This window comes from Dipodomys spectabilis, unplaced genomic scaffold (assembly GCF_019054845.1).
Source record: "Dipodomys spectabilis isolate Male_0828 unplaced genomic scaffold, ASM1905484v1 ptg000575l, whole genome shotgun sequence".
In the NCBI taxonomy this organism is placed as follows: Eukaryota; Metazoa; Chordata; class Mammalia; order Rodentia; family Heteromyidae; genus Dipodomys; species Dipodomys spectabilis.
The window spans coordinates 1,168,261-1,240,349 of NW_024871252.1; the positions used below are offsets into that span (position 1 = coordinate 1,168,261).

General features: G+C 36.5%; 1 long non-coding RNA gene and 1 other non-coding gene across 2 annotated transcripts; both read left to right on the forward strand.

The window, feature by feature from the left end:
- The first annotated feature begins 7,326 nt into the window (after nt 1-7,326).
- Nucleotides 7,327-24,640, forward strand: LOC122100343. Its single transcript, XR_006146155.1, has 3 exons — nt 7,327-7,336; nt 8,098-8,102; nt 24,153-24,640. It is a non-coding gene; the product is annotated as an uncharacterized LOC122100343 (long non-coding RNA).
- On the forward strand, nt 18,582-18,688 carry LOC122100354. The gene has a single exon (XR_006146159.1). It is a non-coding gene; the product is annotated as a U6 spliceosomal RNA (small nuclear RNA).
- Nucleotides 24,641-72,089: the final 47,449 nt, after the last annotated feature.

Sequence of the window (72,089 nt, forward strand, 5' to 3'; positions counted from 1 at the left end):
TTAATTATTCTATAGAGTAGGAATAATATGAATTTCCTACCATTCAAAAATAAGTTATATTCAAGTCTATAGGAATAATTGCATAAGTAATTGAATATCTTTCTTTATCTCATATGGAGATTGATTCAATTTCTAAAAATCACTGTTGACATAAAATACATGAAATTCAGTGTTTCTCTGAAATGTCTCAGTACTCAAACTTCAGAAATAAATGACCAGTAATTAAGATTTTTATATACTCAAAAAAATGTATGAACCTATATTTTATGTCAAAAAAGTTTAGGTTTAAAAGAAGAGAAAATCATGTGACCACAGTAGATAATATTTAATTTAATGAAAAATTACTTCATTCACCCTGACACAGCCTATTGCTTTTAGCTTACATGAGAAATTTGATTAACTATCCCTTCATCGCTATTGAATATTAGATTATTTCAATTTGTGCAAAGATTCTGTCATTTAAACCTTTGAGTGTATATTTTTTCATAAAAATGAAAAATTTTCTCACACTGCAGGTGCAGATTCAATAACTAAATAAATATCTAAATGTTAATTTGTTAAATTGAGCCTCTATAATTCAAATAACAAGAAATTTATTTATTCTTACATATGTTATATCATTGCTGAATATGGGTATCTCAAGCTTGTAATCCTCACTACTCAGGAAGCTGGGGTTCAAAGTCAGCCTTGACAACAAAGAAATCATCTCATAAATATGTTACAAACAGTTACAAAAAAAACATTTGAATACTTATTTTGGCGTCTATTTCACCTAACATCAACTTATCTGACCTTTGCTGCTTGTCTCAGACATGTCCCTCCCCCACTGCTTTCATTGTGTTTGATGTGGGTATAATTTGTGGAGGGGAAGGGAAAAACAAATGGTTTAAATAAGGATAGAGGTGGACCCATTGCAACTATGAGGTGTAAAAGTCGTTATGTTGAAAAACGAACTTTACAACTTTGGCTGGGTGAGGGGCGGAGGAGGGTAGATGGGAAGGTTGGGAAGGGGAAACAAAGGAGGAGGCAACAATGCTTGATAAGAAATGTATTCATTACTTTGCCCATGTAATTATAACCCCTCTGTACGGTATTTTCACAATAAAAAAATAAAAATAAATTTAAAAAGCCAGACTTGGCAAGAGTTTGTGAGTCGCATCTCAAATAATCACACACACATCACAACACACGCACAAACACACAAACCCAGAAGTGGATTTGTGTCCTAGAGCAATGTCCTTGCTAGGAAAAAAAAAATCAAGGGATAGGTCTGGAGTTCAAATCACAAGAACAAAACACACACAATATTATGTATAAATGCTTATTTTACTTTGAAAAAATAACCAATATCATGGAAAGTAATATTTGATACTTATCCTGAAACTTTGTAAAGTTGTTTTATTACAATTTGTCTGAAGATATAACATAGGTTATTAAGATTAATATTGATATGGTATATTTATAATTACTCATAACACCTTGGAGTATAACAGTTGGTAATTTTTCTATAGCCATAAAAACTAGTCTGAGTAAAAGAAAGAAAGGAAGAAAGGAAGAAAAAGCAGGTAAGAAAAGGAAGGGAGAAAGAGAGAGAGGGGTAGGGATGGAGGGAAAGAAGGAAAAAGGACAGGAGAAAAGAAGGAAGGAAGGAAAAAAGGAAGGTATTAAGGAATGAAGGAACGAAGAAAGAAGGGAGGGAGGAAGGAAGGGACAAAAACAATTTAATTTATAAAATCTGCTATTTAGCCCAATATAAACTTGTAACTAACCCTTTAGTAAATGCAGGTTTGCAATTTTCATTTCTCTACATGTTCCCCATGCATGAATGAAACCAACAAATGAAGGTTCAGAAATAACCAGGTGACTCTGTTTGCATCTGTAGTAAATATTTATGCAAATCTTTTTCTCATTTTCCATCCATCATCAAATAATTATTTGCAAACAATTTATATTTAGTTATAAATATTCTAAAAATTGAGGTAACCAAGGGATGTCAATATATTATATAATGTGAATACTAGTAATTATAATGCTATCAACATTAGTATTTATGTGATATGAATTGTAACAATTTTATTATGTATTTTATCAGAGAAATTAGCATACTCTGATTTTGGTGTTTGTGGGAGTCCTAATAGCGGACATTAATTAAAATGAAAGGAGATCTGTATTTGTTGGCACAAACGAATATTTTTGAAAGCAATTAACACATTGGAGATTGTTCAAATACATCAGAAGGGCCTTAGAAAGGCTGTACCACGTTAACATGGTTACCTATGATGTGATTCAAGAGCCACTAAAAAATCATACTTCATTTTGGCATTACTATAATTATTCCCATTTTAAGAAGAATCATTCACATTATGTACATGATATAATCTTGTCCTTAATTTATTATGTTCTATGATATAACATCCAAATGTACACCACACCGAGTTAAAGCAAAAGTAGCAAAGTGTTTTGGACGATGTAACTCCTTCCAGATACACATGTTAAAATTCTATTCTCCTTTCTGGTGATATTAGAATCAACCCTTCAGAGTTGACCCTGCAATAATGATCCTGACGAAAGAAGCCCAATATAATTACTCTGCCATGTGAAAGTCCAGCAAACAGATTATAATGAATCAGAAAGTAGACCCCCATAAGACAAAGAATTGCTTTGAACAACCAATTTTAAAATCAATGTTTAAGCTTCTAGAGTGCGGAAAATATACTCCTTTTAAGCCACTTACTTTGAAATATTTTAACAGCCCAATGGCTGACAAAAAGCAAAGTTTTGATTTAAATTTCACAAATTCTGAAAAAAAAAAGATTCATAAGTTTTTATTATTTGAATTTTATTCTCCAAGTCTCCGGGTTAAAAATATTTTTAAATGGGAATTTAATTGAGGTTCAACTTTCTATTCAACTATCATAATTAATTTTTGAATATTTTTATTATCTTTAGTTGTACAAAGGAGTTGCCCTTCACTGAAACAGTGTATGGATACAGTGCATCTTGATCAATGTCACCCCTTTCAACACTCTCATCCACCCCTACTAATCAACCCCAATCCTTATGTATCTCATTATTATTTTATGGAATGTCTCGCCATTTAACAAAGCAGTTTATGTGTACAATGCACCTGGAATTGTGTTACCACTTCAACATCTTCAACCCCATTTCACACTACCCATTGCTTTGTATATTTCAATTCTGGGAAGTATACAATGGATTCTTGCCTGTATTCTATCCTTTTCCCCTTTAATTTCCTACCACTCTCACATTGCCCCCCACTATCCTCTCTTGCACTACACATTTACTGGTATTTATTTTGGTGGGCTTTGACTTATCCTTTTAAGAGAATTATAGTATTTTCACTCTCCACGGACTCTGACACTTCAGATAATTCATTTGTACCTCCTTGCCTACCATCCAGTGTGTTTACTTTTACATTTATAGACATTCCTATGTACCACAAGTGAGGAAAGTCATGCAAACTAAGTTTCTCTGGGTCTGCTTTATTTCACTTAATATTATTTCTAAGTGTTTCATTTTTCCTTTAGAATGGTGCAATATTATTCTTTCCGATGGATGAACAGAATTCCATTATGTAAGTATTTATATGTTTGTATATATATGTATCTATGTTTGTATACATACATTTATATACGTACATATATACTTGTAAATTGGGACCAATAAAATTAGATATATGTATATATATATATATATATAATTATATATACATATATAATTCTTGATTTCTTTTTTCAATGAGAGGCATCTGGGCTGATTCCATATGTTGGCTACAGAAAATAATGCAATAATGAACATGATTATGCTGGTAGCTTCAGTGTGGGCATGTTTCTGCTCTATTGGATAAATTACCATAAGTGGAATTGCTGGATCATAGGTAGGTAGCTCTCTATTCAGTTCTGTGAGCAATTTCCATAGTGTTTTCCAAAGTGATTGAACAAGATTACATTCAACCAACAGTGTAATAGAGTTTCCTTTAGTACACATCCCTATCAGTATCTGTGATTGTTCGTTTTTTATAATGACATTTTAAGAGGGGTGAGATGAATCTCCGGTTTGTTTGGATTTGTATTTCTTTTTTGGAGAGAGATGTGTCTATTTTTCATTCTTACTTCTTTTTCTAAAATGTTATCTTTAAGTCTTTATCCCATATATTAATTGGGTTCTTGTTTATTTGAGGGTTTATTTTTGTTGGGTTTAACTTTTTGATCTCTAAATATGGGTGAGTTATGAAAACACTTGTCTAATGCTTAGTTAGTAAAAATATTCTTCCATTCTGTTCTCTTTCTGTATATCCTGCTAACTTTTTCCATTGCCATGTAGAAACTCTTCAGTATGATGCGATTCTATTGATCCAGAAAGAATGATATTACACCATTCATAAGGAAATGGAAAGACTTGGAACAAACTTATATTAATTGAAGAAAGACAGACTCAAAGAAATATAGGTTGCCTAATTTCCCTCATTTGTTGTAGTAGAACGTGCCTCTAATTCTACAAGTAAACGCAGTTGGATGGTAAAAGAGAAAACATTATACTTGGACATGATAAATTTTATGGGATTGTAAACATTTATACAGTGAGATCAAAGGAGGATCACAAAGGATCAATAGCTGTACGAATATTATCATATAAAATAATGTTCATTAAAATAATCTCCAAGAAATGATTATGAGAGTTTGTTTATTATTTTGCATTTTTCTTCAGTGTTCTGATGCCATTTTTTTAATTTCTGCACCTTTGGTCTTATATGTACGTTTGGATAGGGTAAGGGGGAATACAGAAATGGTGGGACAAAGGCTTAAATGCAGCAGTGCTACTCAATAGACACTACATTGCAAATGAAATATACAACTTATGCGAGAGGGAGGCTGAAAGGGAAAAATTGGGAGAACATGAGTGAAGGGGTGACACTGTTCAAAAAGAAATGTGCTCATTATCTGACTTATGGAATTGTAACCCTTCTGTACATTTTAATTTTTACAAATTAAAAATGGACCTCATAAACAGGTTGGAGGAGCTATACTAAATTAGATAAAATTGGCTTTAAAATAAAAGTGGTATGAAAGTAAAAAGAGACAAAGAAGGACATTAAATATTGACAAAGAAAGCTCTCCATCAGAGGGATGTAACAATTTTAAATATCAATGTCCTGAATCCTAGAGCTCACAAATTCATTAAAGAAATATTGCTTAAACTAAAAACATGCATACATCCAAATAAATTGTTGGTTGCTTGAACAAATCATTCTTAACTCTGGACAGGCCATCCAGGTAAAAACTTTGCAAAAATCTTTAGAGCTAAATAACTGTTTTGACAAGTTATACCTAACAGATATCTACAGAGTATTTCACCTACTAGTGTCATAATATATATTCCACTCAGCAGCCCATGGAATGTACTTCAAAGTAGATCATATCTTAGGTCACAAGGAAAATCTTTCAATATTGAAAAATAAAAATGAAATTACTCTTCATATCCTGTCAGACCATGATGGGACCAAATTAGATCTCGACATCAAATGGCATCACATAAGATTCTGAAACTCATAGAGACTGAATAACACATTGCTAAATCATCAGTGAGTCACGGAAGTGATAAGCAGGGAAGTTCCAACGTTTATGGAATTCAGTGGAAGTGAACACACAAAATACTACCTCCTCTGGGAAACAGCAGCAGCACAGACAATATTCACAGGAATATTTATAGCTTTGAGTATGTACATCAACAAATTAGACCAATTTTTTAAATTTTTTATTGTAAAGATAGTATACAGAAGACTAAAGTTACAGGAGTAATGTAATGAATACACTTCCTATTGAGCATTGTTACCCCCTCCATTGTTTTCCCCCTACCATCCCTTCCCTCCCTATCTTCCCCGAGGTTCTTTTTTTTTTTTTAATTGTGATTAAGTGATTACATAATTTCCCAAATTTCACAGTATTGTGAAATAATGATTCTCATTTAAATTCACAAGTTCATTCTAACTTTCCTGGAGCAAATTGTCTATTACAGTCTATAACATATAACGGTGTACACATATACAACATACATTTCATCAGCAGCATGGGGATATTTAGTAGTGGTTTGACCAGATGAGTGGGAGTTCTTTGTTTCTTAAGTCCTGTTAATTTTGTCTTAACACCTAACATTTTGGATTTAGCATCCACTTATCAGTGAGACCCATGTACCATTTGTCTCTTTGCTCTTGGCTTACCTCGCTCAACATGATTCCTTCTAGCTCCATCCATTTCCCTGCAAATGCCATTATTTTGTCATTTCTAATGGCTGCATAATATTCCATTGTGTATAGATACCACAATTTTTTATCCATTCATATGTGGTGGGGCATCTGGATTGTTTCCATATCCTAGCTATTGTGAACAGTGCTGCAATAAACATGGAGGTGCACGTGTCTTTGTATATTGGTTCCTGTTGTTCAGGGTAGATGCCTAGAAGTGGTATGACTGGGTCATAAGGGAGGTCAATCTTTAGCTTTCTAAGGACCCTCCAGATTGCTTTCCAAAGTGGTTGTATAAGTGTACATTCCCACCAGCAGTGTAATACGGTTCCTCTTTCTCCACATCCCCTCGAGCATTTGTCGTTGGCTGATTTGTGGATGTGAGACATTCTGACTGGGATAAGGTGGTATCTCAGGGTTGTCTTTATTTGCATTTCCTTCACCACCAGGAATGATGAACATTTCCTCATGTGTTTCTTTGCCATTTTTAATTCTTCATCTGAGAAGTCCCTCTTTAGTTCCCTTGCCCATTTAGTAATTGGTTTGTTAGGTTTAGAGGGATTAGTTTCTTGATTTCGCTGTATATACAGGATGTTAACACCTTGTCTGATATATTGCTGGTAAATATTTTTTCCCAATTAGTTGGTTGTCTTTCTAGCTTGGTTGCGATAGATTTAGCTGTGCAGACGTTTTTTATTTTAAGGTAGTCCCATTTGTCGAGTCTCTCTCCAATTTGTTGTGACCCTGGGCCTCTGTTCAGGAAGTTCTTTCCTGTGCCTTTTAGTTCAAGTTTCTCTCCTACTCTGGCCTGCAGTAGTTTCAGAGATTCAGGTTTAATGTTAAGGTCTTTAATCCATTTTGAGTTGATGTTGGTGCATGATGATAGACTTGGGTCCACTTTTAGCTTTCTGCATGTGGCCGCCCAATTTTCCCAGCACCAGTGGTTGAAGAGGCTGTGTTTCTTCCATTGTATGTCTTTGGCTCCCTTGTCGAATATCAGCTGGCTGTAGGCCTGTGGATTTATTTCTGGATCTTCTATTCTGTTCCATTGGTCTTCCGGTCTCTTTTGTGCCAGTACCATGCTGTCTTTGTTATTATAGCTCTGTAGTAGAGTTTGAAGTTCGGCATGGATACCCCTCCCATCTTGTCTTTATTCCCTAGAATTGTTTTGGCAATTCTAGGTGTTTTGTTGTTCCATATGACTTTTTGGACTGTTTTCTGTATTTCAGTGATGTACGTCATTGGGATTTTAATAGGAATTGCATTGAATTTGTATATTAATTTTGGAAGTATTACCATCTTTACTATGTTAAGTTGGCCTATCCAAAAGAATGGGAGGTCTTTCCATTTCCTAGTGTCTTCTGCAATTTCTTTCTTTAACTTTTTATATTTTTCATTAAATAGTTCTTTTACATCATTGGTTAGGTTAATTCCTAAATATTTTATTTTTTGGGAGGTTATTGTGAATGGGGTTGCTCCCTTTATTTCCCTCTCTTCTTGTACATTGTCAGTGTACAGGAAGGCAACTGATTTTTGTGGGTTTATTTTGTATCCTGCTACTTTGCCGAAGTGATTTATGATTTCTAAGAGTTTGGGGATGGAGTTTTTGGGATTGTGAAGGTATAGTATCATGTTGTCTGCAAAAAGGGATAGTTTAACTTCTTCTTTCCCTATGCGGATCCCTTTAATGTCTTTTTCTTGCCTTATTTCCCTTGCTAAGGGTTCCAGGACTATATTGAAGAGGAGTGGAGACAGTGGGCATCCTTGCCTTGTTCCTGAATTTCCCTTTGGCTTAATTTGAGTGATTTTTCCATATCTGTCATTTTTTGGTCCAGCTGGTGTATTCTGTCTTCTGTATCTGACACTCTACCTTCCATTTCGTTCACACTGTTGACCATGGCTTCTATTGAGGTTTGCATGAAGGAAATGGATTCCTTTATGGATTCCATGTTGGTTCTCAAAGTACTGATCTCACCTCTTAATGAGGTATGTATTACCTCTAATTTGGCATTTATCTCACTTCTTACTGAGGTTTGTGCAGCTTCTATTTTTGCATGCATCTCCTGTTTGATATCCTGTATCTCTTTTGATTTAAGAACAATCTTAAATAAGCACTAATGATGCACCACTAAGTCTTTGACAAATCAGGAAAAACAAAACCAAAAACCAGTAGTCAGAAATAATACAAATTAGATTAAAGGAATAAATGAATCAGTCTCAAAAAAATACAATCATAATTGACTTTTATCTACTAGCAGCTCAAAAATTCGCCCAATGAATGTCAATGTAGCTATTTTCAGAGATAGACTCAACCAGCTCAAACCAGTAAACAAAACAAACTTTTAAGATTCTAAGAAACAACATTTTGTTTGCCTTTTTAACAGAAATTTACTCTGTTGTTCTTATTAAGGTGATTTATAGATAGATTACAATTACAAGGGTCAGGTAATGAGAACATTTCCTTTTGTGAAATGTCTTCAGTTCCCTCACTTGTTCCCAGTCCCACCCTCCTGTCCCCACCCATGTGTTAAATAGTTCACTTTCATCAATGTTCAATGACCTCCAATGCTGCTATTTTTCACTCTTTTTCCTAAAGCTCTGTGCCCACCCCTCACCTTGCTGAAGACATACAATGAATATACCAGGCATAAGGTAAAAAAGACAGAATTTTCACAAACTATAAAAAACAACAAACACAAAACAAAAAAGAAGTTGTCTGTTTCCGTATCTCATAGTTCGTTTGAGTATGTATATCTTGTTATATAAATCTAATTGTTTCTTATCATGAAGTCAATTCAGGGATTAAGATGTGATAACATAATTTTGCTTTCTATTTAATGATACTTTTTATTTTAATATTAAATTTGTAAGTAACACAATTCAAGTCCTAGTGAAATTTGAAAGTTCAGATTTAAATGTTCCAAATGTCTAATAATTCCTTTTTGGCAACCAAAATGAAAAGCAGGCATGTATTATCTTCCAGAATGTCATTATTTCATGTGTAAAAAAATAAAATAAATGTAATGTTAATTCAGTGGAAATAAGGAATCACATACTTATGCAATGCATCAGTACCATAGATTATGACATTTATTAACAAAATTAATAAAAACTTGTTTTAAGTAGATTACTTAAGACATGAAGCAAGTGATCATTTTCTTTTCTAAGTGAAGTTAGATAGAAATCACAGTCCAAAGATTCCAGAATTCTGTGTGTTTTATACATGTCAATTTACATATATGCTGGACTCATCTCAATGTTATTTGAAGATAACTGAAAACAGGATTAGAATTAAAAAATCACGCAAATGGTTAGCTCTATTTTGCGATTAAATAGGTCTGTTTTATATCTCTTTATTTTATTTGAAAAATCTGGAAAATTTAAGTAACATAAAAAATAATGAGAAATAAACACCCTTAGCTCCTTAAAAGACAATCATTAAAAAAAGAAATCAACATAGAAAAAACTGAAACTCATTTTGCATGTGGTCTTTGTATATTTTGGTGCTTTGGTATTGTGGATTATGTGACTATCCCATGAATCTGGGCTCAAATCACAAAGGCTACAGGAAGAAAATTTCAAAATCTAGAGGAGCTAATACACCTATGCAATTTTTTGTAGGTTTCACTAAAGTCGCAGCTGGACATCAACTGTACAAAGGAAATAATTCTACTGCTTTGCAGGCAAGAATGTTATGAATAGCATACTGTTATCTTCTTAGATGAAATAAGAAGACCACACTTTAAAAGCTGACTAAATGATCAGCCCTTTGAATAACAGTGCCATTTTTAATGCACTCTAGATAATTCAAATCCTTCATCCCTCCACAAGCATTAATGACATTCACAAATCATTGCCGAGGGGAATTTCCAGTTCTATTTGATATTTCAAATGGATTAGGAGTAACATAAACAATATTGCCAGTTGTTGAGAATATTTAATTTAGAATAAGCAAACAAATCAGATTCAACTCCATAGCATAACCTTTAGGAAAAATGAATTAAGGTATATGGCATGTCCTTTGTAATTTAATTATAGACATTAGGGCAAAATGACAGAAACACTCTACAAGAAGGAAACAGAAGTCTTTGATAAGATATAGTAAAGATTACAAGTAATTTTACCTACAATTTCCATTATATGATCCCCTATTTTTTTCTGTTAATCAGAGACAAAAATATTTTAATTATGATATGAAAAATGCATCACCATGAATAAAAGAAATCAGGGAGTAGATGGCTCAAGTGCTGGTTGGTTCTGTTAAATATTCTCATTATTTTGAATGATCTGGTGTTTTTGTCTGTGTGGAATTATGAATGTATTTTGTGTCTGGGCAGGAAAATTTGATTATTAGATCACTGCTGACACCCAATGTCAGGAATCTAACTGGAGTCAAAGTGGTAAATATATATATGTGCATGTGTGATTGTGTGTGTGCCTGCAAGTCTGTATTTAGAAGGAAGTATCTTATTTCCCTCAGGGTATATACATAATTCTATTAGTTATACTTCATTAATGACAGCAGATAAACGTAATTAACATTTTGAGACATATGTTTATGTTCCTATGTTTGCATGAACAAACTAAAAAGTTATATTCTGGGTATGAGTTTTGTGGAAGGTCAGCTGAAAGTATAAATATTTTGAGAAAAATGTCAATGGCAATCATTTCAGTGTAGATCAATTTTAGACCACACTTGGAAGGATAGGTAATCGTATATGAAAATGCAACATTTATTGATTTTCAAAAGCTACACTATTTGAGAAATATTTAGGAAAACAAGTTAAATTATGGAAACATAAAAGTAATGTGATTATTTATTGCATACAGTTTTATATTTTAGTTTCGTCAAGTAAAAATGCCATTTATTTCTACTGTATAGGAAGGAAAACACTAAATATTACAGTTTGTGCCATATTTCACATTGAGGAGCTTTGTCTATATCAATAAGTTTATTTCTTTTGTTTCTGCTTTCCTATTCATAATTCTGCTTCTCATAGTATTATTTGAAGGACTTTTTCTTTCTGCCAGTTTGGGGTTTGAACATACATCAGGCTCTCAGTTTTTTGTTTTTTGTTTTGCTAACAGTAGTCAGTCTACTATTTGAACCATGGCCCAGCCCAGAAATTTTTGTAGTTAATTGGAGATAGAACCTCATGAACTTTTCTACCAGCCTGAAAGCCATTATTCCCCAAGTCTTGTACTTCTTAATCACTAGGATTATAGAGATGAGTCTTGGATCTGAAGAGTCAAAGACTTTTCGTGTCTTATAGCTTCCACATGTTTGCTAGTAATTGCAATAATAAACTACCACAGATTGGGTAGCATGAACATTGTAAATACATTGTCTCAGAGTTGGTGGAATTAGAACACCAAGATTAGAGTTAGCTTCTGATTCCTCTTTCCTTGGCATATTCAAGGCATTCTGCTTCTCTTGGAGTACACTTCAACTTAAATGCTACCTTTGAGATTCTGTTTCCATATGCAGTCACTTTGTAAGACAATGGGTTTTTTATCTTTAGTCTGATTTCAGTGGGACATAACATATTACTTAATACATAGAAGAAAATCTCTAATATGAAATTATTTGTTTGGGGCATGGAAGTTATGGTTATACTTTTAAAAAATAGCAAGAGAGGTAAAGGTTTTATTAGAGGTTGTAAGACAAGTATGAAGTCTTGACCTTAGACATGCCACATTTAAATTCCCAGTACTACTGGAAGATTGAACTCAAAAACTATACTTGTGAAATGGCATCTCTACTACTACCATACCTACAAATTATAATTTTATTGCTTATTTTGAGGTAGTACCACTATGCCTGGGCCTGCTTGGACTGAGGTCCTCCTAACACAAGCATAAAACATTTTGCCTTGCACTGGAATCCTCTGAGCTCTTTTTTCCAAGTAGATAATATTATAGATTTGAGCCACTTTATCCAATAAAATTATACAATTTCAAAATATCTTGATATTGCCTATATTTGTGCTTAACGTATATAGCTAACCTTAATTTTTTTTCCTCTTTTGTTTAGTACTCTGAGTTGAAAACATTGGCTTTCTTGATATACATGGCTTTGTTTTGGATGGTATCCCACCACAATCAAAAAAGTCTCACAAAAGTTTATGTCAAGAATCATAGAAAAAGAAAGCTTCAGGTTGCAAAAACACTGATCTTTAAGTTATAATTGCAGTATTATTAATAGTGTTAGTCAATGATTGCTTAAGTATCATGAGGAAGGCAGAAATGTGAAAGATGTCAGGTCTCTGTAGAAATTTTGTAGTTGTCACTTCATGATATCTTCCTACCTTAAAGCTTGTTTTATTAAAACCCTCTAGGTGTATATTGGTTGGATTGATTGGCAATCATCTCTGGAAATTAAGCTCATTTTAAAAGGCTGATGGTGCTAATGGTGTGGTAAATAAAGGAATGATCAGAATGAGCACAGATATTGTCACAGATTGAGCGGACCAGATTAACTGCTGAACAGCAAAAAAAAAAAGCAAAGTTTCAAGTTTGAGGATCCACATTGGAACATATACAGATAGATAGATAGATACATATAAATATACATAAACATACATACATGAAAAATTAAATCTCCAGTAGAATATAAAGAAACTTGGCGTGACAGGTATTAAACTATATCAAACTGGTTGCAGGAAAGGTAGAGTAAAATATAGTTTAGCATAGATTTTACATATATTTTGTAAAGGATGAAAATTCTTCCTTCGTTATGTACTTTACAAATATCCTTATTATGTTTTAAGTTTTTTTTGTGAAAATACCATACAGAGGCGTTACAATTACAGGGACAATGTAATGAGTACATTTCTTATAAAGCATTGTTACCTCCTCCTTTCTATGCCTTTATCAGCCCTTTCCATCTCCCCTTCCCGACCCTCTCTCCCATCTTGAGCTAAAGTTGTAAATTTCATTTTTCTACATAACATTTTGTACATCTCATCGTTGTACTGGGTCCACCTGTATCCCTATTTAAACAACTTAGTTTTTTCCTTCCCCTCCACAAATTATAACAACATCAAATACAGTGAAAAGTAGGTTAAGTTTTTTTGTTTTTATATTGTAGTAGGAGCATCTATACAATGCTGAAAATTTGAATTACACAAAATATGCAACATGGGTAGGCACTGGTGGCTCAAAGGTTGAATGCTGAATAGATCTATCATATTTCTTAGATTTGTCTTGGATGGTTGTATGTTCTTTTTCTATAAAATCTACGCTGTCTTCTATCCTCAGGATTCAATATTCTGCGTGGTCTATTCTACTATCCAGATTTTCTACTTTTTTTTTTCTTTTACTTGTAGTTGGTCGGCTTTTATGGCTTCAAATTCTTTGTTGGATCTTTGTTTTAGATCTTGTATGAAATTCTTTACTTCCTTAATTTGATGTTCATTGTTTATTCTCAAATCACTTAGTTGATTGGTTATGGTTTCCTTGGACTTCCATTCCTTCTGTTGGGATCCAATCAGCATTCCCTTTGTGGACTCCCTGACTTCTTTCAGCTCTCTGTTTACGGATTCCATGAATGCCTCTAGTGATCTTTGTGTATTTTCATCCCGCTCTCTCAATTCTTGTATTACTTTTTGATTAGCTTCCTCACGTTCATGCAATTCCTGTAGTTCTCTTTGACTGATCACAGCTTGCTCACACAATTCCTTTGAGTGTTCTCAAGTTGCACATGCAATTCCTTTATCTATCTTTGAGTAGATTCCTCACGCCTTGAGCTTCCTGTTTTGATCTTTCGTTTGCCTCATCTCTCTCCCTCTCATGCTCACACAGAGTCCTTTGCAGGTTTTCAATCTTTTTACCATGTTTACCATTAGTGTTTATAGAGCTTTGGGGGAGCTCTCCTCTGGATTATTCATTATCTGTTCTCTCCACTGATTATCATGAGTTGGAGTTGAGATACCCGGACGTGCCATTTTTCTTGTGTTTTTTCCAGCTTATGCTGCCCATTTGGGATGAAAGTAACACCAGTTTGTGCTAGAAAACTATCTTCAGGCAAGCATCAACACAGTCTATATTTGCATAGTCAAAAGACTGAGATAAAATCAAGTTCAACAGATATATTTTTCAACATCAAACAACTATGTATTAATAGTCTATGAACCACAAAGAAGAATTTGGCAAACCAGAAGTTATTAGTTTTAGCGAGAGATGTGGGTATAAATAAGAATAGAAGGATGTGGAAAGGTAGAGGGAGAGCTAACTTAGTCCTAATGTCAAAGCAGGAAATAGGTTGGATAGAATGATAGTAGAGACTGGGGGAAAAAGAAAGAGAAAAAAAGACAAGAAAAAATTGTAAAACAAAAATTAAAAATTAAAAAATGAAACACTTAAATTATGCAAATTAAAAACGTAATATTCAGAGAAGGACTGGAATAGGATAAGAGAACGGAAGGGATAGAAAGGAGACGTGAAAAATTAAAAAAATTAAAATGCTTAAAATTTTATATAGGTATATAGAGGTAGTACGGCTATTAAGGAATTTAAGTCTAAGAGGTTTTGAATTCAGTAATAAATTTCGGGATTAAGTGTGTATACAATGGGGGATAAGGTCTAATAATCGACTACAGGTATATCTGATAATGATCAGAAAAGCGATTAAATCATGCAAAGAAGAAGGAAAGAGAAGAAAAAGTGAAAAGAATGAGACAGAAAAGAAAAAAGGATCAAAAGATCAGTAGAGCTAAACAAAAATGGAAAAAAAGCACACACACAAACATATACCCCTAAAATAAAAATTATAAGAGGAAGAAAAAAAAGTTAATAGAAAACAATTTTTTAAAGTTAAAAATTTTAAATGTTAAAAAATTTTAATAAAAGGTAACAAAAAAGAGTTATTTGCATTTTGGGGGTGAGATGGGAAGGTCCTGCATCTCCCTTGTGTCCATAACCAGTCTCTTGTTGGAGTCTCTGGTCTGCTTGTGGTGTTTGATTTTCCTGTAGCTTGGTTGTTTTCTTAAGTCAGTTTGTTTGAGGAGGCAGGAAAATGCTTTGATTTACCCAGGATTTTGTCATCCTCTTCCCAGGTTAGTTCAATGGGAGGGAGATCTGCTTTGAGTATCACAAAACAGGGTGATGGCTGTTTCTTCTAGTTTAGAGATGCTGTAATGGGGCTAGGTTCTTGGTAGAGTTGAGGCCTTTCAGCAAACAGTAGCTTTTCCCTGAGGGGCTAGCTTCTGAAGCAGTCAAAGAGCCCAGCCAGGAGCCATTCTCAGGGTTTATTGTTACTGAATTTCAATTGATTGTCTAGGCTGCTGTAGGGAGGGGCAGCCCCTTGCTCTGTTTACCCAGTGAAGAAAGCCACTCCTGGGGCTGGCCCAGGCAAGGGCTGGATGAATTTTCCCTGCATAGAGCTGAGCCTGGCAGGTCAGGCTAGGTTCCTGTGACCTGCTAAATTACTTTTTGTTTTCATCCAAAGACTGAGTTGGAGCTAGCTGCTCAGCGAGGCCTTTGCCAGTATCAGAGATGGAGATCTCCGGTAGTGGGCAGGGAAGGGTGGCCTTCCCTTCTCTGCTCCCTGAGAAGGAGTGAGGAAATCATGCTTCTACTCACACAGGAGTCTGGTTCCTGGGTGATCTCTGGTCTGCGATCTGAAGGATGAAGATGTCTGCTCCTTGTCAGTTCTTGCTGGTGTTGAGTAGAATCCTCTCACCTGCTGCATCTGGCGCCTTTGTCGTAGACTCTCTGTGTTGCAGGTATGGCGCCTACAGCCGCAACCGCCCCGCCACAGCTGCAACCACAGCTGCTGGCAAGTGCTCAGATTTGTCTCCTTGCCCAGTTTTTCCCTCTCTGGCCTCTCTCTGTACTGTGCTGGCACACTTGGTGTGATTCTCCAGCTTAGGGCTTTTCACTGGAGCACTAAAGCTGTTTTCTATGTGAGAGCTTGTTTAGCTTCCAGCTTCTCCTTCGATATCTTCCCTGAAGCATAAATTTAAATTTTAAATGATAAATTATTTTAAAATCGTTTCAGTCGGGCACAGGTATGGATAGATAAGTGATGTGGGCAGAATCAGAATTATTCAGAAGGTTGTAAATGGATGCTTACCTAGTTTTCTCTCGGCTGGATCATAAAATACAGACTGTCCTAATTGGAAAAAGTTAGCCTTCCGAGGTTTTCTGCATATAAACACTCCATCAACATTTTATTAGAGGATTATTCAAGATTAGCTATATGTTGATTGATAATGACTGATCATGACAGAAAGTTGAGAGAAAACCATCTACACTTCAGTGAGGTTCTGATTTGTGCTTCACAAACTGTTATGAAAGCTCTACATGAGAATTCTAGCAGCTGCATTTTAAAAAGTCCTTGGGTTGTTACACTTTCTTATATTGTCTCAATTCAAGTACTTCTCCTTGGAGTTCCATACTATTCAATGATGCTGGATTAGCTCCTTGTTACAATTTGCAACCTGGTCTTTTTGATGAAATTTGTGCTTTTCGAAATTGCTCTCCAATTCCATCCTCAAACTGCATACAAAATTTATCTGAAAAAATTTGTATCTGTTGATAGTGCATACATATACTTTTAGTTTTCATTACAAATATAGAATGTAATAAAAATTCTCACAGCAATTATACTGCACTAGCTGGTGGGCAGATTCTAATGTAAATAATATACTGTGTTCATGTAGAGATTTAGAGTATCCAAAGTAATAAGCCTGTGGTCCTAAAACCAATACCTTACTTATATTGAGTGACAAATACAACTTCATATAAGTACAGAAGTTTTCCTTGTATGTTTTAATATATATTTTTATTATAAATACTGTACAGAGGGGTTACAGTTACATAAGTAAGGTAATGAGTACATTTCTTATTGAGCATTGTTACCTTCCCCTTTGTTTTTCCCCTACCATCCCTTCCCTTCACACCTCCCCACCTCCCCCATTCACCCATCCTCTGGTAATGTGTCTTGTATATTTCATGGTTACAATGTGTCAACCAGTAACCTTTCCTTATATCATAAATGAAGAAATGCTGGCTTGATTTATGCTGATTCTACTTGTGTAGACACCTCTAAAATCACTGGCCAAATCCAAGAGCACATAAATGAAATGCCATCATTTTTTTTTGTCAGTTGGTATAATTGTGTTCTACACATTTATTGACAGGTTACAAATTATTCTCAAACTTTAAAACATTAAAAATACTTTCTTTTTTTCTTATTTTCTTGGCCAGGAAATCAGCAAGACCTCAGTCAGCATTTCTCACATAGGAATTTTCACATGGGTCAGTTAAATATATATGTAGAGTCCAATTTTTTGAGGACTCACTCATCTGCCTACAAATTCATGCTGGTTGTTGGAAAAAGAGCTCAAGTAAGGATGCCATTTAAAGCCTTATAACTTTACTCTTTACCAGGGTATTCTCCGGCTAAATTGGTGGTTGAAAGTGTCTACAAGAGTAAGCAATCCTTGAGGAGCAGGGAGACACCATATGACATACTTACTGAGGTTTCCAAGTGACTTGCTATCACTTGTACTGCATTTTGTAAGTCAAATCTCTCTAAAACTACCAGTTTTAAGAGATAAGAGGAGTGGTAAATGAACTCTTAGAGACAAATACATCTTCGACATATATTGTTTCTAGTACTCAGTTTAAGGCATATTCAACAACTGTTGAAACTTGTGTTGGCTGTAATTATGTGTCTTTCTCCATGTGTGCATGTATACGTGTGTATATGTATGTGTGTGAATAGTAACATACATGCGTACATTATGGCTTATATCATCATTTATTCCTTGCTATCAAATAAAGTAAGGAATCCCTAAAGTTTTAACAGAAACTGTATAGTTAAAGTTTTAACTCTTCACTCTGCTTCTTTACACAAAGACTTTGCAACTTCTCATTAATAAAGTTTCCATAAACTCTGAAATGTACATACTTAGTACTTAATGTCTGTTACCATAAATATTAAATACTTTATAGAAAAGTTTTATACCTGCCAAACGGTCCTATTTTGGGCATATATAAGCAAAATCCCAAGATTAAGCATATTTAAAACCTTAAAACTTTTAACAAACCTAAACACTTGCTGCAATGTTCATTTTGACAGGTGCCTTGTATAGAATAATTGAATTCCTCCTCCTACACATCTCTTGAACTACAAATATCTGGAATTATTTTGTTTTTGGCATGTCTATCTTGATTTTATTCCTAAATGTGTGCTTATGTAAGAAATATATGATTCTAAAATTTCACAACAATTCTTTTGAACTTAATTTTGTTGAATTGTCTAGTTTAATAAAATCAATAAAAATTATACTTTCTATATAAAAAATGTTCTGTGCTCAATTTAGCATCACATACACTAACATTGGAATAATACAGAGAAGATTAGCATGCCCCCTGCACAAGTATGTCATGAAAATTTGTGTAGCATTCCATATTTTTACAACAACAGATGCTGAAAGTTGTGTGGTCACAAGGGAATCGTACTGCATTCTTGGTGGGAGTGTAAACTTGTTCAAATACTTTGGAAAGCAGTATGGAGGTTCCTCAAAAGACTCTACATAAAACTCCCGTATGACACAGTAATCCCACTTTTGGGGATTTACCCAAATGATCATAAACAAGACCATACTAAAACTACCAGCACAACTATGTTGATTGCAATATTATTTATGATAGCTAAGATATGAATCCAAACGAAATGCCCCCATTAGATGAATGGATCAAGAAAATATGGTATATTTACACAATGGAATTCTATGCCTCCATCAGAAAGAATGACATCGCCCAATTTGTTAGGAAATGGAAAGACTTGGAAAAAAATTTATTGACTGAAGTAAGCCAAGTCCAAAGAAACATAGGTCCCATGATTTCCCTTATTTTCAATAACAAATGTATGTCTGGGATAAGCAGAAAAGTTCAAAAGATATGTGCATATAACCAGATAAAATGATGTTAAAGAAATTGAACACCAAAATAGGGACACAAGTGGTTTTTTGTTTCTTGCTATTGTTTCTCAGGTACTTATAATGTGTGATGTCAATTTTTTGTTTTTTTGTATGCTTCTCCCCACGATAAAACCCCTGTTTTCTCTGTATTTGAAGTTGGTGCACTTACATCTTGTATGTATGCTTCTCTAATTTGGGGAGGGGAAGGGAAAAAATGCTCAAATAGGGATACAGGTTGACCCATTGTAACAATGAGATGCACAAGACACTATGTTGAAAAATGAACTTTACAATTTAGGCGGAGGAAGGAAGGGGGAGGGGAGTATACTTGTGGAGGTGGGAGGGAAGGGATGGTATGGGAAATATAAAGGAGGAGGTAACAATGCTTGTTAGGAAATGTACTAGTTTCCTTGTCCTTGTAAATGTGACCCCTGTGCACAGTATTATTACAATAAAAAACATATAAAAATGTTCTGAGATGGAAGAGTTTATTTCCTGTATTTTACCCATATAATATCGTTAACAAAGAAATTAATGCAGAACACTGATATGACGGTAATTTGAATAAATGTGTGTGTGTGTGAGTAAGGCAGCGCTCAAGGAAACACGTGCGAGCATGTGAACACACGCCTTAAATGTATATTGGCGTGCTCAGAGTTTAAAATCAGGGCTTCAAGGTCTTGCTAGGCCTTTCCTATCTAGATTGGTGAGCTACTACATAAGCTACATCTCAATTCCTGGCTCTTTGCTAGTTCATTAAACATTTTGAAAAATAATTTCATGAAGTTTTTTTTTTTGGCCCTGATTGGCTCCCAAGTGTTATCCACAGAAATCAGACTCCAGAGCAAATATTCAGAGTAGATAGGATTATAGGTGTGACCAGCCAGCACAAGGCTTTTAGAACAATTTTAAAAAATAAAAGAAAATTTACTTCATGGGGGCCTGTTTTATCATCTCCTAATTTGAAAGCCTTTTGAAGTGAGTATATGTCAGTTTGGGGATTGTTAAAAGATAGTAAGTGATGATATTTAAAAGTTTTAGTACTTTTTAAAAATGAAACTGGAACTGTGTGACAGAAGAAATTTGGCTGTCTTCGGACTTCAATTTGTAAGCTCAGCTCTGTGTATGATAACCCAATGTCACCAACACATTCTGTGTTGAAGACAAAATGTGATAGAAAACAATCACCAAGGGCAATATTTGCTATGCTATTATTTCTTGGACAAAATGAATATTGAATTGAGAGTGTAAGAGAATGGAGAGATTTTACCCACCTTTTTGGTATTACTGAAAGACTTTTGGAAACTTTGGCTCATTTCCTTCCTCACTGTGTGTGTCTTTGGGCCATGCACTTAGTGTCTTTAACTACAATTTTTCCCAACACTACAATGGTAATAACATCAGCATTATAGCGAATGTTATCTTAAGAATTAAGAGAATAAGACTTGTGAAACACTTAACATAAACCTATGAATGAGCTTTGAGTTTAGCCAGCATTCTTTTTTAAATACCAAATAGAATATGATAAGTAGTACAAAAACCATTACATGTAGTGTGAGCAACCAGAAGTAATATCTATTGACCATGCTCTGCTTCCAAGGAAGCCAGATGGATAACTTCTCATGCTGTAAAACAAACTGGTTATCTTATGTCGTGATAGTGTAAAAGTATCAGGGTCAGAATGATGAAGAAATGTTGTAGACAGAGGTGAAATCCATATGAAAATGTGCAAAACTGATAGAACATAAAAGTATCTGAGCAGTATATTGTGTTTTACATCATTTAAGTTACATCGCAAAGGTAAGGAAGACCTGGAAAAATAAATTGTCTTTTTGATATTCTATCCTAGGTCCTTAGAAGGATCAACACTTTTCTCATTCTTGTAGAGGCATCATCAGATGAGGGGAAATATATTTTTTGTTTGCTTCCTTCCATTTATTCTTCATTTTGAAATCTGAACTACATGAAACTGAAAGAAACCAAGTGAAATTAGTCATGCAGCCTTTGGAAAGAACAAAGTAAAATAAATAAATTATATATAGTCTTGTAAAAGGTCTAACTAAATTGAGTTATATAGTCTCAAGCCTCAACAGAAAATGATTTAAGCAATATCATGTTATTAAAAAAATTTTAAATGTTAGGAGCTGCTTAATTTTTTCCTTTCTACTACCTTGAATTAATTATTGATTTGCTATAGAGAGATTAAAGATGAGATTAACAAGAAACTTGATTAAAAATGGACAAAAATTCTGAATAGACATGTTTTCCAAAAAGCCCTGAAAATCTCCTGTGGATTTACAAATTTGTATTTAATAAAACGTCTATGTTGGCTGAATGCTTTGTGAGCAGAAGTCATTAGAGAAATGCAATTCAAAATTACTATAATACTACTGTGTAACTATTATAACTCTTATCAAAAATATCCAAGGACCCAGGTGTGGTGGTAAAGGCTGGTAATTCCAAGTGTTTGGAGGTTGGGGTAAAAGGACTTGAGTATAAGGCCAGTCTTGGGTACTGCACACAGTAAAAACCTACCCTTTAAAAAACTCAAAAGGTAATAATGTTGGCTGGCGACACTGTGGAGAAAAGGAAATTTTCTATACTCTTAGTCAAAATACAGGTTAGTGTTCTCATTGTAGAAAGTAGTATGCAGTTTTCTAAAGAAATCCTGGGCTGGGAAGGTGGCTCAGTGGTAGAGTGCTTGCCTTGCATGCTCGAGGCCCTGGGTTTGATCCCTCAGCACCACATAAGCAAAAAGGAAAAAGGGGGAAGTGGCGCTGTGGCTCAAGTGGTAGAGCGCTAGCCTTGGGCTGAAGAGCTGAGGGAAAGCGCCCAGGCCCAGAGTTCAGGCTCCACTACCGGACCCCCCCCCCCAAAAAAAAAAAGAAATCCTAAGTTGAAATATCATCTGACCCACCAATCATGTGAATATTTCTCTCTGGGTAACTCATAAATATATCTGTAGTTCATTGTTATTCACATTATTCACAACAACAGCCAAGATATAAATCGAAGTCCAGTGTTCAACTACAAACTAATAAAGCAACTGTGGTACATGCACAAATATCTTTTTCTGTTGAAACCAAAGTAAATTTTTTATTATTTTCCTGTCTCTATGTGATTAACCTCCAATTAAGAAATCCAGATATATGATTTAATTTAGCCAATACTATTTATTGAGTATAAGGACCTTCTACTCTCTACATTCTTCACACTAAGATCACTAAATATGATGAGTCTGAAGTAATTAGTCTCTTTTTGACCTATGTTAATATTCTTTACAATGTGAGTGAAATGTTTAAAAAGTATCATTTGTTTTAGCTTAATTTCTCTGAAGAGACTATAAATGATATTATCAAAGCTTAAAAATGATTTTATTTAAAATTTAGAATTCAGGAAATGGTTTAGATCATTCTGGTTACTGTAGCCCTCACTACAACCTCATGAGAAAATTTATATTGATGAAGCAAAAATCTGAGGTTAGACATTTATGAATAAAAAAATCATGTCATTCTGAATATGTAGAGCTACATAACAAACATAGAAAATTTAGCTTTTAAATACCTGAATATGCTAGTACATTTAATTGCAGGGTAAGTACTTATTCTGAAAGGAGATAAAATTGCACTTATTTTGAAATGTAAACTTAGGTATTTATTTGAATAAAAGACAATGTTTAAAATATCACTCATTCAAGAAACAAGATGTATATTTAGTTGTTTTTCATGCCAATTATGTTCTCTAAACTTACTACAAATACTAGATTAGTAAACTTAATTCATTGCTTTGTAGGGAAATAGCAATTCCATTTCTTAAAACTCATGACAAAAACTTTTTCTCAAACAATTGCTAAGTAAGTGTTTTATATTTTTTGTCAAGGAATTTTATTCGATAAATTTTTATTCATTAAGTTAACTAATTGGCAAACAATATAAATTATGCATGGACAAAGTTTATCTAACACGAGTTTGTTGTTGTTTTTTTTTCAGAAGACAGATTATGGCTCTCTTAAAGAACTCTAGAAGGCAGTGTGTTCTTTATTAATTTTTAGTTATTGTGTTAATAGATATTAATTGTCAGAAGTGACAATTCCATAATATATTTAACATATTTGATTATACTCCCTCTATATCCTTCTCATTACTCCTTCCTCCAAAGGTATTCTGTTTTTCACATAAAATTACAACTTTATATATGCGCATATAAACTAATTTGGAAGATTTAAGCTAAACTGCAAGTTAATTCAAGATATACATTGAATTAATAGGATGAATAAAAACCCAAATATTTTTTGTTAACTTTTGAATTGAGCTATCATTATTATTATGGTTATGGTTAGGATGCCAAACAGAATTAGAATTAGGATTAGAGAAATAGAAAATTTAGGTTCATCACAGGATGACCCATTGCAACAATGATACTCACATGACACTATGTTGAAAATAAAGTTTACACCAGGGGAGGGAGGGGTAAGGGAAGTGGGGAGGGATGGAATAATGGGAGAACAAGAAAGAAGTGGGTAACAATGCTCAACAAGAAACGTACTCCTTACCTTACACATGTAACTAATCCCTCTTTAAAGCATCTTTTCAACAAAATAAAATTTTTAAAAATTAATGAACAATAAAACCTGACAAGAAATAGAAAAACACTTAAAATTTATGTTCAAAATGCAAGTAAAATTTAGACCTCCACGCTGAGCAAGAGTTGGGATAAATATGAAAAAGTGGCTTGTTATTAACATGATGATTCAGTTATATGTATGCTTAGGATTAGGCAAGGTGTGCCAGTCAGAGCGGATTAGGATGAGAAAAACATGTCAGACATTGTGTAAAACTGCCACATATTTTAAGAGGAATGAATGGCAAGAATGAATGAAACCAGTCTGTGTTACTTTAAACATTCAGATAAAATTTGGTTTAAAGTGTGAGGTACATTTTTGTTCCGGTTAGGTTTAGGGAAGGATAAGCTTTCTAAGAAAGTGCATTTCTTCACAGAGCTGTGTCATACCATCCTTTGGCCCTCTGCTGGAAAAGTAGAATCAAGTCTCAATAATGCCTTTTTAATTGTATCCTCTAGTATTATAGACGTAGGACAGTACTGTATCATCCCTCTGTGAATATAAATATCTTGTACCTGCTTTATGATACGTAGTAGTGACTGTGCTTTATCAGAGCTGTTTTTAATGATGTTACTCAAGAATGTTTTCTTTCCAGATGATGATTGAGAAGTTAATAAAAAAAAAAATGGTGCCAGGTACCACAACAGTAACAGAACTTCGCATTTTTCTGGGGTTTTGTTTTTTATCTTTTTTTTTCTTTTTATTAATGGATGTGCTGGATGTCTAATTTTGTTCAGATGACTGCAGAACCTGGAAAAGCTGTTGCTGCTATTGATGCATAACATACTGCTATTATTGGTCTTTTTATATAAATATAAATATATATATATACATATATATAATTTGAATTTTTGGAAACTTTAGCTGTGCTGTCAACTTTGGAAAAAGTATCCCAGTTTACCGTGTTGAGTTGGCATTGTACAGAAATTAATAGCCATATTGGTCTAGAAATGTTAAACTTAATTTTTTTCCATTTGTACAGGGGTAAACGCACTGTATTAAATATGTAAGGTCTTATCTACGTGGGTTTGATTACAGAAACTAATAAAGTATTCTCTAAATAATGAAAAAAAAAAAAAAATAAATTTTAGTTTTCCAATAAGAAGTAGAAGCCAAAAAAATGTACGATTGAATAGAATCTAGACAATTTTCCTTACATTAGCCATTTGGTGTTAAATCAGAATGTGATTTGGATTAGGTTTCTGGTTAACCAGGTTTGAGGATAGAGTAAGAAATGGGTTAAACTAGTGGCTCGTGTCTATTATCCAAGGTACTCAGGAAGCTGCTTTTGAGGATCGCAGTTCAAAGGTAGCCCAGGCAGGAAATTTCATCCGACTTTTATCTCAAATTAACCACCATAAAACACAAAAGTGGTGCTGTGAGCTAAAGAACTCAGGGATCATGCCCTGGCCCAGAGTGCAAGCCCCACGAACGACAAAAAGAGAGAGAAAAAAAGAAATGTTAAATACTAAGTAAAGCTGAAACTTTTTTTAGGTTCTAGGAATTCAGGAAAAGCTGTGATAATGGAAGTACAATGTATTTCAAAATATCAGGGTTTGAGATCAATAGGTATTGATCTCTGAACTTGAAGCTGATCCCTGCCATCCAACAACATCACATTCTTGTGAATATCACTAGCTGGCCTCATGAGCATAGCAGCCAGCTGGGGCTAAGCTATCTGATGGCCTTGGACTCCAACAATGCAATCATTTCTGTGCACAGACTGAAAACTATCATAGGTAATTTTGATTTATTCCATTCTATTCTCAGCTAAATTCTATGTTCAGGTTTGTATGTTTTATGATCTCTTAAATATTAATTACTATTTTCCTACATTCTCAAAAGTAACATATATGTCTTACTCTAAAATTCATTCAAACATGCAAAAAATATTAATGTAGTTGCTGTCCACCTATGGCTCATATTTTAAAACCTGGCTACTTTAGAGGTAAAAATCAGAGGATCCTGGTTTAAAGCAGCCTATGCAGAAAAATCTGAGATATTTCTCCAATTGAGAAACCAAAATCCAGAAGTGGAGATGTAGCTCTCATTGTAGAGTGTTAGCTTTGAGCAAAAAGACTAAACAGGAATATTAGGTCTACTTCTGACTCCATTATTTACTCATGGAACAAACACACACACACAAACACATAATCTACATTCTCTTTGACTCCCCTTCTTGAGCAGTATTCAATGCCATTAACTTAATGCATGTTTTCTCCAAATTATTATGGTAGGGAATAAACTACATTTGCGTTTATGATAATGCACTTTTTGTACTTTTTGTTTTGCAGTTTTTTTGTACTTATGTGAGAGAACAGTGTTTTGTGAAGACTAAACAGAAATCAATGTGTCAGTAAATCGGTAGGTGACAGACTGAAAAATACAGATAATACCACTTGAAATTTTATTTCTCCAAATTTAAATATATATACATATACATGTTTTCAAATTTTCTGTCAAGATTTTATTTCCATTAAAAATAATCTATTTTTTTCATTATATAAATTTAACATATTGTATGTCTCAGAATAGATTTATATTTACAGAATTTCTTTCCTTGGAGACAAGATTCTGCAGTGTAAATCTGGCTTTCCGCAACTCCTACTTCTGTCTGACATTACCATGTGGTAGTATAGTACCATGTCCAGCTATATTATTTACATTTTGTACATTAGAATATTAATATGAACAACTTTAAGCCACATATCTTCATGAGTATGAATGAATTTCTTGCAAAAAATATTATAGAGTTACTGAGTGAAGCCAATTATGGTAGACATGCCTGTAATCACAGCACCCAGGAGGATTGTAAGCTTAAGAGCAACCTGAGCTACACAGCAAGTCCCTTTGAAAACAAAACAAAACAACAACAACTTGTGAGCTTGGAAGTGGGAAAGTATTGTTAAGTGGGGTGATAGGAACATACAAAATTGTGTGTGTTTGTGTATGTGTTTTTGTGGTGTGTGTGTGTGTGTGTGTGTGTGTGTGTGTGTGTGTGTGTGTGGTGTGCGTGTGTGCTTGTGCTGGTCCTAGGGTTTGAACTCAGGGCCTGGACACTGTTCCTGAGATTTTTGCTTTCTACAACTTGAACCAAACTCCACCTCAAGCTTTTTTAGCTGTCAATGGAGATGACTCTGATCCATTTTCCTGTTCTGGCTTAGAACCTTGATCCTCTTTTCTCAGCATGAGAAAACAGCCATGAGTCTGTATAGTTGCTGTTTTACTGTTAAGTAATATAGTAAACATCAGGCCAGTTTATACTCCTTCCAGCAGCTTTTGAGTGTTTCACACACACCTAAGATAAAACCCACTCCAGGTTTGATGACATCCAGATCTCATAATGTGAGATTTGTATTGTTATGCTCACTTTAACTATGAAGACTTTGAGCCCCAGAGAGTTTAGTTAATTTTGAGTCCTTATCTCGTATACAGTGGAGCCTGTATTCAAGTTCGACTAGGTCTATTTATTTCAGAAAACATGGAGTCATCATCTGTTATAGTCAACACGTGTTCTAGCAAGTACTGCTCTTTAAAAGCACAGTTCTGTGTCAGATAGCTTATTTTGCTCTCTCTTTAACTGTTTGCACCCCTTTTCATAAGCTAGGGAAAGCACACATGATGAGAAGAGCCATTTTTGAAGGGGAAATTGATAATGGGTTTTGAACTTGGTATCACATACTTATTAGTCAGATCTTCCATTTGAGTTATGCCTCCAGAACTATATTTCTGTTTTTTTCTTTGTATTATAATTACAAATATGTGTACACAGAGTTTATAGTCATATAAGTCAGGTATGGATATATTTCTTTTTTGAAATATCACCCCTTCCCTTGCTCTCTCAATTTTTCTCTCTCACTGGTTTGGTTTTATTAACTTCCACCTCCTCCTTCTCCTCCTCCTCCTCCTCCTCCTCCTCCTCCTCCTCCTCCTCCTCCTCCTCCTCCTCCTCCTCCTCCTCCTCCTCCTCCTCCTCCTCCTCCTCCTCCTCCTCCTCCTCCTCCTCCTTCTTCTTCTTCTTCTCTTTCTTCTTATCATTATTTTGCTGTAGAGGAGATAGTTTCATACGTGTGGTAATGACTACATTTCCTTTGTATATGTTTTTGTTTCAGTCAGTAATCAGTCTTGAACCAAGGGCCTGAGCACTGTCTCTGAGATCTTTTGCTGAAGAATAGCACTCATATTGAGCCACAGCTCTACTTCCCTGAGTGCATTTTTTTTTTGGATTATGTTACCCTTTCCCTTCATCTCTTCATTTTCCCGTCTTTCCCCACAAACAAGTTGCATAAGTCATTTTCAATATAGTACCAATTGAATACCACTGTTGAACATGTTCATGTCTCTCTTTTAAAATGACCCCTTTAACTTCTCAAAGAGAGATAAATGAATAAACATGACAAAAATGAAAGAAAACAAAGAAAAATATCATCTTGTTTGTTTCCTGGTCACTGGCTATTTTTGAGATAAAATGTGTTTGTGTGTATGTGTGTGTGTGTGTGTGTGTGTGTGTGTGTGTGTGTGTAAATACTTGGGCTCAAAATCGAGGAGTTGACTTTTAGCTTTTTTTTCAAGGGTAACTGTGTGTGTGTGTGTGTGTGTGTGTGTGTGTGTGTGTGTGTGTGTGAATAATGGAGCTTGAACTTAGGGAGCTGACCTTTAGTTTTTTAACTCAAGGGTAGCCGAGTACGACTTGAGCCAACCTTTACTTCTTGATTTTGAATAGTTAATTGGAGATCAAAATTTCACAGATTATTCTAAACTGGTCTAGCTATAATCCACTTTCCTCAGATCACAGCTAGAGTTACAAGTGTGTACCACTGGCCGTGATTGTCTTACATTCTTTTTGTTAAGTACTTGAAATGTAAAAGACAGTTGCAACCATAGTAAAAAAGAAATCCATTTAACTTTCCCAGATTCATTAACAGAATATACAGAATTCAGGGTACCAGAATCACAGATGGGAATTGCCATGGATAAAACCCTAGGAGACGAAAAATAACATAAAGTAAGAAGAATGAACTATCTGCAGTACATTGGTAACATCAAGCTTGACAACTAAACAAAAGAAGACCTGCGTTTCTATGTATTGGCATTCATTTCAATTAGCATCATTTCTTATGGTCATGTATATATTCATAACTTCTGTGCTACTATAATCCACTTTCAGGAGTAATAGGCCATTGCTACTCATTGTAAGTGAGGGAAATCATAGAGCTCATGTTTCTTTGGGCCTGACTTGATTAACTTAGTATGATTTCTTCCAAGTCTTTTCATTTTCTTACAAAAGGGACTACGCCACTCTTTCTGATAGAAGCATAAAATTACATTCTGTAAATATACCATATTTTCTTGATCCATTCATCTATTGAGGGGCAACTGGGTTGGCTCCATATCTTAGCTATGGTAAACAATGCTGCAATGAACATAGTTGTTCTGGTAGCTTATTGTGCCCTAGTTTGAGATCATTTGGATAACTGTGAGGAGTGGGATTGCTAGATCTTAAGGGAGTTCTATGTTTAGTCTTTTGAGGAACCTCCATACTGCCTTCAGAGTGGTTGAACCAGCTTACATTCCTACCATCAGTGTGGTAGGGTTCTCATTTAGGCATATCCACCCCAGCATTTGTTATTATTTGTTTTCTTGATAGTGGACATTCTAACTGTGGTGAATGGGATCTAAATGTGGTTTTGGTTTTGATTTGCATTTCTTTTATGACCAGTGAGGCTGAGCATCCCCCTTCTGTTTCCGAGAGGACACACTATAACAAGTTTCTAATGTCTCAACAGAGGCATAGAAACTTGTAATATTGTATGCTTTTTGTTGTACCTTCACTTGGAGCTTCCAATAACTCCTATAACTTACAACAAAGGATTGTACTAATTACCTTACTGAAAAAAAACACTAATTTTGAAAAAATATGGAAAAATGTATCTTTGTCAGGGGTCCCAGTGAATACTAAGGAAGTTTCTTTACTGGGAAATTTTACTTGATTGCTTGTTCTTTATGTTATTTGAACACATGTTGAATTTGGGGTTTCCCCCCCAACCCATCAACAAACTAGTAACTATGTTGCCTCATTGGATTTTGCTTCACAAGTTACAAAATATTTTGATGTATTTTTGGTTTCCTGTTGGGGGAAGGTTGGCATTTGAAGTACTAGTGGGCCAGAACTCAGGCTTGAACTGAGGGTCTGGAGCTCTTCCTTAGATTGCTTTACTCAGTGCTGTCACTGTGCCACTCAAACCACATCTCCACTTCTGGCTTTTTCTACTTAATTGAAGATAAGAAATTGAGGATTTATTAGCTTGGGTTGGCATCAAACTGTGATCCTCAGATCCCATCCTTGTGAACGCTAAGATTACAAGAATGATCCAGAGGCTGGATATGTTGTGCTCCCTATGAAACCTAAACAAGGGCACATAATTCTGAAGCATGTGTGTAAGATTATGCATTTCTCTGTACAGCATTTTCACAATAAAAAAAGAAAATTAGTTAGAAAATATAGCCCTTATATGTGTGTATACATAATATAAATGTGCAGAGGGCAATGAGGATGTATCTGTTGATTTTGAGGAAAGATTTCACCTATGGCTTTTCACAGACTGGGCTACGCTGTACAGAAAGATTGAGACTAAAGGTGAGGTAATTGATGTCATCATCCCATTCATCTACATCCCTTGTCAACATGTATGCACATATATACTGTGGTGTAATCATGATTATTTTGTGTATGAGAAGCAGTACTGGGGTTGAATTCAGGACCTAGGTACTCTTGCTTAGCTTTTATATGCTCTACCATTTGAAGCACAGCTCATCTTTCTGTATTTACTGTTTAAATGGAGGTAAGAATCTTTTTTGATCAGTTGGCTTTGAACTGAGTTCCTCATATCTCAGAGTTCTGAGTACTTAGTTTTACAGGCCTGAGCTTCCAATGCCTAGCTTTTCATTATTACTTTTACAAGCTATATGCTCACACACATTCCTTGAATTTCAAAAGTCTCACTGTTCAGGCTGACAAGATGTGAGGAAAGATGGTTGTGTGGATAAGTTACCAAATGGGCCTCTAGCCCCATTAACATCATTCTGGCAGTTACTTGCATTTCAGTCAGTGAGTACATATTTCTAATTTCACTCTGCCTTTTTTAAATGCCATTTTGAACTGTCTTTGATATATCTTTTAAATATTATCTCCCAAACAGAAGATATTATGTGAATATATTTGATAATATTTCAAATAGGGATGTTATTGTGTGTCTGGATGTCTGTTGTCAGAGGCTGTCCATCTGGGCTTCAGGAACAGAGCTAATGATTCCTGTCTGCTGGTTGCAGACAGGAAGGATTCTCCTGGCCAGGCTTTGACTGGGATCCATTCATATTAGACTGCTAACTAGCTAGGATAACAAGCATGAACCATGACCAACCTGCTTGTTTTAGAAGCATTGCTTTTCCTTCATTGATTTTTTTTTCCCTGGAATGTTGATATAGACAGACTGCTTGTACCTCATGATAATGTGATTTGAATAATACCCTTAGGCTCTGGCATTTCTGAAACTGATTTCCACAGTTCTAGACAAATGAAATTGTTCTAAAGCCAATAGCATTTTCCTTCTGAGAAGTTAGGTCTCTTATTTAAATCTCTTATCTCTTCCTTTGGCAAAACAATCAGGATGTTTCTGTAAAACTCTATTTCTTGAGATTATTAGAGATAGAAGGTATCATGTACACACTTTCAAATAATCTCTCCTTTTATAAACATATGTTTATATAGAAGAATGATGACTATTGAATTAATTTGATAACCACTCTAGAATTTTTAAGCTTTAATGCTTATTAACTCAAAGGAGGATTATTAACATTCAGAACAGTGGAATGGGGCTAGTACTCATTTGATGTATGTGGAAAGATGATCAGAATTCTTATGATTAATAAAATATATCTTCAAATTTCCAATGGCTGACTGCTATGCTAACTGGGAGGAGACATTGGTGCTGCCAGGGGTTTGAAAGTTGGTAATGAAGCAAAATATCCTGGGAGAGCATTTGCTAAGGATATAAATTCCAAGACTCATACCAAATACATTGAACTAGAATGCTAAGTGATGAATGACTGAGCACCAAATTTTATTTGTTGGCTTCTTTGTTTTTGACGTCCTGGGATTTGGACCTAAGGCCTGGGTGCTGTTTCTCAGTTTTTTCCTCAAGGCTAGTGATCTTCCAGTTGAATCACAGCTTCATATCCATATTTTTGGTGTTTAATTGGACATGTCTTACCAAATTTCCTCTTTGGGCTTCCTTAAAACTCACCCTCAGATATCAGCCTCCTGAGTAAGTGGGATTCGAATTGTAAGCCACCAGAGTCCAGACAGAATCACATTTTTGAAGTATTCTTTCGGTGAATCAGATGTGTCTGACTGCTATTTTAGCACTTTGGCTCCAGTGGGTCATGTCAGTTTTATAATAAAATCAGAACTTTTCTTCTTGTAATCCGCAGTATCCCATATCTATCTAATTTATTCTTATCTTCATTTCTGACCTCTTTTTTCTTCATTGCACATTTCCATTCTTACTTCACAAGCAAGCATGTCAATGCTGTTTTCCTTTTCTGAAGCAAGTCAGGTCCATTCCCATCAATGGGGGATGTATTTGCTGTTCTTATTGCCTGGAGTACCTGCTCCTAGATAATTGCCTGGATGATGGCTCCCATATCAACTATCTCTTGTTCAGCGTTGTCTCCTCCCATCCTCACTGTGAAGTTGTTGCTACAAAATCACCAATGTCATGTCTCTGATTTATAGGAATTATCATTATGATTTCTGATTTTCGTTTCAGCATGAAATTGTTGAGGAGAGATCCACATTCACTTCTGTTTCTCCAATATCTATAATAGTGCCTAATCCTTAGTGTTCAGGAGTCTTACATGGAGATCAACCTTCCCCAGCTCGATTTATCCTAACTTGTGGTCAGGACAGCTCTTCAAGCTGAAGTCTGCTGGCTAGTACTCATTCCCTTTCATTCTTTATGCCTGTTGGTGTTGTTGAGTCCACTTCAGGGCAAAACGAGTGCCTGACACCTATTTGTTGCTATGGCAAAGGTGGCTGTGACATCATAGAAATTATAGCCATTATTTTGTGAAGCTGTGTGAGGACATTCTCCCCCACATAATTTCTTCCATATATGTGTCTCCTTTGCCCAGGAGTGCATTCAACAATTCAACAACAAAACTATCATCCAGTTCCTGATACACTCAGAGTATGTTTCTATTTCCTTTAAAAAAAGAAAAATTCAAGACATGCTTTGGTGATTTGTCATTGAATTACTGAAACAGAGTATATAATTTTATGTATTTGTAAGTCTTTGTCCATCTCTCTTGAGCCCTTGTCATATTTCTATGTGTTTGCAGCTTGGGAAGGGAAATAAGGTTTAATTCAGTATAGTCAAAGATTAAAGTTCAGAAGGCTCTTTTTAGACCCTTTTGGAGGAAATGCCTACTTTCTATCTGATGGATGTTCTACAGATGGCAATCTTGGTACAGAAACTGAGTAGAGTGTCATAAGAGGTTGTCCTGATTTCGGCTGACTTTCCTCTGGGTTTGGGGAGTGTGATCCCACTGCATATGTGTGTCTTTGAAGGACACAGGCCTCCTCTGAAAATCTAAGGCCTTTGGGGTAAGAGAGACTAAACCTCAGAACCCAGCTTCCCACATCACTAGGATTACAGGCCTGAGTCACATGGACTCAACTCATAGCTTCATTTTTATACATAGTGTAGTCAGTTTCATTATACTCACTTCTTAGACAGATATATATAAATATATATATATATATATGTTTATTCATCTATTTATAATCAGTGTTAGATCTAGAAACACACAAATATATATTCATATAATCATGTAATTATAATCAAATTATGGCTGTGTTTCCCCCAAAATATTTTACACTAATATTTTGTGAAATAATTACTCAAGACTAAAAATTTAAATGCCTTTGTAGTTTGAAAAATCATATTCAATTTCATATATTATATAATATACTATATATAACATCAAGAATATAACATGTATTTACATACATCTGATTTAATTGTGTTATTTTCCTGCCTGATTTTGTGTTTGTTCATCTATGTAAGCCTTCTTTCTTCTATTGATGATAGTTTTTACTTTCCAGTATACATATTTCCTATATATTTTGTCAAATATCAAACATAAGGAGATTTTTATATTATTGTAGGTAAATTTTTCTTCCATATTTACCCAAAGCACAAAGAAAATATATACAAATTTGAACTAACTGTTGGAAGAGTGTCCCACATACCACTATAAGTATTGTGTCATTTGTCTCAATTGACAGAATAGCTTTCTAAGACATCTTATCTGCTGTCCAAGACCTTTTCTAGCCACCTTATCAACCCATCCAGGCATGGCTTGGCTTCTTTGCCGCTCCCTGTGCATTTAACAGTTCCCAGTATACACAGTAGGCTCTCTTGTACAGCCCCCTGTCATTCTGTGTTTTCCCCAACAGCACACATATGCATGATGCTTCAGATTGTAGGCTTAAAAAGAAACGTATTTAAGATTCATGAATCTACAATATATCAAAAGCATTGATATTTTAATAAAGTATTTTATTAAAGATATATATATATATATATAATAAAATAAAGATATATATAATATATATAATATATAATAAAATAAAGATATATATATATATATATATAATAAAATATTTTAATAAAGAATTAACACTTTACAACAATCAGAACAAAAAGAAAAATAAAGTTTTTTTTCCAGGAAGGGGGAATGGAATCTCTAAATCTAGATTGGTCTCTAAGTTGCCTTCAGGCAGAAATTCTGCCTCTGAGTCCTCATAGGGATTTATTTCATCACTAAAGACAGGATTTTCTTCCTGAGCCCAGGGAGGGACAAATTCTAATTTCTTAATTGGAAATTGGATCGCCTGCAAGAGGACAGATTGGTCTGGGTATTCTGTGAGGAAAGACTCTCTTTCCTCAACTGAATCTAGAGTTTGGACCTCTCCTATTTGTTTTGCTGAACATAGACTGGGATCATTTTCCATTAGCACACATTTACCCTGCACACCAAGAAGAGTCTTTTTGAATGGTTTGGCGCCCATCTAGGTGGATTGTGAATATCAATAGGAGACAGTCTGGATCGTCTTCTTCCTTGCTTGTATGTGCAGTGCAGGTGTACTTGCATCACATGTGGTGTTCAGAACCAGTGAGATGTCCACAAGACTCAAAACTTGTTTGGGCCTTTCCACAAGTTAAAAATAAAAAGCCCTCTATGTTCACAGGCTTTCTGGAGATTAGTGATGGCTTCCGATGACATCACTGATGGGTTCTTTATCTGGAGTTCTGCAAGAGTTGTTCTACGGTGATGCAAACCTGAGCATGGAAATAGGTTCAGGAGTCTTAGAACTGTAGAAGTTAAGGTGTGACTAAACTTTCATGAGGATCTAATGGGGGAAGCTGTAGAACTTGAGTTTGGACTGAACACTGATGAGAAGGTAGGATGTTTCTAATGAGTGATTACTTCCAAGTTGTTTTAAAAGGAGAACAGATATTACCTGGCAAAGAATATCTATAAAAGGACATTTTGCCAAGCTGGGGCGTACTAAGGGCTCTTGGCCAATCAGGCACAGACCTAGAGACTCAGGTTCCATCCATACTCACCAGATCTGAGGCATATAAACAAGGACTTCTTCTTCTTTTCCTTGGTCTCAAGGATCATGAGTTCCTCCAGCTGTTCCAGAAGAATATGTGAGCATAAGAGCAAGTCTGAAGATGGCATGTTGAGCTTGACATACTGTGTAAGTTCTTTCATGGTGTCATGGTACTTGTGCTCATAGAAATCATCATGGTAGAAGTCCATCCACATAGGAAAGATGGAACAAACCATGCTGTGGGCAGACAAGGAAAATGAGAGCCCACCCTCCACATCCTGAGGCTATAGCGTTTTTCTGGCAGGACATGCATGTTGGGAGGTGGGAAAAGACTCCTGCAAGCAGGATTCTCCTCACAATTTCTCAATTACAATACTCTAAAATTCTCCCTGTGATAGGAGGAGAAATTTGTTTCTCCACTGAATCTGACTTGTTATACACAGACCTCCTTGTCATCCATGAGAGTCCAAAACAACAACCGCATCCACAATGTGTAATCTGCTATCCACTGAAGTGCCAAGCCTCAACTCCCTGATGAAAATCACAACTGGTGTGCAAAGAAGAATGTTGACTTTCAATCAGAAACCTCAAAGATATCCATTTTTCAAGGACAGAATTTCTCTTTGTCCCAATGTCCACTTTCTTCTTCATCTTGTTCATCTTCCTCCCAGTTACGGTAGAAGGATCTGTACCAATGGGAGGAGAGAAGGAGAATAACTCTGTGCTTCTCCTTTTTCTGAACTAACAGGACACACTTGGGACTGGTTAAGTCCCACAGAGTAATGTAAACATGACCCACAAAAAGTGGAGATATGTCTATACAATTTCAAGTAAATTCTGTGAGGATGCTTATATGCATCTGTCCAAATAAGTTCACAATGGCTCATGCCTCTAATCTTACTAACTAGTAGTGTGAGATCTGAGGATCACAGTTTGAACACAGTCTAATTTGTAAAATTCTAAAGATACTTCAGTGAACCAGCCAAAGGCCAGACCTGGACTTGGGGATCAAATTATACAGTGCTACGAACAGGACAACTCTCAGGCCCGGAATTCAAGCTCAAGTTGTATTTTTCATCTGTCTATATTCCTTCAAAGGCCTCCAAGAAGGTTAGGGTGGACGTTGGGTGCCACTGGCTCATTCCTTGAATCCTAGTCTCTCAGCAAGCAAACTTCTAAGGCTCCACTAGTTTCTGTGAAAAATGAAATGTTTTGGCAGCCCAGTTCTAAGGAGTTAGCCGGGGAGTGAACTTCTTTGTCTCAAGACAAGCTCCTGTGATCAGACCCCAGTGAAACAGTCTCAGAGAGGTACCAAGTATTCCAATAATCTGCCAGGATGTCTCAGCCCTGTTTGAAAGAGGAACACTCACTTTTTAAACAATATCCAGCAACTGCTCCATTGTCTCCTACTCTATAGTGTTAAAGAATGTTTCTAACATAGAAAAGATCACCTTTCTGGTAGGCAGGGACCAGGTTCATTACCAGCATTTCCAACAAGCCTGAGTCCAAGCTCCCTATATTATAAGGCATATTCAGGGTTTGGGCTGACTCATTGTCATACTGAGGTGGTAAAAAGAATGGATTTTTGAAACACGGAATTGGGAGTACACTTCAAAATGATTAATAGCGTGGATTGAAAAGTACACAGTAAATATTTTCTCAGTATACACATATAAAAGCACACAAGAAGAAGGTTGTACTGTGGCCTAGGATGAGATTAAATAGGTTTCCTGTCATAGTTATACCTGGCATGAGTTTCCTTGTGATTTCCATGGTTTCGTCTTATAAAAAGACCTGAGAATATGGATTCGTGTTTTGGCACTGATCCAATGTCTGCAGCATTGAGTGAGGCACTCACACCTCTCACGCCTGAGACCTGAGTCTCTTGAACTTCCTTGTTCCTGAGCTACAGGCCACTTGAGCTGGCTTGAGCTAACTGTCAGTTACAGTTGTCTGGCTCTCAGAGTTCCATATTCTATTCCATTGTGAGGTATAGAGTGTCATCTCTCAGAGACCAATGATCTAAACTGCTTGCTCACATAAGACCATCCTGAAGACATAGTGGAGACTGAAATCTCCCCTCCCACATCACTCTATACACATGTGAACATTGTCAAATCCCAACATCCTCAGCTAGGTCTGGGAATCAGCATGTTCTCAACCTCAAGGAACACTTTCTAGGTCAGATCCATGCCTTATTTGTCACTATTCCTCTCATCCTGCAGAAATCATTTTGCCTCTCAGGGCCCTCTCAGTCTACCATGTACTTCTTGCATCAATTTTTGACATCTATATCCTAGGACTTTGTTAGTTTTTTGTTTCCTAATCTTGTTTGCCCTTTAATCCCCAGTGTGCTGTCATCTGGAAAAAAGGTAAGTACTTAGAGGTGGAAAATCATACAATTATTGAAAAATAAACCTTACCCATATTGCCAGACCTTTTTATAGATGTACATTTTTTTAAGATAGAGTATTTTTTATACTTTTGTCATATTTTATGACAGAGGGGAAGGGGAGGAGGGAAGAGGTGCTGTATTGTCTTCTCATAATTCAATGATTATTATAGAAAAATACTATAGTTGAAGGAATGTAAACTTTAAATATAAAAACTGTGCTCCTGTTCTTTTTTATAAGCTAGTCACTTATAAAGAATTCCTCTCTAAAGTCTTGTCTTCTTTGTCCCATGAACTATCCTCCTCCTTCAAAATAATCAGGAAAAAAACCTTCACAAATGAGTGGGCTGTTGCCCAATCTCTGGAAAAGAATTTAAGATACAACATTGCCAGAGAATCTGTGAGTGTACATGTGTGTTGGCGTGTGTGTGTGTATATGTGTGAGGGTGTGTTGTGCATATCTATGATTTAGGTCTTGAATTCAGGGGCTATATGACAAGGCTGAGTATCTTTCTGGTGACTGTAGTGATCTACCAATTGTGCCACAGTTCCACTGCAAGCTTTCTGTAGTGAACTGGAGAGGAGAGACTCTTAAAATTTCATGCTCAGCCTGTATGAACTAAATCTCAGGTCTCAAACTCCTGATTAGTTAGAGTTATATTTATCAGCATCCATAACCTGGTGATAAAACAGTAACTGGAGGCAGTTGGGTTGCAAGTTTCAGTCTAGCTTCACAATATTCTATATCATAAAACAGCAACAGTAGAACCCAATATAAAAATAAAATAATAAGATGTAATTAGAATATAATTTAGTGATATAGTCTGTTAGCATAAATTTCAGGAAACAATGGTATTAATGATTTAGCATCACAAATCCATACAAAATGAAATAATTTCAGTAGACTCTACAAATTTTTAATTCCATCATATAATGATTTCAAAACATTACAATAAACAGGAAAACATTCATACTTATAATGTAAAAAGATGTAAAAAGTTGAAGATGGCAGATTATGAAATGGGAAATTCTACACTGTAGGAAAATTATTGTCATTTCAATGTTTGGTGGTGTTGTCATGTTGAATATATGATAATATTCTTCAGAGGAGCAATAGATAAATATATATTTATTACACATATTCTAACTTGTCTCTATCTTTATCAACTTCCAATATTCTTCACATTGTCAATGTATTCGTGTTTATGGTATATTCCAAAATAGCTAACAGAGTCAGGAGGTTACCAAAATACATTAGCTTGAATGTTTTAAGAGATAAAAATGCTAATTATATTGACTATTTTGTGTATTTAACAAGTAATGTGTTATCATTGTACTCTCTAAGTATATACATAAGCTATTCAATGTGAAATGGAATATAACATGGTTTTGCCTGTAAAGCTAGGTATTTGGGACATCAGTTCCAGACCAGTGTAGAGTTACCTGAAATGATCCTCAACCCATGGCTATGCGTGATGGAATACTTCTATCATCCCAGACCCATGGGGAGCTGAGAGCAGGAGGATTTCAATTCCATGCCATTCTAGGAAAGACCGTGCACATGCCTCCATCTCAACAAAAGAAAGTTCAACACTGGCTAGCACTTATCATCCCCACCTATGTGAAAATAAAAATAAGAGCATTGTAGTGTAAGAAACAAACAATATTAAAACATGGCAATAAAAACCATCATGAAAAAATCTTACCTAGTGTTTGTTTCTTATAACTGTAATCCTAAATCTAGCTAGGATTATATATGTGAGCCAGAGGCAACAAGCAGTTCATTTTAAAAATGAGTATTTAAAGCCAGGTGCCAATCTCTCATGCCTGTAATCGCAGCTAGCCATGAGGCTGAGATCTGAGGATCGCAGTTCAAAGCCAGCCCAGGAAGAAAAGTCCCCATAAGACTCTTATCTCCAATTAACAACTCATAAAATAGAAGTGACTCTGTGGCTCAATTGGTAGAATGCTAACAACCTTGAGCACAGAGTCTCAGGGACAGTGCCCATGCCCTGATTCCAAGCCCCATAACTGTCAAAAAATGAATAAATAAACTTTTTAAAGTCGGAATTTCTTGTAAATTAAAATGACAGCTGTGGTATACAATTCTACAGACTACTACAGATTTCATTATATTTGTAGTTAGAAAAAGTAGCAGCACTTGAATAAAGGACATTTTTTTCATAAACTAGGGCATATTGGTCTCTAATTCGAGGAAATTGCTGGACTCATAGGTTATATTTTTGGGTGGCTTTTTGTTTTGTTTTTAGAACAGGATGACAAACCTTATTTCTGCCAATTGCCATTTGGATATGTCTATCATCATTCAAAGGCCATGTAAAATTAAAAGTAAAGACAAGACACAGTCAACTGGCAATAAATTTACTTGTCTTTATGCCATGTTCCAAATGATTTGTTTAGCTTATATGTCCCTATGGCCTATAGTTTCCTATTCCTGCCTTCCTCAAAATACAAGCATATTCCACCAATTCAGATTTGAGCAGGCAATATGTAGTATTAGTGCCAAGAGTCGAAGAAAATTGTAACAAAACCAGGGAAGCATGAAACCAACACATTAGTAGCTGGACACTGGGGACTCAGGCCTATAATCCTAGCTACTCAGGAGGCTGATGATCACAGTTCAAAGACAGCAGGAGTGAGAAAATCTGTGACTCTTCTCTCCAATTAACAACCAAAAAGCCATATAGGGAGCTGGGACTCCAGAGGTAGAGTAGCCTTGATTACAAAAACTCAGGTGCAGCAACCAATCCTGAGTTGAAGCTGATGGTTAGGCACAAAAACAAAAACAAACAACAACAACAAAACAAGCAAAAACTTGGGGAAAGCTCAGGAAAGGATGGCATTTTCTACAAGGCAAATGTACACATTACATGGACTGTGATATGGTAAACTCACTCTACACACCTTAGTAACAATTACATTTAAAAAAGAATCTGAGAAATCCCAAAGCCGTGGATCTTATGACATGCATCTGCTTTCTAGTATTTCAAAGTCCCATCATCTGACCTGGTAGCACACATGTTGTAGCCCAGGGTGTTTATAAAATATGAAAGCAGAGATCTTTTCAGATTGTCCCACCAAATCTTTGATTACTTTAAGCTAAAAACAAAGCAAAGCAAAGCAAACAAAATAGACTTTAAGGTTAATTAGGCTGCTATTAAAAATTCAGATGTTGGTAGTCTTTGTGAAGAGAAAGGGAAAAAAATGATGTAAATAGGTATACAGGTGGATCCATAGCGACAATGAAATGTACAACACATTATGTCAAAAAACGAACTTTACAACTTTGGAGGAGGAATTGGAAGATGGGAAGGGATGAAAAGGGGAAACCAAGGAGGAGGCACCAATGCTTAATAAGACATGTACTCATAATCTTACAAATGTAATTGCAACTTCTCTGTACATTATTTTCAAAATTAAAAAATTGAAAAAAAGATTCCAGTCAGAATTATACTGTTAAATGATGAGTAAGTACATATGTTTTGTAGATACTGATCTCACATATGTCAAAAAATATCCATGATTTCATAACTAGAAACTCTGAAGTGTAAGGTATATTAATTAGGTAAGTTTCATTAGGTAACCAATGAAGAGAACACTACATGGTATTCAGTCAGGTAAAGTAGTTTATTTACTGAACTGCTTCCCATGCCATATATGGTGGAGAGGCATGTGAAAAAAAGGGGGTTGACCCAACCTCAGGCCATGACATATCTAGGCCAAGCCCGAATGACATATGGCCTGGTGGGGGAAAATTCTGGCCACACTGGATGTGACTTCAGGGCCTGGGAATCTCCTCTGGCCAAATGGAAAGTGTGACCAGAGGCTGACCAGGTTGTGATTTAGCAGGAGTGGGAGGTGTCTGCCTCCAGGCATGGCAGATACCTAGGTAACACATAAAGGATGGAAACTTAGCCAAGAAGAGGGGAAGTGTCTGCATAGGGTCTGCATGGCTAGGGCAGACCTAATACCAAATAGAGGTAGCACCTCTGCCATGTAACTCCTGACTCCAAACCGTTCATTCTCAATCCTTATCTTTCTTTTTTTTCTTTTTTCTTTCTTTCTTTCTTTCTTTCTTTCTTTCTTTCTTTCTTTCTTTCTTTCTTTCTTTCTTTCTTTCTTTCTTTCTTTCTTTCTTTCTTTCTTTCTTTCTTTCTTTCCTTCTTCCTTCTTTCCTTGTTCCTTCTTTCCTTCCTTCGTTTCTTCCTTCCTTCCTTTCTTTCTTTCTTTCCTTCCTTCCTTCCTTCCTTCCTTCCTTCCTTCCTTTCTTTCTTTCTTTCTTTCTTTCTTTCTTTCTTTCTTTCTTTCTTTCTTTCTTTCTTTCTTTCTTTCTTTCTTTCTTTCTTTCTTTCTTTCTTTCTTTCTTTCTTTCTTTTTTTGGGTCTGGTCATGGGGCCTGAACCCTGGGCCTGGGCGCTGTCCCTCAGCTCTTCAGCTCAAGGCTATCGCTCTACCACGTGAGCCACAGCGCCACTTCCGGCTTTTTTCTTTTTGCTTATGTGGTGCTGAGGAATTGAACTCAGGGCCTCTGGCATGCAAGGCAAGCGCTCTACCACTGAGCCACCTTCCCAGCCCCATTTCTTTCTTTCTTTCTGTCTTTTTCTTTCCTTTCATCCTTCTTTCTTTCTTCCTTCCTACCTTCTTTCCTTCCTTCCTTCCTTCCTTCCTTCCTTTCTGTTCTCTCTCCCTCTCTCTATCTATTTCTCCTCTCTTTCACTCACTCTCCCTCTCTCCCCTACCTCAATACTCTCAATTGTGAGTTGAACTCACAAACTGTGAAGAACAGCTCAATTGGCAAATGTGAAATTTAATTTACTGTTACCTTACACCTCTACCACAGGTCACTGAAATCAAATAATGAGCACTCAGAAGCATGGCATCTCAAGCCATTTGGAGGAGGGAAGCAAGCACATTCACTGCATTCTGGAGGCCCACCCTGGGAAGGTGGGGGAGACTCCTCCCTCCTCTTGGCTAAATCTCAGCCCAGTTTCTGCATAAGAAGAGGTGACTGCCTCCAAGTGAGCCAGTTACCTAAGTGACACAGGTACTGGGCAGAGACTTAGCCTCTTGTGGTGTTGAGATTAATGACGTGATTCAACATTATCCACTAGTTTGTTGAGATTGAGACTTCCTAAATTTTTGGTTAGGCTATGTTCAAATTGTGATCTATTTACTTCTGATTGCTAACCATGATTATAGATGTGAACCAGCACATCAGACCATTCAAAGATCTTTACCACGCATGGAAGATATTAAGCTTATTTTCCCATATGACATACAAGTTAACAGACAGCAAAATAATCCTGAATTCTGGTCGAGATGTTTTTTAATATGAAGCAAAATTTACTTAGCAAAATATCTGACTACTGTGATTATACTTCCAAACTTACTCTACATTTTAATATCAAATCACCTATGAGCCAATGATTCACTCCAATTACCTGTAATCATTTATTTCTGTCATATCTTCTAGAGGTAGGCAGAACTGGAGCACACACTATTAACTAAAGTGTTAGAAATTTGAGAGGATCACAGTTCTGAATCAGTCTAGGAAGAAAAGTATCACCCATATCAACCTACTAGGTATGTAGGTATATTGGAATGAAATCATGGCCCCTGCTTTTGGAGCTGGGTGCAAAAATTGCTATTCTATGAGTAAATAATCTTAAACAAGAAAGGATTAGTGGAGTGCTCCAGTGTTGGAGTACTTGTCTGGCAAACACTACATCAAAACTGAAATCAATTTCCTAAAGATAAAATAAGAAAAGGAAAGAAAGAACAACTCGTAGTGAATATGTTTTCAATGTAATGATTTAAACTAACTTATTGTAGTTATAATGCCATCATTTATTTCTAGGGCAAACACATTTTGTGTCAAGCCTAAATGAAAAAAATAACACATTATATAAAAAGCTTTGGTAAAACACAGGTCTGGCTTACAATTGTGAAAACTTATGTTTGCATGTGCAGTGGTGTTGCAGGGTTGTTAAGGTTTATGGAAGTCCATCCTTTAGATGAACTTGACATGATGAAGTTAGCTAACCATACAGTTCACTGGACAGATACTGCTGCTATATATATATATATATATATATATATATATATATATACACACATATATATATATATATGTATATATATATACAAGTGTGAATATATATATATATATATAATATATATTCACACTTGTATGTATTTATATATTAAGTGACATGTAAACAAAATAAAATATACAATGAATAAATTTAGTGAACAGATACCTTTCCTAGATAATCATTTAATGAATAAATTCATGTCTTATAGTCTCCAGTGCTATATCACACTGAAATCGTTGCTGATCCCCTTCAGCTTTTTTATGATATTTTTTTCAGATGAAAAAGCCTGCCAATAAATATACTTGTATGACATTCTTTTCTTTATGAAATGAAAAGCATGCTGTGTAATATTGCTCTTTATGTGTCATCAAAATATTTTTTATAACTTCAAGTACATATTGCCTTATACTTAGATTTCACTCATCTTCCAATAATACCTATGGGAAGGAGAAAATGAAGGATCATTCTGTTACTTTGGGAGCTTCTGTTATTAATCAATGCATAAATATTATGAAAATGGAACTCTGAAATTATTTATAGAGATGACGTGAAAATTTCCTTTCTACACACTCATCCTACTCTCTCAACTAAATCATAGAACTTAAAATAAGTAAAATTTTAGCTGGGAGCTGGTGCTTCATGCCGGTAATCCTAGCTATGCAAGAGCTAAGATCTGAAGATGGTAGTTCAAAGCTAGCCCTTGCAGGAAATCTGTGACACTCTTGCCTCCAATTAAACACCAAAAAACTGGAAATGGCACTGTGGCTCAAGTGTAAAGTGCTAGTCTTGACCTAAAGAACTTAGGGACAGCACGCAGGCCTGGAGTTCAAGCCTCATGACCAACAAAAATAAAAAAGGAAAAAAAGTGAGGGAAAACAACATTTTTTTGGGGTCTGGTTTGTAGGGCCTGAACTTTTTTCCGGCTTTTTTCTTTTTGCTTATGTGGTGCTGGGAAATCGAACCCAGGGCCTCATGCATTGCAAGGCAAGCGCTCTACCACTGAGCCACCTCCCAGCCCCGGGAAAACAACATTTTAAAAGTAATGTGCACATATACACAAAAATTGTATAGAAATAAAATTATAGTTGTCCCTGAACTGGCAAAAAAGAGATTAAAGTGAAATTACCTTCAATCATTCATTTAGATCATCTATACTGAGGGCAAGCTATTGGAGCTCACATCGCTAATTAAAGGGGTAGAATTTGAGAGGATCTCACTTCAGAACCAGGGTGCCAGGAAAATAATATGATTCTCATATTATCCTAAAGCCTGGCAAGCTGGAATGCATTTGTGATCCCAGTTACTTGGCAGACATAAGTGAGGAACTTAGCCTCTGTTCAGTACTCAGCAAAAGTGATAACCTATGAGCAAAGTAACTAAATTAAAAAAGGATTGTTCTAATGGCATAATACTTGTTCAGCAAACAAAATATCTAAATTCATACTCATTTCATAAAAGAGGAAAGAAAAGGGAAGAAAGAAAGAGAAAAGAAAGAGAAAGAAAAGAATGCACAGAAGGAGAAGGACAGAAGGGAAGGAAGGAAGGAAGGAAATAAGGAAGGAAAGTAGGAAGGAAGGAAGGATGGAGGGAAGGAAGGAAGAAGGAAGGAAGGAAGGAAAGAAGGAGATAAGGAAGAAAAGAAGGAAGGACAGAAGGAAGGAAATAAGGAAGCACAGAAGGAAGGAAGGAAGGAAGGAAGGGAAGGAAAGAAACAAAGAAAGAAGGAAAGAAAGAAAGAAAGACAGAAAGAAAGAAAAGGAGAAATAAAGGAATTAAAAGAAAGAAAGGAAAAGAAAAAAGAAAGAAAGGGAGGAAGAAAGAAAGGGTGAAAGAGAGGTATAAAAAACCTCAGCATGTGTTAGATGTTAATAATTACCCTAAATCATTTAAACTATAAATGTCATCATTCAAATATCTGGGCAGGAACATTTTATATCAAGCCCTGTTGTACGGACTTGGGACCCCCAAAGGACCATCAGAGACCACGACCAATGCAACAGCAAAAGAGTCATTTATTTGCAAGCTCAAGCTTGGTCTTCCACGCACTGGTTATCGGTGACAGTAAGAGTCCCCAAGCACAAAATCAGCATAGCTTTTATAGTATTGAACAAACAACTTTAGGGAATTTCCACACAAGCAGTTACATGATTGATTTGAGTCCACCCTAAACATACTGCCCTTTTTATGAACTGTTGGTATGTTCTGTTCCTCGAACACTTGGGCAACTGTTCTGCTTTCTTAAGGGTGGACAGTGTTGGTGGCCACCTTTGTTTTTTTTCTCTCTCTTGGGGTTACTCTGAGGGCAGCCTAGCACAAGATGGTGGAGTTAATCTCAAGTTGAATTTACTTTGGCTCTTCATTCCCTCCTCTTCTAGAGCATCGAGAACCACTCATGTTCCCCTAATTGGCACAGTCTTCTATATTTACAGTTTGGTATTGGGATCTCAGAACTAATAGATGGATTGTGCTGATCCTCTCTTTTACAAAGGACACCAGTCTACAAGGTCCGATTGTGAGTAACAATATTTTTTTTTTAATTTAATTTAATTTTATTTGTGAACATACTGTACAGAGGAGTTACAGTTACATGGGCAGGATAATGCGTACATTTCTTACCAAGCATTGCAGCCTCCTCCTTTGTTTACCCTTCACATCCCTTCCCAGCCTCCCCCCTCGCCCCCTAATCCCAATCCTTCTCCTTCCGCTCCCCCCCCCGCACCCCCCACCCCGCAACAACGTTGTAAAGCTCGTTTTGGACATGACAACTTGTACTTCTCATTGTTGCAACAGGTCCACCTGTATCCTTAAACAACTGGTTTTTCCCCATCTCCTCCACAAGTTATACTGACATCAAATATAGTGAAAGCAGGGGTTATACTGTGGGGGAGGGACATACAAAGTAACAAAGAGATAATCTTATAAATGTGTTAGAAACACATGCATGAAAGAAAAAAACATTAAAATACACATCTAAGGGTTCATTTTCCTGACATCAAATTATTTGACCTTTTCCGCTTGACTCATACTTATACTAGATATTACAAATAAGGGAAACCATGGGACCTACGTTTCTTTGGGCATGGCTTACTTCACTTTAATTTTTTCCAAGTTTTTCCATTTCCTAACAAAGGGGGCAATGTCATTCTTTCTGATGGAGGCATAGAATTCCATTGTGTATATATACCACATCTTCTTGATCCATTCATCTACTGAGGGGCATCTGGGTTGGTTCCATATCTTAGCTATGGTAAATAATGCTGCAATAAACATAGTTGTGCTGGTAGCTTTAGTGTGGTCTTGTTTGTAAACATTAGGGTAAATGCCCCAAAGTGGGATTGCTGGGTCATAGGGGAGCTCTATGTGAAGTCTTTTGAGGAACCTCCATACTGCTTTCCAAAGTGGTTGAACAAGTTTACATTCCCACCAACAATGAAGTAAGGTTCCTTTCTGTCCACATCCCCTCCAGCATCTGTTGTTGTTAGAGTTCTTGATTTTTGCCGTTCTAACTGGAGTGAGGTGATATCTCAATGTTGTTTTGATTTGCATTTCTTTTATGGCTAGGGATGTTGAACATTTCTTCATGTGTCTATTGGCCATCCTTCTTTCTTCTTCAGAGAAGTTTCTCTTTAAGTCTTTCGCCCACTTATTTATTGGGCAGTTGTTTCTTTGAGGATTTGTTGTTGGGGGATTTAATTTTTTGAGTTCCAAGTATATTTTAGATATGAGACCCTTGTCCGTTGTATGGCTAGTAAAGATCTTCTCCCAATCCGTGGGCTTTCTATTGATCTTGCTAGCTATGTCATTTGCCCTGCAGAAGCTCTGCAACTTTATGCAATCCCATTTGTCCAACCTTTCTTTGATTTGTTGTGTTTCTGGGTCTCTATTCAGAAAATTTCGGCCTGAGCCAAGGAGACCCAGGGTTTCTCCTATTCCATCCTGTAATGTTTTCAGAGTGTCTGCTTTGAGTTCAAGGTCTTTGATCCATTTGGAGTTGATTCTGGTGCAGGGTGATATATAAGGATCTAGCTTAAGTTTTCTACATGTAGTTAACCAATTTTGCCAGCACCATTTACTGAAGAGGTTTTCTTTCTTCCATTCTATTGTTTTAGCTCCCTTATCGAAGATTAGATTGCTATAGGTCTGTGGGTTCATTTCTGGGTTTTCAATTCTATTCCATTGGTCCTGAGGTCTGTTCTTATGCCAATACCAAGCTGTTTTGATTACTATGGCTTTATAGTAGAGTTTGAAGTTTGGTATTGATATTCCTCCAGCAGTGTTCTTTCCATTCAGGAGCGTTTTTGGTATTCGGGGTCTTTTATTGTTCCAGTGAGTAACAATATTAACAGTACCAAATGCCCTGACTTTTTCTTCTAACAATCTTGACTCTGTATATAACAGCTAACTTAATTTTATACCAGCTATACTCGTAAGCTCCAATTTTAAGACATACTCATACCATTTGCTACATACTTAAACTTTCTGAGGTTTGTCTTCTTTACAAACATTTTAAGACAATCTTTACTTTTAAAATCCTTTCTTATCCAGAGGATACCAATTTCCCCCCAGTTCCTTTCCTAAGGCTTTCTGTACCATCCTCCTCTTCTTTACAATTCCTTGAGCTTCTTTGTGGTGAAAGTTTAAAACTGCCCATTTTTCCTTTGACTTGTGGAACCAAGTTATCTCAGAAAGCCTCAAGGCACCAGTGGGATGAAAAGCTTGCTAGATTTTTTATTTTGGGGGGTCCGGTTGTGGGGCCTCAACTCTGGGTCTGGGCACTGTCCCTCAGCTCAAGGCTCAAGGCTAATGCTCTACCACTTGAGGCACAGCGCCAGTTCCGGCTTTTTTCTTTTTGCTTATGTGGTGCTGAGGAATCGAACCAAGGGCCTGAGGCATGCAAGGCAAGCGCTCTACCACTGAGCTACCTTCCCAGCCTAAGCTTGCTAGATTTTAAAGCTAATATTAGGGCTGGGTCTCATTCCTCATAGTAGCTCCATTGATTAAAAAAATCTCTCCTTTATCTTTAAAACACACCCAGAAGGAAGCAAGTTATTACCATATCAGAACCAAACTAGGCTGTGATCTTGAAGTGCCTAAGGCAAGCCAGTGATATCCTCATTCCCAATATCTACTGTGGGAGTTTAGAGGGGTTACTGCATATTACCAAGAGAATGTCCCACAAGATCTTAGTTGTAGCAGCTTTCAACCGGGAAACATTTTCAGGTGATGGAATCAGGCAGGAGTGCAGTATACTTTTACCACGGTGGAAGTGGTCTGGGTGATGATGTAGATTTCCTCCAGGTAACTGTCAGGCTGTTGTTGAACTTTACCCATTAGGGTGTGCAGCAGCAGCAGCAGTGTCTCTCAGTGGTTCCAAGGGACTGTCACACCTCATGCTGGACTGCAAATTACTACATAGACAGGTAAGGATGCATTGTATACACTTGGCAGGCTGTGACCCCACTAGTTTTTAAGACAATTTATATAATAGTCCAGGACAATTTACCAAGATGACAACTTTTTAAACAATAATTATTTTAATAAGGCTAGGATTTTCTAAGGAGATATAGAGGGCTCAGGCCTGTACTACTATTTCCCATGCCTTTTCCTTCTGTCTATTTTGCCACATTTTTAAAAAAATGAATATTTTCCCTTGTTCTTAAAAGGGGATAATGGGCAAAGATTCATCTTCTGTCACTTCTTCAAGCTGAGTCAGGAGTGTTGATCCTACCTTGCCAGGAACCTATAAACTTAGCTTATTTTACAATGAGGTTACCAGGGTTAGATGTCATTAAGAACAATATTTTAACTTTTGACAAATGCACAGACCATTTTTCTGGCTACAGCAGTGGAGCTTATTTAGCCTTCGGGTTTGCAAAAGGATCTTTTTGGATGGCTTAGGAACGTGATCTCTAGTAATCCTAACAATGTCTGAGATACCTATGCAGGCCTTCAGACAGATATCAATAGAGACACACTCTCAGGTTTACAAACTTTTCCTGAGCTGATGAATTTCATGTAGCTGGTGCCAATTCAAAAGTTACTGCCAATTAGAGCTTTTGGCACATACAGGGGTTGAGACTTAAATTATCCTCCACATTTTACAACCTTAGCTTTTTACTACTATCACAGATGACTGACAAGTTCCTGTCTCTTACAGTCATAGACACTAGGCATGCTTACAAACTATCTTCCCATGACCTCCTGGCTCTGACTATTTTGTGAAGGGCCATGCACAAATGACTCAAGGATCTGACATTATTTCTGCCATCTAAGCAGTGGCTTACGGTCTGTGGATGCTCGCCCATTATTTTCGTCCAAGGAGTGTCTTCTTCACTCTGTGAACAATGCCTCACTGGCAATTCCCTTAGTTGGTTGCTGGACTTGAACTTGGGGCCTGAGTGCTGTCCCTCAGCTCTAAAACTCAAGGCTAGCACTCTGCCACATTGAATCCTAAAGCAGATCTGCTTGATCATTCTGCCTTCTGCTGGCTGAGTAGAGGTGACATTCTCACAGGGACCTTTATCTGCCCAGCCTGGATTCGAACCAATTTTCAGATCAATGAGTCTCATAAAAGGCCATGTTACTCCAATTAAACAATTAGAACAATTTTACTTTTAAACTTTATATACAGAAATCTATTCCTAATATGTAAGCCTCCTATTTATCTCTGTTTAAATATTCTATACTTTAGTTTCTAGTTGCATGTTGAAAAACCCCTTCAACTCTCGAGGCTAGGTGTCACTCATTTCCTTTGGCTGATTGTTTTAAAACAGATACACATGAAAACTTTTACGCTCAAATAACATTTTTTTCTTAATTCAAAAATTAAAATCACCATCACTGTACCAAAAGCTAGAGTTAACACCTTTATGCCTTAAAAATAACATATCCAATGGCAAAATATCATTGAGAGCAAACCACATTATACAAATAAACTTTTTAATACTCTTTTTAAGGCCTTCTTAATTTTAATTTTAACACATCCAAGGGGTAGTTTTAGCAATGTTAATTAGATCTTCACATCACTCATTTTTACCATCATGTTTCCAGTGTCTCTCTGCAGGGAAATGGGGCAGAATAAATATGGGTCACTTGGCCCTTCCAGTGGAATGGGAACACACCCAATCCGACTCTTTAGGGTTAGTTGAACTGCGTTTGTGCCAGATGGCCCTCTTTCACCATGTGTGGACTCTTCCTGGGGCCTGTTCCACCATGCATGACAAGCTGAACTGCACTTCTGCCTACTCACTCTTCACTTCTAAAGATAGGTCTTCTGTTGGCTTCTAAATTTCTCCTTTTTGTTAAGCCATATAACTTGATTACAGTATAAACAGCCTTATGCCTTCTAAAATACCAGATTTTCTAATTTTTAAGTTAAAGAATCCTTAAAAAGCCGTTTCAAACGATGTGAAAATGCTTTAAAAAATTTTTAGTAATGATCAAATCTCATAACCTTTTGAACTTTAAACTTAAACTCAGCCAATTGTTACAGCATGCTGACAATTTCTATCATGAAAATATTCACAAACACATACAAAACACACTCAGATTTTTAAGCACGCAAAAATCAAAATCAGTTATATGTACATTTTAAAGTTTTGAAAGAAAAATTTAAGACAGTATTTATTTTAATCTAAGTAACTTAGTTGAGCTTCATTTTCCCAGGGCTTGCTAATTTAGGAAGACATTTCAAAAACTGGTCTTTTGAATCCTTTCTCTTGGATGAAGGCTGGGGGTGTGATTCACCCGAAATTAAACTGGCCTGATTTTTATCCAATTTTAGACAAGAGCACTTTACATTTTCAGGACTACCTGAAAACCCAAAACCAGGCACAAATCCTTCTCTGTGACTGAGGGCAGCTGGAGGCTGGAACTATTATTTCCCCAGATATGTTCAAAATCACATTTGTAATAAAAGTTACTAGACGAGACCTTCATGGATGAGGTGTTATGGGGTTTCTGGTGGAGCTCTGTCTGTTTAAAGGGAGGAGTTGGTATTGGAACAGCCTGTATGAAGGATCAGGACAGGGCGTTGAGGGCGAAGGCCAATCTGTGTAGGAATTTGAGACATCAGGGAGGAAACAGGAAGGACTAAACTTGTTAGTGGAGGGGTCTCTTGTGGAGTAGGCGGGTTTTAGCATGGAGGCTGGCAGGTGGACAGGTTTTCATTGGAAGAAGGTGGGGTCACTGGGGAGGAGGCTGTTTGGGGCAGGGCTTTGAAAAGGAAGAACAAGGCTACAAAGGAAGAGATTACTTAGAGGAGGGGATCTGGTGGAACACTGTGACCCCTTGTGGGATATGTAGGGTGAGGTTTCCCCTAACGCAGGGCAAGGAAGGGAGGCAAGAGGTTGACAGAAGGTAGGGATTCTGGAGCAGGAATTCGGAGCTATGAGGGAGTTGCTTTTCAGAGTGTGGCTTTGAGAGGGCAGGGTGGTACTAGGAAGACAAAGACTAGTAAGGGGTGGGTTTCTCATGGAGAATGTCAGGCCTTCGGGAAGTGTGTTAGGGTGGAGGTGGGGTTTCCAGCAGAGCACAATGTGGTCACAATGTATGGAGGCGTTTTTCAGGACCAGGGCTTTGTGAGAGCAGTGATAAGATCCAGTGTACTAAACTAGTTAAGATGAGTTTTCTGGTGTAACCAGTCACCACTTCGAAAAGAGGAGTAAGGTTGGATGGGTATTTCAGTGTTGTAAGGCAGGACATGGACTATGGACAGGATTTCCAGCAGGGCAAAACAACCTTCCAAAAGGAACTATGGAGGGACTGGGATTTACAGTTGAGTCTAGTGAGGCTTCCAAAGGGATGCCGACTGGTGCAGTGGTTTCCAGTGAAGCAATGTGGGTGTCGAGGGATGGGAGAGTCTGGTGGAGGTTTTCTAGGCTTCCAGAAAGAGGCCAACTGGAACAGTGGCTTCCAGTGGAGCAATGTGGATGTCCAGAAATGTCATAGTGTAGTGGGGGTTTTCTAGTGGGATTTTCAGGAGCAGGGCAAGGTTTGGAGCCATGGGGCTAGTTGGAGGAGGGGCTCTGAGAAGGAGTGGAAAAGCTAAAATGGTGTAGGATAATTGTGGGCAGGGTATCTGGTGGAGTAGGATGTGGAATTGAGGGAGGAGGCAATAGGAGGCGGATTTATCTGGAGAGCAAGGCAGGGCATTGAGAGAGTAGATGTGGGAGGTAGAGCAGCTTGTGTTGAAGCAGGGCTGTCTTTCCAGGCAGGAGATGGGCTGTGTGAGAAGCTTCTGGCCAAGCAAGGCAGGGCTGCATGGCAGTTATAGGAAGGTGAAGGGTTTTTGGTATAGCATGATGGGCTTTGTGGGAAGAGATAGGTTCAGGGCTGTGTTTGAGAGGTTAGGCCTCTTTCAAGTAGGGTAGTTATGGGCAGATTTTCTGATGAAACCGGTGGGGGGGGGGTTGGAGTGAGAAGTCTGGTTGGTGGTGGGGTATAAAAGTGAAGGGAGGAGTTTGGAGGTACTAGGATATGGGAGCAATGCGACTATGAGGGACTAGAGTAGTTAGGGGGGGACCTCATATGGTGGATGAAGTGGGGATTTGAGGGAGGAGCCTGGTGTAGGTGGGGTTCTATTGCAGCAAGGTGGGACACAGAAGGAGATATGTATGTGGTCTGGTTTCTGGTGGTGCAGAGCAGGGATTCCAGGAAGGGGTGGAGCAGAAGAGGGATTTCCCTAAAGCAGAGGAGGGCTCTCAGGAAGGAGTCTGGTTGCAGTCAGGCCTTTGAAAGTTTTTAGCAGGGCTACCAGGGGGTAAGTTACTTAGGTTGATCTTTTTAAGGAGGAGGCTGACAAGAAGTGGGCTTCCAGTTGATCTAGTCAAGTTTTATGGGAAGGAGGGATAGCAAATGGGCAAGACTTAGTGAAGAGTGGGGCTACAAAAAATAAAAAGTTACTAATAATAAATACAATATAAGAACACCATTTTCTTTCAGTGTAGAATTATATTACTTTTATGTGTATGAGAGATACTGGAGAAAGTAACCAAGTGTTAATTCCTTCCTAGGGAAATTTTTCTTTATTCCAGTTGATTGAAAATAAAACCATAGGTTAAATCAGGCTCAGAGGCACACAGTAGACTAAGACACATGAAGCCACGAACTTGATTTCCAAGCACCACTATTAAGGACCACAAATAAAAAGTTTAAAATATCTCACTTGGTCATAATGGACAATATTATCTTAAAATTGTGAATGAATACAACTTATACTCTAACCATTTTAGAAATCCTAAAACTAAGTAAGTAGCAATGTTCTAACTTTATACAATATTGGAAAGTATACTAAAAATAATTAGGAAAATATAAAATTTTACACAGACTGTTAATTCTCCAGCATCAATTCTAATCCAAAAGAATTTAAAACCAGAAAATTACGATATAGTGAGATTGCAGCATGGTTTCTTTTCAATCATCAAAATGGTGACTTAAGCAATGTGTCTTTATCATCGGATGCATCAATGTTAAAAACATATCTAAGGGCTGGGAAGGTGGCTCAGTGGTAGAGTGCTTGCCTTGCATGCCTGAGGCCCTGGGTTCGATTCTTCAGAACCACATACACAAAAAGAAAAAAGCCAGAAGTGGCGCTGTGGCTCAAGTGGTAGAGTGCTAGCCTTGAGCTGAAGAGCTGAGGGACAGCTCCCAGGCCCAGAGTTCAGGCCCCACGACCGGACCCCCCCCCAAAAAAAGAAAAAAAAACATATCTAAGAATGTGAAGCATTACTCTACAGACCCTGAAGAAACTCAGAAGGATCTGCGAAATGATGTTGGAATAAAATTAATGACTAATTACAGTAGGAATTTATCTTCACTAGGCCTATAAATACTTTCCAGAAGAAAAAGCTACATTGAAAAATAAACAGTGAAAAGGAAGCAGGCAGGCAGACCTTGAAGTAAACATTATCCAATTAACAACATCTACGGAGGCATGATTGCAATCTTCTTTTTTTTATATATTTTATTTTATTTTATTTGTGAACATACTGTACAGAGGGGTTACAATTACATGGGCAGGATAATGCATACATTTCTTACTGAGAATTGCAGCCTCCTCATTTGTTTACACTTTACCTCCCTTCCCAGCCTACCCCCTCCCCCCCACCCAATCCTTCCAACCCTCCGCACTCCCACCGACATTGTAAAGCTCATTTTTGACATGACATTTTGTACTTCTCATTGTTGCAACAGGTCCACCTGAATCCTTAAACGCCTTGTTTTTCCCCATCTCCTCCACAAGTTATACTGACATCAAATATGTTTCTTTGGGCTTGGCTTACTTCACTTAATATAATTTTTTCCAAGTCTTTCCATTTCCTAACAAAGGGGGCAATGTCATTCTTTCTGATGGAGGCATAGAATTCCATTGTGTATATATACCACATTTTCTTGATCCATTCATCTACTGAGGGGCATCTGGGTTGGTTCCATATCTTAGCTATGGTAAATAATGCTGCAATAAACATAGTCGTGCTGGTAGCTTTAGTGTGGTCTTGTTTGTAAACATTTGGGTAAATGCCCAAAAGTGGAACTGCTGGGTCATAGGGGAGCTCTATGTGGAGTTTTTTGAGGAACCTCCATACTACTTTCCAAAGTGGTTGAACAAGTTTACACTATCACCAACAATAAAGTAAGGTTCCCTTCTGTCCACATCCCCTCCAGCATCTGTTGTTATTAGAGTTCTTGATTTTTGCCATTCTAACTGGCGTGAGGTGGTATCTCAATGTTGTTTTGATTTGCATTTCTTTTATGGCTAGGGATGTTGAACATTTTTTCATGTGTCTATTGGCCATCCTTCTTTCTTCTTCAGAGAAGTTTCTCTTTAAGTCTTTCGCCCACTTATTTATTGGGCAGTTGTTTTTTGAGGATTTGTTGTTGGGGGATTTTTTTTGAGTCCCATGTATGTTTTAGATATGAGACCCTTGTCTGTTATATGGCTACTGCAGATCTTTTCCCAATCTGCGGGCTTTCTATTGATCTTGCTAGCTATGTCTTTTGCCATGCAGAAGCCCTGCAACTTCATGCAATCCCATTTGTCCAACCTTTCTTTGATCTGTTGTGTTTCTGGGTCTCTATTCAGAAAACTTTGGCCTGCGCCAAGGAGACATAGGGTTTCTACTATTCCATCCTGTAATGTTTTCAGAGTGTCTGCTTTGACTTCGAGTTCTTTGATCCATTTGGAGTTGATTCTGGTGCAGAGTGATATATAAGGATCTAGCTTTATTTTTCTACAAATAGTTAACCAATTTTGCCAGCACCATTTACTGAAGACCCTGTCTTTCTTCCATTCTATTTTTTTAGCTCCCTTATCAAAGATTAGATGGCTTTCGGTCTGGAGGTTCATTTCTGGGTTTTCAATTCTATTCCAGTGGTCCTGAGGTCTGTTCTTAGGCAAATACCAAGCTGTTTTGATTAATATGGCTTTATAGTAGAGTTTGAAATTTGGTATTGATATTCGTCCAGCCGTGTTCTTTCTGTTGAGGAGCGTTTTTGCTATTCGGGGTGTTTTATTGTTCCACATGAATTTTTGGATTGCCTCTTCTATTTCCTTGAAGAATGAGGTTGGAATTTTGATAAGTATGGCATTGAATTTGGAGATAGCCTTGGGAAGTATGGCTATTTTCACGATGTTAATATTTCCAATACAGGAGCATGGAAGGTTTTGCCATTTTCTAAGTTCTGTGTTGATTTCCTTTTTCAAGATTTTAAATTTTCATCATAGAGGTCCTTCACTTCTTTGGTTATGTTAATTCCTAGGTATTTTATTTTTTGTGTGGCTATTACAAATGGAGTTGCTTTCCTAATTTCAGCCACACTTTTCTCATTGTTGGCATACAGAAAAGCCATTGATTTTGGGGGGTTAATTTTATAACCTGCTACTTTGCCAAAGTTTTGAATCAGCTTGAGTTATTTGGGAGTGGAGTCTATGGGATTCTTTAAATACAAGATCATGTCGTCTGCAAAGAGGGAGAGTTTTATTTCTTCTTTCCCTATTTGGATACCCTTTATGTCTGCATCTTGTCTTATTTCTGTAGCTAGGCATTCTAATTCTAGATTGAAGAGAAGTGGAGAGAGTGGACATCCTTGTCTTGTTCCTGAGTTAAGAGGAAACGGCTTTAGTTTTTCAACATTAATTATAATGCTGGCTGTAGGTTTGTCATATACAGCCTTTATTGTTTTGAGGAATGTTCAATGGATTCTTAAATTTTCTGAAACCTTCATCAGGAAGGGGTGTTGGATCTTGTCGAATGCTTTTTCTGCATCTATTGAGATTACCATGTGGTTCTTACTCTTGCTCCTGTTGATGTGATGAATAATATTAATTGATTTGCGTGTATTGAAGCAGATTTGCATCCCTGAAATGAATCCTGTTTGATCGTGGTGTATGATTTTTTGGATGAATTGTTGAAATCGATTGGCCAAATTTTTGTCGAGAAGTTTTGCATCAGTGTTCATCAAACAAATGGGTCTATAGTTCTCTTTCTTTGATGAGTCCCTGCCTGGTTTTGGGATGAGGGTTATGATGGATTCATAGAATATGTTTGGTAGTGAGCTTTCTCTTTCAATTTCATTGAAGAGTTGGAGGAGTATTGGTGTGAGCTCTGCTTTGAAGCCTTTGTAAAATTCCGCTGTAAAATCATCTGGTCCTGGACTTTTCTTAGCTGGGAGGTCTCTTATTGCTGTTTCTATTTCAATGCTTGATATGGGTCTGTTAAGATGTTTTAACTCATCTTGGTTTAGTTTTGGCATGTCAATATTTGCTAGGAAACGGTCCATTTCTGTCAAGTTCTCATACTTATTAGCATAAATGTTTGAGAAATATTCCCTTTAATGTTGTTTAATCTTGGTTGTTTCCGTGGTGATTTTTCCATTTTCATCTCTGAGTTTATTAATTTGGGTATGTTCTCTTCTTTTTCTGATAAGATTTGCTAAGGGTCTGTCAATTTTGTTAAGTTTTTCGAAGAACCAACTTTTTGTTTTGCTGATTCTTTCTATAGTTTTTTTGGATTCTAATTCATTTAATTCTGATTTAATTTTAATCATTTCTTTCTGCCTACTGGATTGGGGTTTATCTTGCTGCTCTTTTTCAAGGAGGTTTAGATGTGTCATTAAATTGTTTATTTCAGATCTCTCCAATTTGTTGATGTAGGATCTCTGAGCTGTAAACTTGCCTCTGAGTACTGCCTTTGCTGCGTCCCAGAGGAGCTGGTAATTTGTGTGTTCATTTTTGTTGAATAGTATGAACATTTGAATTTCCTTTCTAATCTCTTCCATGACAGACTCATGATTCAGCAGTGTGTTGTTCAGCCTCCATGTGATACCGGACATTCTTTGGTGGCTTTTGGTCTTGAGTTCCAATTTTATTCCCTTGTGGTCAGAGAGAATGCAAGGTATAATTTCAATGTTTCTGAATTTAGACAAGTTTGCTTTGTGGCCTAAAATGTGGTCAATTTTAGAAAACGTTCCATGTGCTGCTGAGAAAAACGTGTATTCTGATGCTGCTGGGTGAAATGTTCGGTAGATGTCTGTTAAGTCTAGTTGATCTATGCAGCTGTTTAGATCTGCAGTTTCTCTGTTGAGTTTTTGCCGAGTTGAACTATCTAGTGGGGAGAGTGGTGTGTTAAAATCCCCAACAATTAATGTCTTTGGATCTATATGGGATTTGAGGGAAAGTAGTGTTACTTGGATAAATTTGGGTGCTCCTTTAATTGGTGAATAGATATTTAGAATTGTAATATCCTCCTGAAGGAGAGATCCCTTAATTAGTATGTAGCGACCTTCTTTATGTCTTCTCACGAATTTTAATTTGAAGTCTATTTTATCTGATATTAGGATTGCAACTCCCGCCTGTTTATGAGGGTCATTAGCTTGGTAGATTTTGTTGCAGCTTTTAACATTGAAAATGTGTTTGTTTTTACGGGCAAGATGTGATTCCTGAAGGCAGCATATAGAAGGGTCTTGTTTTTTAATCCAACTAGACAGTCTATCTCGCTAAATTGGAGAGTTCAGTGTGTTAACGTTAAGAGATAGGACTGAGACGTATTTGGGAGTTTCTGCCATTTTATCCACCTTCTTGGGGGCTGCAAAAACTGGGTTCTTCCTATGGTTCTTGGATTCTCAGTTTGGGTGCAGTTTCTTTGCCTTTATTTTGGTCTTGTTGGTTTTCTATGTGTAGGACATCTTTAAGAAACTTTTGTAGGGCTGGTTTGGTGGAGATGTATTGTTTCAATTTTTCTTTACTATGGAAGGTTTTTATTTGGCCTTCAGTTATGAAGGAGAATTTAGCTGGGTACAGTATTCTTGGTTGATGGTTGTTTGTTTTTATGGCATGGCATACATCATTCCAGGCTCTTCTTGCTTTGATTGTCTCTGCTGAGAAATCTGAGGTGATTCTAATTGGTTTCCCTATATAGGTGATTAATGTTTTCTCCTTGACAGCTTTGTGGATCTTTTGCTTGGTCTGACTTGATCCTGTGTGGGTTATAATGTGATGATGGGATGTCCTATTCTAGTCTGGTCTATTTGGGGTTCTAAAAGCTTCTTGTATCTGAATAGGAGTATCTTTTTGTATGTTTGGGAAGTTCTCTGCTAGGATCCTGCTAAACAAATTTCCTAGACCATTAACTTCTGTTTCTAGGTGCTCCTCTACACCCATTATCCTTAGATTAGGCCTTCTGATGTTTTCTTGCAAATGTTGATTAGATCTATCATATTTCTTGGACTTGTCTTGGATGGTTGTATTTGCTTTCTCTATAATATCTAGGCTGTCTTCAACCCCTGAGATTCGATCTTCTGCATGGTCTAACCTGCTGTCAAGACTCTCTACTTTGTTTTTTTATCTCTTTTCCTTCTAATTGGTGAGCTTTGATGGCTTCAAATTCTTAGTTGAAGCTCTGTTTTAGGTCTTGTATGGATTTCTTTACTTCCTTCATTTATTGTTCAATGTTTATTCTTAAATCACTTAGTTGATTGGTTATGGTTTCTTTGGACTCCCATTCCTTCTGTTGAGTTCCATTCAGCATTCCCTTTGTGGTCTCCCTGACTTCCTTCAGCTCTTTGTTAATGGATTCCATGAATGCCTTTAGTGATCTTTGTGTATTCTCTTCCTGATCTCTCAATTCCTGTATTACTCTTTGATTAGCTTCCTCCCTTTCGTGGGATTCGTGCATTCTCTTTGAGTGTTCTCAGCCTGTTCAAGCCATTCCTGCCTTTCTCTTTGAGTATTCTCAGGCTGCTCACGCAAGTCCTGTATCAGTTTTTGAGTAGCTTCCTCACGCTTATATTCCTGTATAAACTTTTGGATTGCCTCCTCTCTCTCCCTATCATGTTCATACAGAGTCCTTTGTATGTTTTCAAACTTTTCATTTATCATGTTTGCCAGCAGTGTTTGTAGAGCTATTTGGGAACTCTCCTCTGGATTATTCATTATCTGTTCTGTCCCCTGATTACCAAGATTGGGAATTGAGATCCCCAGATTTGCCATTTTTCTTGTGTTTTCCGGCTTACACTCCCCATTTGAGATGAAAATAGCACCAGTTTTGTGCTAGAACACTATCTTAAGGCAACCATCAACCAAAGTCTGAATTTGTACAGTCAATAATCTACAGATACAATCTAGTTCAACAGATACATCTATTCAACATCAAACAACTATATGTTAATGGGCTTCGAACCGCAGAGTAGAATTTGGAAAACCAGAAATTATTAGGGTTAGGGAGAGATGTGGGTAAAAAATAGGAATAGAGTGATGTGGGAAGGCACAGGTACAGTTAACTATGTCATAATCTCAATGTAGGAAATAGGTTGGGTAGGATGCAAGTAGAGAGAGAGAGAAAAAGAAGAAAGGGAAAGGGAAATGAAAAGGGACCAGAAAAAATAGAAAAGTAAAAATTATTAATATTATGGAGAATCGAAAACAATCTATTTAGAGAGGAACGTGAATATATTGAGTGAAGGGGAGGGACATAGATTAGATGTGAAAAATTTAAAAAAATGCTTAAAATATTATATAGGTATAAAGAGGTAGTACTGCTGTTAAGGAATTTAAGTCTCAGAGGTTTTGAATTGAGTAATAAATTTGTGGATTAAGTGTGTACACAATGGGGGATAGGGTCTAATAGTTAACTATGGGTTAATCTGAGGATATGCAGGACAAGAATTAAGTCACATAAAGAACAAAAGAGAGGAAAAGGTGAAAAGGATAAGAAAGGGAGAAAAAAAGGTCAGAAGTTCAGTAGAGGTAAACAAAAAACAAAAAGATAATTAAAAAAGAAAAAAAAGAGAAAGAAGGCAAGAAAAGAAAGAAAAACACACATTCACGTATCCGTAAAATAAAAATTATAAGAGGAAAAAAAAAGTTACTGGAAAACAATTTTTTTTCAAAAAGGTAAAAATTAAAGATTAATAAAAGTTTTAGAAAAGAAAAATTTTTTTTTTATATATAAGGTACCAAAAGAAAAAAAAAAGAAAAAGAAAAAGAAGAAGGAAAAAAAAAAGTTCTTTTTTTTTTTTATTGTTTTTTTGGGAGGGGTGGGAAAATTCCTGTATCTCCCTTGTGTCTGTAACCAGCTTCTTGTTGGAGTCTCTGGTCTGCTTGAGGTCCTGTGGCTTGATTGGTTTCTTAAGTCAGTTTGTTCGAACATTCAGAAAAATGCTCTGATTTACCCAAGATTTTGAGATCCCACTCCCAAGTTAATTTAATGGGAGGGTGATCTGCTTTTAGAATCACAAAAGAAGGGGGATTCAGGGAGGAGGCTAGGTTCTGGGTAGAGTTGAGGTCTTTCAACAAACAGTAGCTTCTCCCTGGGGCTAGTTTGTGAAAAACTCAGAGCCCAGTATGGAGCCATTCTCAGGGTTTCTGTTTTTCAATTGATTGTCGAGGCTGCTAGATGTAGGGGCAGCCTTTAGCTCTGATTACCCAGTGAGGGAAGACACTCCTATGCCTGGGGCCTGAGCTGGGTGACTTTTCCTGCAGGGAGCTGAGTCTGGCAGGTCACGCCGTCGTTAAGTTCTTGTGACCTGCTAAATGACGCATTTTATTCCAAGGCCTGAGTTGGAGCTAGCAGCTCCTCCGAACTTTGTCGGTATCCAAGATGGAGATCTCCGGTACTGAGGGGAGAGGGGTGGCCTTCCCTCCTCTGCTCCCTGAGAAGGAGTGCAGACGTCCGGCTTCTACTCACACCAAGTCTTGGTTCCTGGGTCGTCTCTGGTCTGCGAACTGCAGGATGAAGATGTCTGCTCCTTGTAGGTTCTTGCTGGTGTTCAGTAGAATCTGCTCACCCACTGCATCTGCCTCCTTCGTCCTGGACTCTCTGTGGCTCAGGTATGGTGCCCTGTGCTCGCCGCTGGGACTGCTGCTGCCGCCTCGGCGGCTGCTGGCAAACACTCAGATGTGTCTCCTTGCCTTGGCTTCCCCTCTCTTGCCTAACTCTCTGTCCTGTGATGGCACACTTGGTGTGATTCTCTGGCTTAGGACTGTTCCCTGGAACTCTAAAACTGCTTTTATGCGAGAGCGCTGTTCAGATTCCAGCTTCTCCTCCGCCACCTTCCCGGAACTCCCCTGATTGCAATCTTCTTTTACCTAAGTTATAGTTACTGACCTATGTTCTTCCCTAATGCCAAGTAGCAAAGCCATGAAAATGCAGTAATCATTTTCAAGACATTAGACTTTACAGAAAGAATTCAATGAATGTATAGCTAGAAAGTAAATATAGATGTCTGAGCTAAAGAGTGAACAAAATATCCCCAATCTCTGACCCTCCGCAGTGAGAGGGGTACAAGACAAAGCACAAGGAGAATGGATAGAAGTGCAGTAGTGCATACCAGTATTTTCCAAGATGCAATGATGAATGTAACAGGGTAGAAAATCAACATGATCATCACATCACTTATCATGGGAGAGTAGAGAGAAGAACAGTGAAAATCCAAGGAGAATTACATCCTTGCATATTTGGCAGAAGAGTGCATGGCATTGAGGTCTAAACTATGTGGAGGTATTATAGGAAAATACCTGTGCTCGTATGCTGCCACAAGAAATGATGAACTTATGATTTACAGGACATTGAATAATCATAAAGGTGCTGCTTCAGTAGTGCAGTTAAACGTTGGTAAATTCTGTTTTGAAACACCTAACACGCTATAAAACCAAGAAAAGAAGATTCAAATTATATATGTGACTTAACCATTTGCAACAATAGATTTCAAAAAACTCAAATCACATAATGCGGACTTAAAAAGATAACATTAATAAAGTAATATTTAAACAACATGCATTTTATGTGAATATTCTTGGTTATAAGTGATTTGTTTTCCTTACAGATTTTGAATGCACAAAACAACAAAAAACAAAAACAAATCAAAGCAAAAGACAGTTGGCAATAAAGCTGGATTCCAGTGCCTCATCCTTATTCTTAGATAGTCACGAGGCTGAGATTGGAAGATCATGGTTCACAGATGGCTGGGGTAGCAATCCATGAGATATTTATGTTCAATTGTTCAATCAAAGACAGAGTGAAACCTGGGTTTAAATAGTACAGACTCAGGTCAGTCATGAATGAAGAAACCAAGCAAGAGTTTGAGGCTCCGAGTCAAGTTTCATTAATCTGTGCATACACACACACACACACACACCCACATGCACAAATGGCATGAAAGAGGAAGAGCGAGAGAAAAAAATGGGAATATTATGAGTTTAAAAAGTGAACTTGTCTGTCAGGACTATCCTAAGCATATATTAATTAATAAAAATGAGGCAAATCTTGGAACCTATTTTTCTTTGAGTCTGGCTTCCTTCACATAATATGATTGTTTTCCAAGTCTTTCCATTTTCTGAAGAAAGGGGCTATCATTCTATCATTCTTTTTGATAGAAGAATAAAATTACCACATTCATCTATTGAAGGGCATCTTGATTGGTCCCAAATCTTAGCTATAGTAATAATGCTGAAAAAAATATAGTTGTAGATTTAGTTTGTTTTAGCTTGAGATCATTTCTACAAGTGCCCAAGAGTGGGATTGCTGGCTCCAGAGATATACACATTTGATCTTACAAAATGATGCTAATTGAAATGAACTCCAAGACATGGAAACAACAAACCTTTTTTTTTTTCAGATATCAACATTGATGTCGGTAAAGTATCTAGATATTATTTTCTTTCTTTTGTCTTTTCTATTGGTTTATCCCTAGCAAACTCTGTCTTGATTTTGATAACTTGCATCTTGTATATACATTTATCTGATTTGGAGATGGAAAGGGAAACATATAGTGATGAAAGAAGTACAAAGAGTGACCCATTGCAACAATGATATTCACAAGACACTTTTAGAAATGAAATTTACAGCTATGGGGTGGGGAGGAGGAGTGGGGAGTGGGAGGGGAAATGATAAAAACAATGGAGTGGGTAACAATATTCAACAAGGAATGTATCTTACTCATCTAACTGTAACCACTCTGTACAGTATTTTTGAAATAAAATAAAATTTAAAAATTGAACCTATCCTAGAAAAAATATAGTTTTCAAAATAATACATCTGTCACAGTACTTGTGAGGGTTTCTAGGGTCAAACTGTTAAACCTGGAAAGGGATAGATTGGGAAGCCATCTCAAACAGCAATCAAAAGGCTGAGAGCTCTGCTCTGGAAATGTCAGTCAAGGGAAGCCAGGGGTATGAATTATTACCTCAAGAGTATTTAAATTCGATCTGTTGGACACTAAAAGATTAAGACTTTGGAGACAAGATGGATGTCTGTGTTATGGATGTAATGACTATTGCTCCCTTCTGCTCCCTAACAATAAGGGATTCAGTTATCTCTATGTATACAAACAACACCTCATGTTAATAGTTGTAACCAAACCAAGGATAATGCCTTAGTTTTTGGACACACCTTTCCCCACTGACCCTCACCCCTTGTAGTAGAAGGAATATAAACATGTTAAGCAGCATTTGGTGATCCAGAAGCTGGCAATGAGGCTTTGGGTCCTCTGGTGTCTTCTTTCCTATCACTTCCTGTGATTTCTCAGTTCTTTGGCCAGGTATCCCATCATCTTTGCTGTCCCATGGTTACAGTTAGTGTACAGTACTGATTTTCTGAACACCTCAAAACAAACATGGAAAAACAGTTCCTCAAAAAAGATTGAGGAAGATTGAGCACCTGGAAAGATACCAAACGTTAGCAGTGACCCTGTGATCTTCTAGTAAGTAAGTACAATTCAGGAGTATCTTTATTTCTGATAATTTGAGATGGATAATTGTCCCTTTTGTATATTTGGTATTTGGTATTGCATGCATTTTCAGAAACACATATGCATTGTGAAATAATGTCATTTATTTCACAGGTCACAGACCATGTCACTGTAGTGATGACCCTAATGACTTATCTCAGTTGCCTGATTCATACTTAGATGAGTGTGAATTGCCTAATTATGAACATTTCTCCATGAAACTCAACAGCACAGAATGAAGTGTCAGGGTCAGGCCATTCTATATCTGTAATGATTTTTACATATATTAGAGTAATATACACCTACACTGCTCAGCACTCATGACACAGTGGTATGGTATAATTGTCCTCAAATGAGAAATATGCTAGAGCTTAAAGTAGAATGATGGGCTATTCATTATCAATGCAAGAGTAATGATCACCCCCTGAACTTATTCTCAGTAGAGAATCCTTCCTATACATTTTACTGACTTAGCTTCTACTCTCTGTTTACCATTATCAGGAAGGGTCACACTGTATCGAGCTACAATACTGCAGCAACTTAGCTGCCTTTGATTTTTACCTCCAATCTTGATACCAAGGTCAACTCTGCAATTCTAATCACATAGTTAGTGGACACCCGAACTTTTGAAGCCTGGTTAAAAATTCAGCTATCATTGCTCATTGCCAGTGTTAAAGAACTCACTCCTTTAGATGTATTATGTATCTTCTTGTATTTCCAACACTGCCTTAGATGTTGGTTTTTGAAGTAGAGCTTTTAGTTTGCATTTGATTTATGGAGGTGTTAGTGATGCCAGTTGTTAGTAATTTGATGTTTTGACATTGTGGCTATTAAGGAAGTGAATACACATCACTCACAAAAGTTTCTTTCTGTGTATAGGTATTGCTATATTGTGAACTTCCTAAAAGCCAGCCATGGGAGCACACGTCCCTAATCCCATCATTTATGTCACTGAGACAAGCCTTGAAAGGTCCAGACCACTTGGCACTTTATAGTGAGAACCTTTCTACAAAGAAAGGGGAGAGAATAGCAAAAAAACAAATGAATCTTCCAGCAGTTTTGTCACATATTCTTTACACTTAGCCATTAAGAGCACCATAATAGTATTGTTTATGACTTCTTACCTACTCTTTTCTTGTTCTGAGCTGTTTTATTTATGGATCTCTATGAAGTCATATAAGAATTACATAAGAAATCTATATAAATCATATAAGAAATCATAAAAAAATAGTTTGTTAAGGATATATAATCCAAAGGTAATAATTTCAGGAAAATATTAAGTACATAAAATGTAATGCATTGAATACTGAAAAATTCAGCATTTGTAGTTTATTTATTCTTATAACAAAGATTATAAACGAAGTTATAATAGTATTCCAAATGGAATACAGAACTAGAAATATGAAGGGTAGCACTAAAGAATGCTACTGCTACCACTAAGAGAGTAAGAATGAAATTTAGGCAAAATTCCTTCAGAATAAAAGCCACAGGACAAAACTCCTTCAGAATAAAAGCCCAATGTTGCTTTCATTGTTTCATATGAAGACTTTTTTTTAGTAAAGACAAATTTTCAAAGATATTACCATCAATTGGGTATATATTTCTTAAGGCCTTCAGGAAGGATGCTATGGCCATGTTGATGGAAACTGACTTCTTTCGGACCTACTACACAATGTGCAGACACAATTCCAAGCACTGAACCTGCATTAGGGTAATTTGCTCATGAGTGTTCTTCAAGTTAGGAAATGAATTAAGTATTTTATTAAAAACAAAAGTAGGAAAGAAGCCCAAACAAATTTCCCAAGTTCCTAAGACTGATCAGTTGAGCCCCATAATTCAAATCCAGAATTCCACCAGCCATATCTAAGGATATTCTGTGTCACATTCATTACTTTTCAAGAGCTATGGTGCAGATGAATCCACATTATCTTCCTAATTATGGTTATAAGGGCAATAACATTGATACAAGATATAAATATTTTTAAATGAAAAGGGTGTGGATAATGACAGCACAATGAAGATCAGTTTAATTTCTAAAGAAATACCTGAATGAACATCATTCAGCCTCCACTGTTTATTATTCCTGGTATCAAAGAAACCTCTGCTAGAACACAGGCTTTTATCAATCAATACCCTCAAGACACAGGGAATAGATTGTTATGGATATACAATCCAAAAGGAATAATTTTTGTGACTACTTACTTCCTTGTTGTACCAAAAAAAATCTATTCCCTATTCTAAAACATATATCAATTTAATGGATATTAGTGTTATCAGTATAAATTAGGTGTGCATAATATAGGTAATGTATTTTATTACATAACATGGAAATTATATATTTATATACATATATATGCATATATATGTATCATTACTGATATTCTACAACTACTATAAATAATATATCTATAAAACATTTTAGTATTATACTGTGAAGGATACAAGTAATGACATCTTTATTTAAATAAATCTATATATATACATGTTTTAGTCAAATAATTTAATTTTGTGTCATTACTGAACTTGGTGTTTTCCTTGACCCATTTCACTCAGACTGGCTTTATATAGCTATCTTCAGATCTCAGCTCCTAAGTAGCTGGGATTACATACATTAGTCACGTTATAGTTTTTTGTTAAAATGTTGTACAGAGGGATTACGGTTACATGAGTAAGGCAATGAGTACATTACTTGTTGATCATTATTACCCCTTTCCTTCCTTGTCCCACTATCCCTTCCCTCCCCCAGCTCCCACATTCCTTTCTCCCCACTCTTCGCAGCAGCATGAAGTGGTAAGATTCATTTCCAATATAGTCTTATTGGTATCTGTGTTGCAATGGGGCATCCTGTGTCCTTGCTGCAGCGTTTTGTAATTCCCTTTACCCTCCCCAGATTAGACATGTATCTACAAGATGCAGGGTATCAAAATCGAGTACAGTGGCAACAGGGGATATTCCATATGGGAAAGAACATACTAAGGAAAAAACAACAACAAAAATGAGTAAAATGACACTGTATATTTACAAAAGTAACAATAGAGACAGAACTCCCAAACATGTCCCTTATTACCAAGCTAGTTATTGCAAATCATGTCCTTATCATTTTTGGAACTTCACTAAAATGTTTGTAGCCTTCCATGTGGACTTATATGTTCAATTTTTCCTAAATCTATCTACTCATAAGATACCAGCCAGCTCTCTTCTGAAGCCAAAAAGGCATCCTTCTACAGCTTGGTTCCAAATCACTTGTATTTTTTCTTTGTACTAAGAATACTGATTAAAGCCGAGTGCCAGTGGCTCATTTTGTAATTGTAGCTACTCAGGAAGCTGAAATGAGGATGTGGTTCAAAGCCACCATGGGCAGAAAAAGTCCATGAGACTCTTATCTCCAATAAACCACCAGAAAGCCAGAAGTGGCGCTATGGCTCAAGTAGAGATCGAGCCTTGAGCTGAATAGATGAGGGACAGCGCCCAGGCCCAGAGTTCAAGGCCCACGACCACCATCACCACCAACAACAACAATAAAGAGAATACTTACTCAAAAGGCAAGATCATTAAGCAGTCTTAAAGATAGGCTCGAATCTAACATTTTAGTCTTATCTTAGATACCAAGGGCCTTCTATTCTAATGAGCCATGAGCCCTCAGTATTTTCACCAAATTTCTTAGTTTATTTACATAAGTATGTATTTTCTCATCTATCTTTCATTTCACTACAAAATCTATATTTATTCTTTATGACATACTTGAATACAAATGCCTTTGGAAGATATTTATTAATTGGTGTATATTAATTGTATAAAGAAATCTTACTGAAATATTTTACACACTCACATATTGATCAAGGGCTTGATTAACCCATCTGTCTTTCTCCATTCCCGTTGCTCCTTATTTTTCATCTGTTTTCTGTGAATTTCTTTGTGCCATCTTCACACTACATCAAAATGTATTAAAGTGTTGTTGACTCACCCTCACTGAAAATTATGCAATGCTGCATATAAAAACAAAAACCTAACTAAATGGAGACATATACATTTTATGGATTGGAGGATACAATTGAGCAAAGATATTAATTGTCCCACCAATCTTTTTTGGTGTCATACATAGGGCTTGAAATCTGGGCCTGGGCACTGTACCTCAGCTCTTCAGCTCAAAGTAAGTGCTCTACCCTTTGAGCAACTGTGCCACTTCAGGTTTTCTGGTGGTTAATTGGGGATAACAGTCTCACATACATTCATGTTCGAGCTGCCTTGAACTGCAATCCTCAGATCTCAGCCTCCTATCCACCTAGTGTAATAAGCGTGAGCTTACAGTGCTCAGCTTCAGAGTTTTATTTATAAGTTTATGAAAAATTTTAAAAACACCTGACCATCACTCTTTGACTCATTGACAAAGGAAAATAAACTGGAATATATTTCTCTGTCCAATATTAAAGCTGTTAGGGTAAAATTGTTATATTTGTAGAGAAAAGATTATACAGCTCAATGTGTCTGTAGGGCACCAGATTAGAGCCACATAATTATTATTAAGGAATATTTAATAAGAGTGTAATATCAAACACTTGTGGAGTGACATACTCTTTAATAAGTGGTGATAGGTTAGACAATATTAGGGAGAATTAAAAAGTGAAAATTGACTTAAAATAACAATTTATTCAAATATTAACTTCAAGCAGGATTTGAAGGTGGCATATAAAACAAAAAGAGTGATGTAAATGTGTAACAAAGGAAGATGTCTTGACAATTTTGCAGATGAAGCATACTTAAATTTGGCATTAAAATTATAGGAAAGGAAAACGATATAGTAGAACTCAAAAAAGTATAAAATAATTTAGCCTGTGAAAGCTCATATGCAAGTAGTGAATAAAAGTTGGGAGCAGGGGACTCATGTATCTCAACCTAACTACTTGGTAGGGTGTGATGTGAGTACTGTTGTTTGAAGGCAGCCCACAAAATAAAGTTCCTGAGAATCTTATCTCTGATTAATCAGCAAAAAAGCCAGAACTGAGGCTTGACTCAAATGGTAAATTGTTAACAAAATGCAACAAATCTCAGGGGCCCTGAGTTCAATCCCCAGGACCATACCTACATGTAAAAAAGTAATAGTAGTAATACTAATAGTGATGATGCTGATGATGCTGAGGATGCTGCTGCTGCTGCTGCTGATGATGAAAGGTACCCATAGTAAGGATAAAATAATTACAAATCCTGTACCTGAAGAATGCCTTAAATCTAGAGTCTACATGGGAGTCTCAAAACCTAATGTTAAAAAAATCAGTTAGAAAACATCACAATACCTCTTGTGAAAAATAAGCACAAGAAAATCATCATCAGTAATCAAATGAATGCACATTAAAACTAACATGACATCATAAAACATGTATGAGAATTACTTCACATAATACAATAATGTCCATACTAAATGCTATCAAGAAACAGAGAAACTGGATGCTGGCAGGAATGTCAAATGGGAAAGCCACTTTTGAAAACATTTTGACAGTTTCCTAGAATATGCAATATGCAGCCACCCACAATATAGCACAGGAATTGAGCTCTTCAGGCTTTGTCTCATGGGAATCAAATGTAACACTCACCCAAAGGCCAAAACACAGAGGTTTATAGAAGTATAATTTCCTCTAGTCAAAGAAATGGAAATCAGTTCAGGGTTTCTTCAGGTGAATGGGAAACAAATTATACTACATTCTATAATGACAGAACCAAAGGCAATGCGTGGGAATACAATACAATATTAAGGCATACAACAACTGGCAATAACCTACCATTGATTTGAAGGCAATCTTCAATGCGTATTTATTGCATGATCTAGAAGTCGGAGCAAAAAAAATGTGTTCGTTTCCAGGATGAAACAGGTTTTGGATGGGACAAAGAGAAGTTGAGTGTTTAATTATAGAAGGGAAATATGGGACAGACACATTTTTGGAAAAGAAACGTTTCTGTAAATATGATATATTAATATAGAGTTGATAAAATTATATTGGACTTAATATGTGCACAAAATAATTATAACAACTGAAGTCTGCATAATGTACTTGTGAAATATTAATGTCCTACTTACTATGTCATACTTATAAATATTCAAAGAAACAGGGAAAATATTCAAGGGATTTCTCTGTGTTCTTATTATAACATCATAAAGAAGCATACTAACCTCAATAGAATTTAAACATACATAGAAAATAGAAGTCAATATTGAATATTTACATTGAAAAATATTCTGAGTCCAAACTTGGAATGAAATGTACCTTGCTAATTAGAAGGCAGAACTTTAGAACACTGACATCCAGGGCCAGTTCTCACAAAAAAAAAAATCGTGAGAAACTACAAAAACAAAGAAAGCTAGATATAGTGTAATTTCCCTCTTATCTCACATTTGTGGAAGCCATAGGAAAGTGATTATTGCTCGAGAGGCTTGGCTAAAAAGTAAGACCTCATCTGAAAAATAATCTAAAGTGGTCAGAGCCTTAGCAACTTCAAGCACAAGTAGTGCCAAAGGAAAAAAAGAGAAGAAATCAGAAAACTAAAGGAAAGGATAGCAAAGGAAAACTATTTCCTCTTTATTCTTGTAGTTTCATGTCATTGAATACAAGAATTGAGTGTAAATTGTATACTGTTTTAGGATTCAGGCCTCTCTAACATGAAAGCATTTATTTCTAGTAATTATTTTATTATTACTATTTGATAAGTTATTATGCCTTCTTGGAGATTGAACACCTGGCTTTGTATATATTAGTCTAGTCCTACAACTGAGCTCTACCCCAGCTATCTTGTATAATTTTGGAAATTGTTTATGAATTCTTCAATAGAGAGCTACTCTACTTTTCATCTTATCATTTCTCTCCCACTTTT